The sequence below is a fragment of the Miniopterus schreibersii genome, assembly GCF_964146895.1.
Source record: "Miniopterus schreibersii genome assembly, chromosome: 4".
NCBI classification, from domain to species: domain Eukaryota; kingdom Metazoa; phylum Chordata; class Mammalia; order Chiroptera; family Miniopteridae; genus Miniopterus; species Miniopterus schreibersii.
In genome coordinates, this window is record NC_138105.1 from 82,955,318 (window position 1) to 83,015,502 (window position 60,185).

A 60,185-nucleotide genomic window follows, 5' to 3' on the forward strand; every position below is an offset into this window, starting at 1 on the left:
CGCTTCAGTCACGCTGCTGCTCCTGCCACACACACGCCACATTGTTACTCATGCACAGGCTTTGGACCAGTTAAGGGAGCAAAGAGGATGGTTAGCAAGGAGCAAACCACCCAAATGCCCGTAATTATACTGAGGCTTCACTCTAATGCATCTAAGGCTGGAGGTGGGGTGGGGGCAGGAGGGGCCATGGGGTCTCCTCTGCATTCTCTGTGGCCTGCCCACTGAAATCTCTTCCAGCCAGCCCACCCTGACCCATTCTCTGCTGACTGTCTTTCCTTCCGGTGGAAGAGGGCATGTGTGCCGGGTTCTGAGCATTAGGATTATAGCGGAACAAAAAGTCCCTGCTCTCAGGGAACTGACATCTCAGTCAGGTAATCAGCAGGTAGATGAATAACTGTAAATGCATACTGGCTATGAAAACACTGATGTGGGGTAACAGAGAGCTCCTGGGGCTTGGATGTCAATTCATATAGTATATCCAGAGAAGCCTCTGGTCAGGTGACATTTGAGCAGGGACCTGAAAGAAATTGGGGAGTCAGCCATGCAGACACCTGGGGGAAGAGTGTCCCATGAAAAGGGCATGGCAAGTGCAAAGGCCCTGAGACAGGCTTGCAGGGGTAGGCCAGCGTGGCTGGAGCAGAGTGAGCCACGTCTTAGGACCATTTGGGGTTACTCAGCTACAGGGAAAGATCAGGGAGGGCTCTAGGGAGGGAGAACAGCATGTGCGAAGGCCTCAGGAGAAACAAGCGCTTTCTGTTTTTCAAAGTATTTCGCCTTATCTGATCCTCAGAACAAAGCTGTAAGGGTAAGAAGGGTAGATTTCTTTTTCCATTTTACAGTTGAGGACCTGAAGCTCTAGAATGTCTAACAGTTGGGCCAGGATCACACAGGAATATCCTGATTCGGGAGCAGAAATCTCTGGTCTGCACGTCCCTTTCAGGTCGGATCTGAAGCTCATTCCCTCTGACACCGTGCCAGCGTCAGCTTCCAAAACAAGACCAGCTCTCAGGCAAGCCTCTGAGTGGGCTGCAGAGCTCAGAGCAGGGCCAGGTGAGGCCAAGCTGCCAAGCATGCTATAGAACACTCTGTGGAGACTGTATAGAGAATTATCACATCCCTGCCCCCTCAACCTACCACTGTGGTAATTTGACTAATACAGCAGAAAAGCATAAGCTTTCATCTTTTCGAAGAAACCTTCAGAGAAACACTGAAAGGTAGAATCATGCTTGTGTCAGATGGTAACTTAATATTTCTGGGATGAAATTCTCTCACGTCTATATATCTCCTTTGGAATTCCTCCAAGAAGCTTCCTGCAGAGTTCCAGATAAAGAGAACAATCTAGAAAAGAATGTGAACGACCACATCAAGAATACCATCCAGAAGACCAGATTCCACTGCAACGGACACTTAAACATAGATTTTGCAAAAGTTTTCACAAACTTTTCTCCAAGTGTGCCATGGTTTGGCATCCACGCCATCCGGGCCATCCCTCTCCATGCCATCCGTCTTTACCAAATTCCTGATATTGTGATTGCCATTTTCATTACTCAGTTTCTATTTGTCACCATGTCAATGAAAGCGGCTGGATGCATTGTCACCAACTTTGGCGAGCTTGTTAGTGAGCATCTTGTGTGAAATATAGGCTGTGTAGGAAACAAAATATATTTTGCCGGGGGTTCCTCATCAAAAGAGAGATGCCATAGCCCTCAGAAATCTGTAGAAAGAGAACACTAAGAGGGATTTAACATTCGAGTCCCATATTGCAAGTCACAAGGACAGACGCTCTGAATCACAGACACTGGTTTGTGGTGGGGCTGGTTCATGGGCCACTCCATGGGGCGTGATCCAGGGATCTATTTCTGCATAATGCTAATGATACTGGCAAGGGACACCCAGACCACACCTCCCACAGGCCTCTCCTGGAGAACTGTACCCATGTTATAGCGACAGGGGAGCATTTCTGCTTAGTGTTGTACATTTCTCAAGCTGTTTGGTCTCTGGACCCCTTTATACATTATCTTATTAGAAATTAAAATGGGAAGAATCTTCTAACTAGTTATGTGATAATTAAAAAATAACAATAAGCCCATCACACATTCACATAAAATATTCTTATGAGAAATATTATCAGAATGAAAAACTCGTGAGAAGAGAAGCATTGCTCTATTTTGGTGCAAAAACCTGCAGGAGCCCCCTGGATCCTCTGAGCTGCTTGTGCTATCTCAAGTCTTGTAGCTTTGGGAAAACGCCACTGTGCACTCCTGAGGGAATGAGAGTGAAAGAGGCAAGGAAGTTCTTAGCAATAATGAAAGTTATTTTGACCTGCTGGACCATGGGCAAGGCTCTCTGGACCTCCCATGGGTCCCCAGACCACTCCATGAAGACCTGCAAGTGGTGCAGTGATTGAAGCCAAACTGCAGGGAACTTTGGGTGAGCCAGTCTATCTCTCTGGGCCTCAGTTTTCCTGCCTATGAAATATGGATAGTAATAAATGTTGTCATAAGTCTCTTATGACAATAAAATGACTTAATGCGGGTAAAGTGCCTGAAACATAGTAACGGCTCACTAAATCCTGGCTGGCACTATGAGCCCCCGAGAGTGACCATGACCATCTTTCCCCTGGTACAGAGCACGGAGCGGGTGCCCACGGAGTCTTTCACAAGTAAAGGAAGGCACACATGACCAATTCTCGTGTGAGAGGACTCTGCAGCCCTTCCTGGGACCAAGCTAAATAGATCAGAGGCCAAGTGACTCACCCTCAAAGTCACTCAGCAAGTCCCGCTTGCTCGCTCTAGCTGATCTCTGCCCTCCGCCCCCACACTTGGCTATACCCGAAGTCACCCGAGCACACTTGGAATGGAGATCCCTGCAGGATCGGAGTTTGTTCTATGAAATAGACCACATCTGCAGTCTCCCGGGCCAAACCATGCCTGCAGAGGACCTCGTGTAGGGTGCCTGAGCTCTCCCCTCCCTCTCCCGTGCCGTCCAGAGACGACTTCTAGGCTATAATTACACATCAACTAATCCGAGGGACCGTCTTGGTCTTTTTTGTTTTGACGGCTGCCGTGCCTGGGATGCGGTAGGGGGCTGTGTAAGTATTTGGATGTTTGTTGAAAGAAAGAAGAAGTAAAATTATGTCTTTTCATTGACAAAAAAAAAAAAGAACTTGGACAGTTTTAGATAGTTAGATGTTAGGGATAGAAGAGAGGGGAGAGAACGGTAAAATGTTAAAACAGAATCAAGCAAACATATACAGTCTCAAGAGTTAGGGTGCTGTCCCCCCAGAGCCCTGGGTCTGCTAAGCTTTTAAAGGAAACACAGGGGTGACGATGACAACAGTGGCTCCCTGTTATTGAGAGCTTACCACGTGCCTGGCACCGTGCTCAGCACTCTGCATGTGTCATCTCATTGAAAGCTCAAAACAACTGCAGTCAGCAGATAATGGTGTTATTTCCATCTCGCACACTGGGAATCTGAGGGCTGGAGTGACTCTCCTGAGGTCCCACAGCCAGCAAGTGGCATAGCGTTGGTTTTGTGTCTCCAAAGACCCGGGGGATAGAATGCAAACGGGGGACGGTGGGAGGAGGCTGGGATAAGAGGGCAGCAGGTTGGGGTGCCAGGCCGCAGAGGAGGCCCAAATGCCAGTAGTTCAATGTCTCTGGGGCTGGGCAGAGGTGAGATAAAAGAAAATGCTGCTGGCTTCTTAGTTCTGGGACCCAACACCGACTCAGGGCTCCAGGTACAGAGCCCGAGCACGCCTCATTTTACAGAAGGAAAAGCAAGGCTCAGAGAGGGAAAAGGCCTTGCCCAAGGTCACACAGCAAGTTAGAGCCCAGCCCAGCCCCTGCTCCCAACCCAGTAATTTTGGTGCTCCGCCTTGTATCCCTGCTTTGGCTGACAGACTCACACACTTCAGCCCTGGGCTGGCTCTCCTGAGTCCCTGGCTCCCTGCAGAGAGGGTGGCGTGGGAAGGAGCAAGGCAGGGCCTTCACTCCAGGCTTCCCATCCCAGGGCAGGAAGGGGAGAGTGGTGGGGGCATGACCAGGCCTGCAGCAGCCGCCTGGGGTTCTCCACTGCCTGCCCCCCGACAAAGTGCGGTTAATGAGAGCAAATTACAAGGGCTCTGAGAGTGGAAGGGGCCCTTTGATGGCCATGGGGTGGGGGATGGGATGGGGCCCTCGTCTATCCTCTTGTGCAACCCCCTTTGCCGAGGAACAAGCTGGCACAGGATGGTGCCCACAGAAGCATCCATCACCATGGTCAACACCGGGGCTTTGGGTTGGGCTTCTGCCCCCCAGTTCTCCATTCCCAGCTGCCATAAGAGTGAAGATCTCTGAGCGCCAGGCAGCTCATCAGAGTTCCTCAGGCATTCCAGACTTGGGGCTTAGAGGAGACTTGGGGAGAAGCTCTAGCAGACCCCTAAAGCTCTGGAGAACGGACCAGGGCTTTGCGGATTGCTGTGAGCTATGCCTGTGTCTATTTCTCTCTTCTCTCTGTGGTGAGGGGCAGACATGGTCATAATTGCTGAGACGTATTTAAGTTCTTAGTCTGGTGCTAGCACAGCGCTAAGGGGCTGCGTACCTTAATCCCCACGATAAGCCGTGAGGTGGGAATGATCAGATTCCCCATTTGGGTGGCCTAAGCAGCCCCCTATCAAAGAAGAGTTCCCACAGAAGCAGCATCACATGGAAATGCGTTAGAAATGCTCACTCTCAGGCCCGTGGCTTTAGAGAGAATAAGGAACGGGCCCAAGGTGCCAGAGCAGCGGGCAGCAGGCCCGGGATGCAGGCCCCATTCTGACTGCTCTTGGGCTCACAGGCTGCCTCCAGGCTGCACTGCCCCTGTCCCCGATCCCCAGTCCCTCCTGTGAGGGGGATCTCGGCTGAGAGGTACTTAAAGGAATTTTGAAAGGACAGCACTCTTTCCAAGTGGGGGGCTGGGACTGGCCTGAACGTCCACCAGCACCCGGCTGGTCACATCAGCTATGGGCGGCCACATGATGGCACATTGGGCAGCTTTTCATAGAAGACACATGGGAAAGCTATGCAGTGGCCTCCAGAGTACAGTATTAAGTAGTAAACACAAAGCGCAGGACAGTATGTGTTATAGAAAGCTGTCATTTGTATTAAAAAAAAAGGAGAGAATGTGGAAACAAATTCATTTATGCACACACACAAATCTCAGTTAAAAACCAGTGACATGGAGACTGAGGTGATGGGGAACAGGGTCCGTCGGAAGGGGGTTTTCAAATGTGCTTTTGTGTGAATCAACTACTCGTATGGTCAACAGAATACAATTTAAATTTAATAGAAGAGGGGGGGAGTGGGGGCCTCTGCAAAGGGCAAGGAGATAAGGCTCAGAAAGCTCGAGGGCTTGTAAACTGTTAGACACTGAACTAAATTTTTTATGAGCACTGTCTCCTTGAATCTTCTCAACATCCCTGTGAGGTGGCTACTATTATTACCCCCATGTTGTTGACATGCAAACAGAGTCACAGAAAGGTTATGTGGCTTTCTCTGAGTCACAGAGCTTGTTAGTGGCAGAACCTCCATCTGTGAGACTCCAGAACCCAAGCTCTAAATCACTGTTTTGTTTTGTGTATACATTCATTTACAGGAATGGATATGTGATTCAAAGGAATCATTAAATGAATCATTTAAATGAATATACATATTTATTTAAAACTCCTAACTCCCTTTGGAGGAAGTTGTGATTTTTTTCTCCTTTATACATAAGGAAATAGAAGCCCAGAGAGGTTAAGTTACTTGCCTAAGGTCACACAGCCAAAGCATGACCAACCAGAAAGAGAATCCTTAGAAAGGATGAGCAAACACTGGGCCCTATAGTCCCAAATTCCCAGTAGAATAGACTCCTTCTCAATAAGCGAGAGGTGAAAGACTGTAATTCCCACTTTATAAAGGTAGAGACAATGTCCACTGTGTTGACTGTTTCCCTCGTTCTTGGCACAGTGTCTGGTGCGTGCTGAACACCTGAAAGATTTGGAAGGAAGAGAGGGAATGAGAAGTAATGCTGACCAGTCATCACCCCTGGAAAGGGCTCTGTAGGTCGGCTGGGCCAGATGGGCAAGTTGGGGAGGGACTGACTTGCTTAACCTGGATCTGTAAGGAGTTCTAAGGAAACGGGATGTGAAGGTAGATGACTTTTTTTAATGATCCACTTACCTTGAGAATTGTCATGATTTCTTTCTCTCCCCCACCCTCCAAGAAGGATGGAAGGGGACAGAAATTGGCCATTTTGATTGGAGTAGGAGGAAATAAGCCATCCCAAGATTAGGTCCTGTGGGCAGGAGGTCCCTCAGCAACTGTGGGGTAAAGGGAGGGTAGGTATGAGCAAGAAGCTCAAAAGGAGGCCACTGAGATACAGAGGAAAGGCCAGCGGATTAGAAGCCAAGGGACCTCAGTTCTAGTCTCAGTTCCGCCGCTTACTAGCAGTGTTGTGCGGGCAAGTCACATCACCTCTCTGACCCTCAGTGTCTTCATCTATAAACAGCAGGGTGATTGTGGGAGCCGCGTGAGAGTGCATAAGAAAGCATGCTGCAAAATAAATCAAGCAAAATATTAATACGGGGAGTCAAGGACATACAACAGTGCTGGTGACAAACAGTGCATGCTAGACAGCTTGCCTATCCCAACAATCCCAATGTATTATGGAGGTCGCCCTTACTTATTGAAGGGGAAATACCTGTCCTGAGGCTTTTACAGACCTCCCTCCCCCCAGGGCAACACTTACCTTAGTTGCCTGCCTCCTTTACTGACGGCTAATTGAGGGCACTGACCAAGCAGTATCACTACTTCATCCTTAAACTGAAGACACAGTGGTAGGGATGGGTGGGTGGGTGGATGGATGGATGGATGGATGGATGGATGGATGGATGGATGGACAGCTGAATACTTTCAGAACCCAGAGAAAAGATCATTCTATTATCTATCATCTGATTCTAAGACCACACTTCTTAGAGCAGATGGGTTTGAACTGAGCCTTTTAAGAGTGGGTAGGATTTCAACGGGGGAAGAAAAGAGGTTAGAAAGTCAGAAAGGAGGAAGTGTTTGGGGAGGAGAGGACAACCTAAGCTGAGGCCTGAGATGGAAGGGTCAGGGTGCTTGGTAACAATTGTAAGTGGTCTGGGGTCGATGGGGCACAAAGAGGACTGTGGCCCAAGATACAGTTGCAAAAGGCGAAGCCAGCTACAGAAGGCCTTGAAAGTTGGGCAGAGGTGTCTGGATCCATGGCCAGGCTCTGGGAGGGGGCCCCACCACTGCCTGCTGTTTGCTGAGCCTTCCTGGGTGGCTGCCCAGGACCGGGGAGAAGGGGTTCCCAGTCAGGCTGGGCCCCCGGGGCCTCCCAGCTATGCTCTGGGGCCAGATGTAGAAGGCTGTGGATCCTGCAAGAAGACCTCCCTGTAAGGTGGCAGTTTTCAACCTGTCTCATCTCATGACACACATTAACTAACTACTAACATTCTGAGGTACACCAAAAAATATATTTTTTGCCTATCTGACAAAAAAGAGGTCAGTGCCCCTGACTAAACAGTCTGGTACTGCATGTTTTAAAAATTCTCACGGCACACTGATTGAAAATCGCTGCCCTGTCCAGCCGGGCATGGCTCAGCGATTGAGCATCGACCTAGGATCCAGGAGTTCAGGGTTCGATTCCTGGTCAGGGCACATGCCCGGATTGTGGGCTGCAGCCAATCAATGACTCTCTCATCACTGAGGTTTCTATCTCTCTCCCTCTCCCTTCCTCTCTCTCTAAAAAATCAATAAAAATATATTTTTTTTAAAAAAAGAAAGAAAATTGCTGCCCTAAGGAATGGCTGGAGTAGACATCAAGCCTCCTAGTTGTCCATCCAGCGAGGCTTAACCCTCCCCATTCTCCAAAGCACACAGACAGGGCTGCCCTGCTCTGGGTTCAAGTGCTGGCTCTCCTAGTGACCACGTGACTTGGGCTAGTCCCTACCCGTCTCTCACAGACCCTGCATTTCATAACTGCAGGAAGTAGTCGCATTCACATGGAATACAATGAAATGATGCCCCAGAGTTGTGCAAGCTGGCGGCCCCGCCTCTCATCTGTTTCCTGGGCCCTGCAAGTGAAGACAGAGGTTAGAGTGGATCATGTCTGAGGGCTATTCCAAGCCTCTCCCCGCAGCAGTTTGAGCAGAGTGTGGGGCTCTGGGACTGGAGGAGGGCGGGAGCCAAGGCCTTCGCCAAGGCCAGAGACAGTGAGAGAGAATGCCTAGGAGCTGCTGGATATCCAATCTCCAAAAGCAACGGTGACCTCCTCCCTCCAGAGCCAGACCTGGATCTGTACCCCTGATCCTTTCCCTGATCCTTTCCCTACTCCTCTTGCCAGCTGTGAGTAATCTAAGCCCTCTGGCCAGCTTTCCGCAGGAAAGAACCAGGCAGAAGAAAACACACAGTCCATAGGGTCCCTGTGAGCATGAAAAGAAGTGCTGCGTGTCAAGCCCTTCGCAGAATGCCTCGCCCCCAAACAGCTCAGTAAACATTAGGTTCCTCACTATTTCTGGTCTAGTTTATAAAACAACTTAAATGCGTCTGCCCTCAGGGATCCTCACTCTGCCCGACCTCAAGATCACAGTAAGGCCCACCAGGGACAGCCCCAGAGCAGAGCTCAGATGTCCACTTGACCAAAGCAACAAAGGGGTGCTGGGGAGTGAGACGAAGAAAAGCAGGACAGCTCCCCTTCCCACAAGCAGAATGACCCCAATCCTCTAATGAACTGCAGAGGTGGACATGGCTACCCGAGAAACGTGGCCAAAGTTTAAGTTAAAGGAATTAAGCACTAACTGTGAAATTTCAGTGCACGGGTGAGTGATCGTCCTGGGCCCCCAAAGTCAGGCTCCGTTAGTGGCATACATAGCCTGTAGTCCTTGACTAGACCCAACCCAACTTCTTAACATGGAGGGATGGGAAGGAGCCATCAGGGAAGGCTCAGGGCCTGGGTGTTTTGCTGAATGTCATCTAACACCCTGCTGAGGAACAGAGCCCAGCTCCCCTCTGCCCTGCCCTGCCCAGGCTGCTGGATGGAAGGAAGGGCCAGGTGTGTGGCAGAGAGGAGAGTTCCATCTGGACTCTGGAGATTTTTAGAGCAGGAAAGCCAGCAAGCAAATCCACCAGATGTTGCTTCTCAGACTTTTCAACTGTTATATATTTCTTACATAATTAGACAAAATAATATGATATATTAAAAAGCAATATTGAGCTGCTCTGAAATTCAAAGCATGTCGTCTCCAATCCTGCCCCTGCCAGCAGGAGGCATCTCTGTAAGGCTGAGCAAGTCACTCCCCTAGCTGGGCCTCAGTTTCCACAGCTGTACAATAAGTGGGGATCCCCTCCTCTTCTAACAGCCTGTACCTATCCAGCTGGTGCCAACATTTGGGTAGTGGGATTATAGATGCCTTTGCTTTTGCTTGTCATTTCCCTTCTTTCCATACTCAAACTAGAAGCAGGCTGAGCCTGCAGTGACTCTTCCTCCCAGGAGTGTATGAGCGTGTGGGTTTTTCATGTTAGTGGGATTCTCTCGAACTAGGTAGAACTTGAGCTCCTCAGCACAATAAGGTGCTGTGCCCCTCTTGTCCCTTGGTGCAGAGCAGGCCAGTGGGCATTCCTGAGGGCTGGGAATGGGCCCCACGGGACTTTCCACCCGCCTATCCCACCTGGGCATGCTGGAGGCAGAGGCTGAGCTGTCCTGTGCCCCCTGCCAGAGGCGAGGAGAGCTGAAGAGCTCCCCGTGGCAGGTCTGTTCTGGCGACGTCCGATGCCCAAGTGGAGAGGGCAGTGGAGAGGGGCACCGAGCAGGAGGTGAGGGCAGGAGAGAAAGGATTAAAGGCCTTATTTATATCTAGCCTGGATGAGCATACCAACTTCCTAATAAGGGTGCTCTCTGGGTACAAAGATAACGGCATTTTCTTCTTTTGTTCTGCTCTGTACTTACTTTATTTTTTAATATAGCAAGTATGAAGTGTTTGAGTAAAAAAGCAAATACTTAAAAAAAAAAGTATTCATAAAAAGTACCAGGGGAGCAGAGCAGGTCCTGAGCTTAATGGCTAATTTCCACAGAGCCGTTCTAGTATGTAGTGTGTCCCCAATTTATCCCACCAAAGACCCTTGAGGGAGATGGTGCCCTAAAGAGAAAAAGAGAAGGATCTGGGCCCCTGATATGTGCCTGGAGCCATCACATCAACACAGAACTGCTTGTGTCCAAACTTCTTTCATACATAAGAAAAACAAAACTTTTATGTGCAAACTATGGTTATTTGGCTTTTTTGCTGTGCATTTGAGCTGAATTCCAGTTGATACCAAGGCCTAAAACAGTGCCAGCTACTTAGAAAGGGGTCAGAGACAGAACTAATACTTTTAGTTCTCCAGGATTTTACCCCCCAGACAGAAGCTACTTTCCCAAGCCCTCCCCATGGGCGTCCTGAGGTGGTTCCTGAGTACAGACCAGTTGCTCTGCTCCCTAAACTCCAGCTGAACAAGCGAGGGATGGAGTCCAGCCCTGGGGCTGCAGTGTGAAGCCTGGAAGGAGTCCCAGGCCGGGCATGTCAGAACCCAAATGCGTGAGGACTTGACGGAGCCTGGAGACTTTCTGCAACCACAGCTGCCCAGCTCACCTGGGGAGGCTCCCAGAGCAAGGAGAGAGCTCAAAGGCAGCCACTCCACCCCCCAACTTAATGTCTGTCCCTTCAAGTGGCCCTCCACTCTCTACCTGGGTATCTCAGTGATGGTGCTCACTAGCTCCTCGGGCAGCCTGGCCCTTCTCCAAAGGATCCAGAGAAAGTTCTTCCTTAGGTTGACGGCTGGCTTCCACCCTCTGGCCCTGGTTTTGCCCTCTAGGACCACACAAAGCAAGTGGTTCCCTCAAAACCTTTCATTCTTTGAAAGGGTTTCTCTTTCATTGAAATAATAATAATAATAGCTGCCACTGCTGCGGGGGTTACTGTGTGCTGGACACTGCTGACTAAGCACGTGGCATTCCTGGCCTCATTTCCTCCTTTCAGTGGGCCCACGAGGTCGGGATTGCTGTTGTCCCTGGAATACAGGAGAAATGCACCTTACCTGAGGTCGCTCAGCGAGCAAGTGGCCGAGCTGAGCTAAGGAACTAGACTTTTCAGAGCTTAACCACTGCACTCTGCTTCCTCCTGTGCATACCCACCCTCCACCAGCACGCATGTGTGCACATGCACATACACATACACGCACGTGCATACACTCACATGCGCACAGGTACATACACACACGCCTAATCCTTTCTTCTTCAGCAATAGCCACACAGGCAACTCTGCAATGGAGCAACAAAAAGCCCCACGTGGTTCTGGAGGGCCCAGGCCCTTGCAGGCAATTGTGTCAGGCCCTCCCCGGTCCACTCACCTCTCCCCTAGCACCAGCGCCCCCTCCTAATCCAGCCTTCCGTTTCTGCTCCTCATGGGGCTCTCCAAATAGTCCCGAGTGTGGGATACTTGTGTTACTTTTTATTTGTCCAGCAGGCCTTCCTCTCTCCGTTCCCAGTGACTCCGAGGGGCCCACTGATTGCATTGTCCCCTTCCTAACCCCCATGACAGGCACATAACCCCGCTGGGCTGGCTTTCTCACTTCCCCTTCTGGCACCAGCGATTGGTACCACCACAGGCAGTCCCGTGACCTGATGGTGGCCAAAGAAAATCTTTCTCTAGGGGTCCTGTGGGGACTTTGGGAGAGAGAAACATCCGTGCTCTACTGGATTAGGACTGAGAAGATACAAACCTGAGGGTGCAACCCTGATGTATTAGCTTCCTATTGCTGTGGTAACGAATTACCACAAATTTAGCGGCTGCAGAGAACATAAGTTTATCTTAAAGCTCTGGAGGTCAGAAGCCCTAAAATCAAGGTGTTGGCTGGGTCACATTCCTTCTAGAACTTCAGGAGAATACATTTCCTTGACTTTTCCAGCTTCCAGAGGCCATCTCCGTTCCGTGGGTCGTGGCTCCTTCCTCCAGCTTCCAGGCCAGCAGGGTAGCATCTTCAAAGTGTCCTCTCTCTCTCTCTCTCTCTCTCTTTCTCCCTCTCCCTCTCCCTCTCCACCCCCTTCCTCCTCCACCTCTGCTTCTGTCATTCCATCTTCTACTCTGACCCTCCTGTAAGGACCCTTACGATGGCACTGGGCTCACTTAGGTAATCCATGATCATTTCTCCATCTCAAGATCCTTAGCTTAATCCCACATGTAAAATCACTTTGCCCATGTACAGTACCATATGCATGACTCAGGTATTAGGACATGGACACCTTTGGGGGCCCTTATTTAGCCCACTCCACCCATCCATGCAGAGGAAGCTCAGCAGCAGCAGAAGAGAGAAGCCAACAGGCAGAGCGAGAAGAGCCGAGAGGTGGCGAGAAGAGAGCCCTTGGTGGAGCCACGCCTGAAGTCTCAACTTATTGGTTACATAAACCAGTGAATTCACTTTTTGCCTATTAAGCTCGTTTGATCTCAGTTTCTGTTCCTTGCAACCTAATTGGTTCTGACTGCTACACACAAGGCTACTGGCCAAGATTTTCCTCGCCAATTCAGCTCTCCAAGGGCAGTCTCTTTGAGTTCCTGCCATGGTGACCTTGTTTCACAAACCCAGAACTGATACCCTTAGCACAGTAAGCATGTGTGTATGTTTGGGGGGTAAACGGTACAGAATAGAAAAATTGGGATTATCCTGGGATCAAGTGGAATCATACAAAGAGCATTGCCCTGGGAGTCAGGAGACTTGGGGGTAATCCGAGAGCTGATGGGAGAGATCTCAGGAAACCACACAGCTCCTCTGGCCTTTCCCATCGACACCCATGCAAACGATGGCATGGCTGAGCACTTGGGCTGTGTCCCGCCCTGACCTTCCAAGTTCCTCGTAACTGATCCTGTCACAGAGACCTTGGTGCTAGGAGTACTCCCGTTGCTCTGTTTCTATCACACACACAAGCGCCACACGGAGCCCAAATGAGAGAGCTGGGCTTTAATGGTACACAGCCAGGGGCAATCTCTACCCGCTCCCATCTCCTTCGCATGCTGCTTGTGGCGGCAGAAATTTGACTTTGAGAGAAAGCCAAGGAGGAGGGAAGAAAAAGAGGCAGCGCTCTCCTCTGTTTTTGTTTTTGTTTTTTTAAATTACATACATATAAAGCCCATCTGCCCTGTAGCCACTTGTACACCTGACTAATTCACTAGCCAGGCGAGGGTATGCTTGCTTGGCATGTTTCTCTATTTTTAGAATTTTTTTTTGCAATAACCACTAGTTTAGGGAATTTTTAAAATAAAGCTTTATGGCCCTAGCCAGTTTGGCTCAGTGGTTAGAGCATCGGCCCCTGGACTGAAGGGTCCCAGGTTTGATTCCAGCTCAGGGCATGTATCTCTGTTGCAGGCTTGATCCCCAGCCCCGGTCGGGACACGTGCGGGAGACAATCAATTGATGTGTCTCTGTGACATCAATGTTTCTCTCTCCTTCTCTCTCTCTTCCACTTTCTTTCTCTGAAAAGCAATGAGAAAAAACACCCTCAGGTGAGGATTTAAAAAAATAAATAAAGCTTTGTGGTCTAACTTCCTTCCTTCCTTCCTTCCTTCCTTCCTTCCTTCCTTCCTTCCTTCCTTCCTTCCTTCCTTCCTTCCTTCCTTCCTTCCCTCCCTCCCTCCCTCCTTCCTTTCTCTCTTTCTTTCTTTCTAGAAAACTGTGGCCCAGCTGGGCATGGCTCAGTGGTTGAGCATCAACCTAGGATCCAGGAGATCGAGGTTAGATTCCCGGTCAGGGCACATGCCCGGGTTGCAGGCTGGATCCCCAGTTGGGGGCGTGTAGGAGGCAGCCGATCAATGACTCTCTCATCATTGATGTTTCTCTCTCTCTCTCCCTCTCCCTTCCTCTCTTTTAAATCAACAAAGATATGTTAAAAATAAAAAGAAGTGATTTTTTAAAAAAAATAAATAAAAAGCAAACTGTGAAATGATCAGATCTCAAAGGGCCCTTCTGGAGCAGTCTTGTCAAGCCTCTTGGGAGTGTGTGATCAGGGGAGAGGTCATTACAGAGCTGTGGGAACAGCCAGGGTGTAGGAATTGTCCCCACAAAGGCAGGTGCACGTCTTGACTCTAACATCCTCCAGGTCGAGGAGACTCAGGCGTCCTGTGTGGGCTGCTCCCCAGGTGCCATGGCCACAGCCCAGAGGGTTGTATTCTGTGTGGGAGGCATTACATTTCCAAGTCTACAAAGTAGTAGCAGCGCCTTGAACTTTGCCATCTTGGGACAGTCATTTTCCCTGTTGGGCCTTAGTTTTCTCCTCTGCAAGATGAAAATATTGGACCAGAAAGCAATAAGAACCTCTCCAGGAGACACGAGGGGGAGTCTGGGGAGCTGGCAATGAGCGTCCTATCTCTTGAACTGGGTACTGGTTACGCAGATGGGTTTGATTTGTGAAAAGTCACTGAGTTGTACGTTTATGATTTGTACACTTTTCTGTATGTATATTTTGCTCCAATAAAAATGTTTAGCTAAACTAGGATGGGGGGTGGGTGTGAGCAGAGAGGACACAGAACTGGACATGAGGCAGTCATTGCCGAAGCTGAGGGATCGTATGGCGGGGCTCAGGTGCCACTTTTTAGACCTTTGTATATGTTTCAAATGTTCCACTATGAAGGTTAAAATAAGAGCTCCTCCTTCTCTAAAATGCTCTCATTTGAGTAGCTTTCGCTATTGTGTAAGCAAGCAGAAGGAAGGTTAAAGGCAAGTCATAGCTCCCACTCCCGGAGTCGAGCGTGTTCGAGAAGAAACGGAACCCGGCCCAACCCGCCAGACGGAGCTAGCGACTGTGACAGGCGGGAGAGCCAGCGCGCCTCTTGGACGCAGTTAAATTTCTGATACCGTCTGATGTACTCATGACTGACTGAGCAAGCTCACTGAGTGCTTTGAGACATGGCTGTTTATTTAAGTTACCCGTAAACACGCTGGCGAGGTCTGGCACTGGATAGGTTCTGGGATGTCACAGCCCACGCACGGTTAGCTCCCTTGCCCTAGTGCCAGCTGTGCCAATTCATCTGGTGTCACAAAGTAGGCGAAAGGGCAAGTCCCATGAGGACCCTCAGGGTTTGGCTTGGCCTTCAAACAGTGGTTGCACCCAGCTAGCGTGGCTCAGTGGTTGAGTGGTGACCTATGAACCAGGAGGTCACGGTTCAATTCCCAGTCAGGGCACCTGCTTGGGTTGTGGCTCAATCCCCAGTAGGGGGCGTGCAGGAGGCAGCCGATCAAGGACTCTCTCATCATTGATTCTCTCTCTCCCTCTCCCTTCCTCTCTCTGAAATCAGTAAAAACATATTTATGAAAAAACAAAACAGTGGTGATGTCACCTTCACACTTAAATGGATTGTGAATAAAATATCATTGCAAAGTGACAGGGGTTCATTCGCTTCCTAAACCTGCACCGAGCACCTGCTCCATGCCAGGCACTGTGCTAGGGACGAAGGACAGCAGTGCACTAGGCAGACAAAAGTCCTGCCCTGGGAGAGCTTCCATGATTCACTAAGTCACATAACAGCTTTAAAGAGTTACTACATTTTTTTTAGGTCTATAACATAAAATGTACCATTGTAACCGCTTTGGAGTATGCAGCTCAGTAGTGTTAAGTGTATTTATATTGTTGAGCAGCCAGTCAATGTCACCTTGGGGCACTGAAGCTCCATTAAGCAGCAACCGCCCTTTGCCACAGCCCCCCCCCCCCCCCCCCCCCCCCCCGCAATCCCCATTCTACTTAATCAGCTCGACTTCTCCGGGCCCCTCGTGTAAGTGGAACCATACAGTGTTTGTGCTTTTGTGACTGGCTCATTTCGCTTAGTGACATGCCATCAAGCCTCACCCACGCTGTAGCACGGGTCCGAGCTCCTTCCTCTGCAGGCCGAGTGATATTCCGTCGCGGTGGAGCATCGCGTTTTCTTTCAGCCATTCGTCCGCCGCTGGACGTGCGGGCGCTTCCACTCTGGCTGCTGTGACTGGCGCTCCTGTGAATACGCGCGGCCGGGCAGCTCCCTGAGACCTGCTTTCCCTTCTTCGGGGACTGTACCCGGGAGGGGGGGGAATTGGACCCCATGGTGATTCTCGTTCTGATTTCTTGAGGAATCTCTGTACTGCTTCCCACAGCAGCCACGCCGTGTTACACTCTTGCCAACGGTGCACAGGGCTCCCGTTTCTCCTCCTCACCAAAACTGATTATTTTCTCTTTTGTTTGGATAACAGCCACCCTCATGGGCATGAATTTAGACTTTTGCAAACTACTTGTACCGGCTGAATTGTAGGACACCTTGGCTAAACGCAGCCAGCTGGGAGGGGGAGAATGCGCGGCGCAAACTCAGCGCTTCACAAAGAAGAAACGGAGGCTTCTGGATAAAGGGCCTTGCCCGCGGCCAGGCCCTGGGGGACTGCTGGCGGTGACCCAGGATTTAAACCAGGCGTCAGCAACCTTTTTCTGTAAAGGGACAAACGTAGTAAATACTTTAGACTCCGTGCGCCATAGGGTCTCTGTCGCAACTGCCCCACTTTGCTATTATATCGAGAAAACAGCCGCAGACCACACCTATAACCAAACCGGCGTGGCCGTATTCCAATAAAACTTTTTTTGCACAAACAGGCAGCAGGCTGCAGTTTGCTGATCCCTGTCGTAAACCAATAAGCTGAAGTGTGACAAGCAGGTGTGGTAGTGTTTCTCGTCTCCCCCGCCACTTCTGGAAATAGCACCCTGATGTGTTTTTTTTTAGAAGGGAGGCTTTTTTTTTATGTCTTTATTGATTTCAGAGAGAAGGGAGAGGGAGAAAGAGAGAGAGAGAGAGAGAAACATCAGTGGAGAGAGTCATTGATCAGCTGCCTCCTGCACGCCCCCGACTGGAATCGATCCCACAACCCGGGCATGTGCCCTGCCTGGGAATCAAACCTCGATCTCCTGGATCCTAGGTCAATGCTCAACCGCTGAGCCAAGCGAGCCCAGCCCTAATATCCTTTTGATGAGTTCCTGTCTCCCCCTTGTCTGTGATTTTGGTAGAACTGCCAGTCAGGGTAACCTGCCCAGCTCTGACCAAGAGGTGAACTCGTGACCCAAGCTGGCCCTTTCTACGTGGAGACTCTTAAAGCAAGGACAAGATGTTGAAGCTCATACAACCTGTGGCCTCTGGTGACTCTGTCGATGGGTTCCTCCTACCTGGATCCCCAAAGCCACCTAGTTCCCAGCCCTCTCCTAACCTGCTGTCTCAATTCTTCCTTCTATTCTGCAAGCAACCCCACATTCTTCCAGTAAATTTCCTTTCTGCTAAATTAGCTGGAGTTTGTTTCTGTTGCCCACAACCAAAGGATCCTGACAGATCATTAACTTTTAAGGAACAATATCCTATATAGTTTCTGTAACCATAATACCGCCCCCCCCCCAAATAGCTAAAATAGTATCTGATTTCTTAAAATGCAGTTTATTCAGAAGTTGAGAGACATCTCAGGTTCATCATTTGAAATTCTGCTTTCCATAGCTGCCCATGTGGACATACCACAGGCACCATCATTACCCTAGCTTCTTAGTCCCACGAACACCTCAGCTCTGCTCAGCTCTCCCCCTGCAAGCCCCTCGCCCTCTCTGGGCCTCAGCTTCTCCATCTATAATGTACGGGAAATGGCCAATGATGGTGAGTCAAGGTCCATCCAGCTCCAGGCTTTTAGCAGGGTCTCCTACTGCGTGCTGAGCACTGTGCCTTCAAGGGGCTTGAGGATGAGTTGGGGAGAGACGTCAGGCACCTGACAGACAGCGGTGACCTGGGGCAAAGTGCCAGGTGAAGCAAACAGCCATGGGAGGGAGCTCAAAGGAGAGAAAGCTGCTGTGGACTGGGCGGGACGTTAGCTGAGCCTGTAAGAACAGATAGGCTCTATTGATGTTTCTCTCTCTCTCTGTCCCTCTGTCTCTCTCTCCTCTCTCTGAAATCAATAAAGATATATTTTAAAATAAAAACAACAACAACAAAAAACCAGATAGGCTTTGGATAGAGACAGAAAGAAGGAAAACTACATGCACTTTGGAGGCCGACTCAGCCGCCCTCAAGCCCTCTGGCAGCAGTTCCTGGCTACCTTTCGCCCCTGGAGCAGCAGAGGATGAGTGGGACAAACCTTGCCGGCAGACCATGGGGTGCGCAGGCCCAGTTCCACTGGTGACATTATTTGCTGTTCTGTTAAGTTTCTTGCAGGTGTTTCCAGCTGACAGCAGGGAGCAGGGTGTGGACAGTTCTGAGCTTTTTAGCTAGAATATCAGAGTCTTGCTGAACTTGCTTGTGTCCTGCCCATTCCAGCTGTCCAAGCACAGCCCACAGCCCCGGGGCCCCCCACCCCAGCAGGGCAGGGTGCGTGCACAGGGGCTCGGATTGTGTGGTCCAGCCCCCAGGAGGTGCCTCTGAGGCAGGCTGTTCCCTCACCACAGGGGCTGCACAGGGAGGCAGGGGATGGTCCTCTTTCCCCTAAATGCCATCTTTCTAAATGCCATCTGTTCCCAACCCCGAGCCTTGCTTTCCGCTACACCCAAACCACCCGTGGGACTGGTTATCCCAACACAAACAGCTCTTTGTTTGCTGCTTGTGTTTGTTTGTTGGCATCTGAACAGTTCTCTGTGGTTCAGGTTTGAGGCCAGCCTGAGGCGAAATGAGATTGGCAGAGGCTGGCATGGGGCCATACCTCTCTTCCACTCTGCTGCCCCCAAGCCTAGACCCCCAAACACCCCCCTTTATAACAAATGCTACCACTACTCCCCTGGGAATTTCCTCCTCCCTCGGGGTCCCATTCTTTGCTTTTTTACCTCAGCTTATCTGAGAAACAAATCTCTTCTAAAAGATGAGTTTTGATGAGGTATTTCTGTTTTAATAGGAGCCTTTTAGAGACACAATGCCCTGACTCAGATGGAAGAAAAATGGTTGTGAATTTCAGGCATCATGACAGGTCTGTCAGGGCACATCAGGCTGCCCCTCAAAGTACGCTCCCCGCTCCCAGTCTGTTCTTTGCCCATAACAACAGACACTGGGGTCCACTGGCCTGGCTCCTTGCAGATGGAACATTGAATGGAAGATGGGAGTGAATAGAAAAGAACCCAACTCTGAAAGTAAGATGAGCATTCGGTAACAAGAAGCAGCCAACCTTGCGAAGGTCTAGTGGCAGCTTGTGCAAAGGCCCTGAGGCAGGAACTAACTAGGCCACTGAGCCTGTTTGGAGATCGGAAAGAAGGTCATGTGTTTGGAACTTAGCGAGCCAGGATGATGGTAGGACAAGATGTTGGAGAGGAAAATGGGGCTGGATCATGCGGAGAGATTGATGGGTTTTATTTTGAGTGTAACAAGAAGTCATTAGGGTTTTTTACATTTTAAAAAAGATCATGCTGGCTGTTATGTTATTGTCATCAGCGATACTTTGCACCTCTCCGGGGCACCATACTGGGTAGCGAATGTAAGTGGAGCCCCCTGGAGTTGTGCAGAGTGGAGCAGCCCAGATTATCCTTCCCAGTCCCCCGTGAACCTTCAGGCTCTGAGGCGCCCAAATCCGAGAGTCTTCCTCGGCTTCCTGGGGGGGGGGGTTGGTGATGTCAATCCTCTGTCATCTTTGAGAAGCCCCAGGGGAACTCTGGCCCCTCGAGGGTGTCTGCTCTGATCCCTGCAAACACTCCCTTCTCCCAAACGCTTTCATCTGAGGGGTCGAGCCAAGTGGCGGCAGACGCTCCCTCACTCTCTCCTGCCTTCAAGCTGACACTCTCTAAGCCTTTAAGCAGCTCATAACTCCATCATCTCAGCGCCCCTTGGAAGGGAGCAGCCAGCAGATTAAGCGATTCTGGAATCCAGGCGCTGAGGAATTCGGGGCCTCTCAGGTTTCTTGGCAGGAGTTACAAGTACATGCAGAGACTCTTCTTCAGAACAAGTGAAAATAATTCCTTCCAGGGGCAGAAAAAGGCATGCTTTTGGCAAAGGACTTTGTAAGATGTTATCTCAAGAGACCTGCATGGAAGCCCCGGGAGGGAAGGCATTTTCCAAACTAGGAGGGAAAAATAGATGGGCAGGTGGGGACAGCAATTCAGAACTGGGTCTGCTAACTAACAGGTGGCTCATGCATTTCCCACTCTTCCTGGGACTGGATGGGGAGAGGAACGGGGAAGGGAAAGGATACAAGGGTGGGATGAAGAAGAGAGATCTCAGGGCCTTTGCACAAGCTATTTAAGTTTGAGACCCAGTCCCACTCCCTAAGCTGGACATCTTGGAGGAAAAAGTCACAGATCTAAGAAGTTAGGCTACCTGACTGGGTATCACCCAGTCCAACCCCCTTATTACATGGATGAAAAGATCAAGACCTCTTGCTGGCCAGTAGGAGAGGTGACCTCCTCCTGTGCCAGAGGACCAAGTTGAACTGATGCATTTTGGAGGGCACCTTGCTAACAGCCATCAGTGTTTTAAACACACACATGTTTTTTGACTCAGCACTCCGCTCCAGGGATTCCGCCTACAGAAACCCTTCCCTTCGATGTGCACAGAGCTGTGTGCACAAGGTGGTTCCCTGTACTGTGTTTTGTTACGCGAGAAACTTTTCGAGAAAGCAGAGGGCATGGTTATCAGTAGGTGCAGCACTAAACTGTGGGGCAGCTGCCCTGGCCGGTGTGGCTCAGTTGGTTGGGCTTCTTCCTGCGCTCCGAAGGTTGCTATTTCGATTCCCAGTCAGGCCACATGCCTGGGTTTTGGGCTCCATCCCCAGTAGGGCGCGCAGGAGGCAGCTGATCGGTGTTTCACTCTCATATTGATGTTTCCCTCTCCACCCCTCCCTTCCTGTCTCTCTAAAAATCCATTTTAAAAAATCTTTAAAAAACACACACACAGAAAACTGTGGGGCATTTGAATTATGGAATACTGTGCAGGCACTGGAAGGAAGGAGGCCAATACATATCATTACTATGGAAAGATTACTTGCGATATTTTAAATTAAAAACAGCCCAGCCGGGCGTCGCTCAGCAGTTGAGTGTTGACCTAGGATCCAGGCGATCGGGGTTTGATTCCCCATCAGAGCACAGGCCCGGATTGCGGGCTCGATCAATGACTCTCTCATCATTGATGTTTCTGTCTCTCTCTCCCTCTCCTTTCCTCTTTCTGAAATCAATGAAGATATATTTAAAAAAATAAATAAATAAAAATAAAAACAGCACATAAAATATACAGTATAATCCAATCAGTATAACAAAAAGTATGTATACATATATATGTGCACACCTGTATCCTTACATATTATATCAATATAGTTCCAGAAAGATATATAAGGAATATTAATAGCTTATTCTAGGAAATAAAATAGGAGCTGAGGAGGAGACATTTTAACTTCATTTTACACCCTTCCGCACAGCTTGAAGTTTTTTGTTAGGTAGGTTTTTACCATGTGTTATTACTTTCATCACAAAAGGAAAATCGGGGACTCACAGACAGGAAGACCTTGGTTGGGACGGCGTAGTCTCCCGTCATTACCTGGGTGGAGACCAGGGCCGGGTCTGCTGGCTTCTCTCCCCTCCGGCACACTGCCTTCTCTGCTAAGCCCAGCAGCACCCTTGGGGCACACGAGGGCTCGGGCCCCTGTCTGTCTGTCTGTCTGTCTGTCCTATGGCTAAGAACTGGGGATGTGGTTTCTCGGGGCACAGGGATGATGGCCGTGTAGGACTCTGGGCTTCTGCTTCTTGAATTCCTTTTCTGACTGTGCCACTAAGAATAGCTGCGGAGCAAATCTCAAAGCCCTTTTCCTCTGAGACTCAGTTTCCCCTGCTTGTAAAACGCTGTGTGGGAGGGGTGTGGCGGAGCAGATGATCCCTGTGATCTGGAACCGGCAGGCCAGCTGCTCTCCGGGATCTCGAGGGTGAGCGCAGGGCCGGGAGTTCCCATTTCTTGCATCAGACGGCCCCCTGCTGGTCCCTGGTAGAGCAAAGTAAACGGCCAAGAAAGAAGTTCTCAGTGGTGGCCTGTCGCCCCCTACGGGTCCTTTGGAGATGTGTGGAGTTTGACGCTGTGGGGACACAGCTGGCACTTAGTGAGTGGGTGGGGACTGAGAGACTAGAAGCCTTGCAATGCATGAGACAGTCCTGCACAGTGAAGAGCTGCCTCACCTCCGCGTGGCTTTTGAATGAACAAATGGAGAATCCTGTTTATAATGATCTGAGCCTGGGTGGAATTCTCCTTTACACGCATCAGTGGTTGTTTGGGTGGGTGTGTGTTGTCGTTTCTCACTGCTGTAAGATACAGTGAGTGAGCAGTAAGTCCGTGGATGCTTGCACTTTGCTTTGTCTACAACTTTACCGGCTTGTTCACCCTCTTGTGAACTCACATCTCACCAGTGGCACTTGTGCAGTCCCCGTTTTTTTATCCGCTTGTATCACTCACATTTGTAGCCATATCCCTTGGCAAATATGTTGCCACAGAGCCCTGAGATTTTGTAGAGGCAGAGTTGCCAGATAGAGCAAAGAAAAAGACAGGACGCCTGGTTAAATGTTAGAATTTCAGATACCTAACGAATAATTTTCTAATGGAAGTATGTCCTAAATGTTGCCTGGAACACACTTGTGCTTTTTTTAAAAAATTCTTCGTTTATCTAAAATTCACATTTAATTGGGAGTCCTGTGTTTTATCCGGCAACCCTACCTGGCAGCGTGTCTTCTACTCCTGGGAACCTCAGTTTCCCCATTTGGAAGACGAGGGGCTGGGTTAGATGACTTCCATGGGTCCTTATGGTTTGGATGTCAGCTCAGAGGCAGCTGCAGCTCTAGGAGCTTCTCCCCATCCCCGCCAGGGGGTGTCCTGACCTCCTCGGCGGACTCCCGGGCCAGCGGCTCAGTGAGGAGGAAGCTGGTCCCTCTGGCTCTGGGGGGCCACCTGGAAACCAGGTTATGAGCCTTCCCTGGCCCCAGGTCTTCACTCATTCCGAGGACAACCAATTCGGGAGAGTCTCTGAAGATGGGACCGGCTCATCCAGCTCCTCGTGGGCTATGACTGAGAAGGGGAGGCTGGGCCCCTAGACGGGGGAGGCGTTTGTTCAGGCTCTCGCCGCCGCTGTCTGTCTTCGAAACTGGACCCCTGAATCATTGCCCAGGGTCTTTATCGCCTTAGGGGGCCCTGATTTTTCTCTTTCCCGGTGGACATGTTTAACCATTGCAGTCCCGTAACCAGTGCAAACACCAGGCGGCCCTGCACAGCCTAAAAACCGAGACAGGCCTTCAGAAAGGGAGTGCGGCCTTGACGCAGGAAAGCTTACAACTGCGAGGGGGCCAGTCCGGGCAGTGGGGAAAGAGCAGGCCCCTCACATTTAAGTTGGGATCATGATGGTGATGATGATAATGATGATCTTCCTCTCTGCCAGACACAACAGCCCATGAGGCAGGGACCACTGTCATTGGGGTTTCACAGATGAGGGAGCAAGCTCAGTGTTAGGTCATTGGACTAACGGGGCTCAATCCGGTTCTGCCGCAGATGTTGGAAAGGAGGGAGGCTTCTGTTACCAGGGACCTAGGTGATCTCCAAAGGACCCTCACCCCCTTCATGGTAAAGAGGACTTGTCGAAAGGGAGGGATGATTTTAGGAGAGTTACAGATTAGGCATGAGTTAGCATTGGATTCATCAAAATTCAATTCTGTTTTGGGTCATCTGGTTATCAAAGAGAAAGTCTCTTAGATTTCTCCCTGTAACAAGAATCAGAGCACCCTTCAAGCACAGGGCACATTCATAATTGCATAACAGTGTCTTTTCATTGTATTTACATTTTTATTGTACTTGTCTTTAAGGTTTATCTCCATTTGTGGAAAATGATGCTGATTTTTCCACTTAAAGTAATGACACAGTTTCCTTTAATTTTTTTAAAATAAGTGATTTGATTTAAAGGGAGGGAAAGCACAGATAGGATTCTGGGTTCTGAAGGCCCCTGTGAAATTAGCTAACCAGTTTTGCCACAGTCCACACGGGTGCAGCCCTCCGGTGCCCTCGGGGACCCTGGGCTCACTCATGCTTTATGCCTTTCTTTGAAGTAGTCCTTGAAAACTCTGAGGAGCTCCCTAGGAGGAGGCATCTGGATGTGGGGGAGAAAGCTGTGGGTTCTAGTTCCCCCCGTTTTTCATTGCCCCATTGCATGACCAAGTCACTCAACCTCCCTGAACCTCAGTTTCCTCATCTGTAGGGTGGCAGCAAAGCTGTTGGAATAGTGGAGGCTGGGCATTGCACGGATGATCTGCCCTGGGCTGGCCGGGGCACCAGGGCTGCATCCTAAATTCCTCAGGGCAAATGTCGCATCTCCCTCCTGACCTGGAGGAACACCTCGTTCAATCCTTGTTCCGAGAGAGCTCTGTGCTTTATGATTTTACCGCACACGCTTTCTACCTGAAATGGTATTGTTAATGAAAGCTCCAGGGCAGCAGGGACCATGCCTGTCTTACTCCTGAGAACACAGGACCTGTCTAGCATATTGCAGGCACTGGAGAAGTCACAGAATGAATGATAAGCCAATACCAAAGTTTACCGTCTCTCTCTGCCTGGAGAGAGATCATCCTAGAGGTTATGAGACTAGTTTGCATCCCACAAATGGCCAAGACCAAAGTGGCCAGTTCCTCCCTGTTCCTCTCTCTCCTATTGTGTAGAAAAAAGAACACCAGGAAACAGTTGGATTTTTAGGAATTTGTATTATTTTAGTAATTTGAAAACAATTTAAGAGGCAGGGGGACTCTGAGCTTGCACCTAAAGACCCTGCTGTGTGACCCACTGTAGTGGAGCCCACATCTTGGGCCTGTTTCTCTAAGGGGAGTCTTGGGATGCCAGCCTGAAAGATCACATCATTATGAGCATGCATGAGCTTTGAAAAGTGCTTTGTGGACTTATGATGCCCTTATTTTTCCAGAACTGAAGTGTTTTCTTAAAGCAAATGTAATCCCCACCCCCTCCTGGCTTAAAAACCTTCAAAGACTTTCCGTTGCACAAAAAATAAAATCCAAACTCCTTACCATGGCCTATGGGCTGTGTGGTGTGGCCTCTGCCCATCTCTTCAGCTTCATCCAGTATGACCACCCCCTCATATTTTGTGGGCCAGCCATGCTGGTTTGAGACTCACTGTGTTCTGCATCTACCTCAAAAAAAACCCTGTGCATGTGCTGTTCCCTCTGCCTGGAATGCTTTTCCCCTCCTTTAATTCCTTCTTTTTCTTTTGACTCAACTCAAATTTTCTCAAGAAATCTTCCCAGATGCCCTGAAGAGCCGTATCCAATAGAATTTTGTGCAGTGATGAGAATGTTTCACATCTGCCCTATTCCATAGGGTAACCCCCAGCCACATGTAGCTATTGGCACATGAAGTGTCCATTGTGACTGAGAAACTGAGTTTTTATTTTAATCAATTCAAATTTTCATCTAAATAGCCACGCATGGGGAATGGCTACCACATGGAACAGCTGGAATAATTCTGTGTCCTTCTGTTACGGTCCTGGTTTCTTATATTCCTTCATCATGGCACCTGTCACAGTGTGATTTGTGGTTAGCTGTGCAATTGTTTAATCTATCCCTCCCTAGACTGTAAGTTCCAGGAGAAAAAATGCTTTGTCTGCTTTGCGACAATTGTGTCTCCAGCACCGGGCACAGGACCTGGTACCTAGTAGGTGCATCATGTTTGTGGAATAAATGGACAAATGAATGACTAATTAGTGAAAGGTGACAGTTGCTTAGCCTGGTGCTTCTGATAACGAAGTGCTGTAATGAAAAGGGTCGGTCCACAAGTCATAAAAATAAGACAGATTCATACTTAGAGGAACCGTACATTCCCTGTGCGTGAGTAAGCATGTGTGTGTGCAGGTGTGTGCTGAAAAGCATAATAGTGTGTTTGCAAGTTGGCATTTGTGCAGTCACGTGTACACACATATGTCCACAGTCTGCATGTCAGGGTGACAAGGTGGCTGAGACACATGACAATCACTCCGGAAGGCAGTTTCTAAGTCGTTACTTTTATTTTGAAAGATTTGTCAAACTCTCCGCATCGAGGCGAGAGTTTGCATGATTAATAAGAAGCAGCTTTTTCATGAAATGCTTGGAGGTGAACGAGTTCTCAGCCTGTGAGACCTGACCATCCATTGACTTGGAAGTTTCTCTTGATTAGTAGAAGGAAAAGTGGGGGAGGGGAGAAAAAGAGAAACATGCTAGAAACTGAGGGAAAGACCCCTCGTGACAGCTATCCAAAAATGGGGGAAAACAGGAAAAAAAACACCTCAGAAAACAAAACCAATTCACTAACCATTTTTTCTACTTTACAACTTTCTACACCGCACTCTTGATTGTGGCTTTCCTGGCTGGAACAGCCTCCCAGCCCTGCCTCTCCCGGACAGTTAGGAGGGGAGAGGCCCTGTGGACGTGGGGATCCACCCCCCAGAGGCCTGGTGGATTCCAGAGAACTGATGATCCACGGCTCCCTAAAGTTTGAACAGCCTTAGGTGGAAGAAAAAAAAGGCACTGAAAGATGGGGGGAAATGGTGAGGAACTGGTTTAAGCGAGAGCTTATATACTTTTGAGCATAGCCCCGGGTCCTTTCCGTACAGCCCCGGGCAACCAAGACTGGTTATCTGCTGTTCTGGTTGGTGAGTTTCCCAGGGGGTTCTCCCACCTCTGCTCCTCTAGTCCCAGAAACATTCTTGCCAACATCACGTGTCTGTTACTTCCCTTTGTCCACCTTCTGGCCACATGGGGGAGACCCCCACCCCACTGGCAGCCGACCCCCTGAAATAAAATTAACACGAAAGTCTGACTTGGTGAGCATTAATCTGAAACAGAGAAATGGAGAGCAAATCCAAAGATGCAATGTGTTGAAGGCAGACGTGAGCAGATCAGAGCTCCCACCCGCCTGCCGCTAAGGCGACGGGCAGGGCCTCAAGTGGCCGGAGAAGAGAGGATGGGGCGTTAGTGGGTGAGCAAGAGGCAGTTACCACTAAGAACGTTGTGACTTGGTTACAATTTCCGTTTTTAGCACCGTTAATGTGTTCATTTAAATCTATATTAGCACCTTGTCCCCAGGCAGAACAATAGACCATCCAAACATTTTAAACATGGGGGGGAACAGGGAGGGAGGGTTAAAGAGAGTCCGGTACTGCGGGAGGGGTGGGTTCAGATCACCAGGTCCTTGTCGATATCCTCTGCAAACAGGAAAGAGCGGCGTTAGACACGGGGTCCCGTGTGCAGGAGGCGGGGATCCCACCCATCCCCGGGCCCAGGGTCACCCAGGAAGTCGGTGACTGAGATCTCTGGTCTCCCTGTCCCTGTCGCTTACACACCCTGCCGAGTTACATCTCCTCTTTCCCCGATGGGTAGCTGCCAGTTCCCGAATAGTGTGAGGCGCAGAGTGAGCGCTAATGCTCGAGGAAGGGAAAGAGAGACAGCCTGGTGGCCAGAGAAGGATCGGGAAGCCGCCTGAGAGCGAGGCTCACCCGACAGGGAGAGCAGACAGGAGTTAACTAGGCAGAGAGGCCAGAGCTGGGGAGAGAGGACAGACACACAGATGACAGAGAAGAGAAGGGGGGCAGGGGACAGCAGCCCCTCTGCTCAGACACTCACTCTCCTTGATGCCGAAGCAGCCGGCCCACTCATCCAGGGCGATGTATTTGTCGTTGTCCAGGTCGCAGGTCTCGAAGAAGCGGGTGGTGCAGTGCTCCATGGGGATGAGGGGTGCACGCAGCGGGGCCAGCTCAGTGTGGGACAGGTACCTGCGGGGGGAGGAGGGGAAGGCCTGAGGCGTGGGAAAGCCACCGACCTGCTGTGGGACGTACAGCGTAGCACCGCCCCATGAAAAACCTCAGTTTCCCCCTCCATCAAAAAGGGGAAATGTCTAGGGCCCTTGCAGTTCTGAGGTCCCATGGGCTCATAACAAAGGTCTCTTGGCCCATTTCATTGTTTCCTAATTGGCTAAGAGTTGGGGGCACAGAAACTTCTAATGAAAATATTCAATACCTCAGCTATTGGTGGGTCAAAATCTGGTAGGAAGCATGAGTGTTTCCTAAGGACACACATTTCTACAGCTGCAAATGCACAGAAAAGAGACAGTGCTGACTTCTGGGGGGGGACTGGGGCTGGCAGGGAGGGTCAGGGGGCGCTCTAACCTTCCACACAGAGCTCTGATTTTTTCGTATAGCATGTATCATGGGAGAGGGAGGCCTGGTTCCTCTCCCCGGTCCTCCGTTCCTGTTCTTCCAGCTGGTCTTGACTCCAGGGCTATGTATGATTTATTTCCCTGTTCCTCAGAGCCCTAACTAGTTGTCCTCAACATACTCTTCCTAAGGGGCTGCAACATGGCTGCAATTTTCTCTCCAATCCCCAGACCCTCACTGCCCCACCCAACTCATGGAAGGAATCACAGCATTTGAACTGGAAGGAACATCCCTCTCCCCTTTCGTTGCATACAGGTGGGAAAACTTAGGCACAGGGAGGGGTCGGGACTTAGGCAAGGTCACTCGCAGCTCTGGGACAAGGAGAGGGGAGGATGGGTCCCTGGCCCCGGCTGGACCGCTCTTCCAGATTCATAGTCCTTGCAGCCCCATCTGGAAGCCTCCCTCCCGGCCCCTTCCTTGTGGTAGGATCCAGTTGCTCCGCCTGAGCTCCAAATGTCCCCCTGACTTTCCCCTCCCTCCCGCAGTGAGTGACGAAGCTGGATCCCAGCCATGGAAAGAGCCTGGGAGAGAACAAGCAGGGAGTTTCCCAGGGCTCAGGACACCCCAGCCACCCGAGATCACCGACACGCGGTGGGCAGGCTCCAGGCACAAGGGCTGGAGCCGGAGCGAGGGGTGAGCCTCCCGGAGACAAGCATCCCTGGGCACAGTGAGCTCCCCAGGCATGTGAGGAGGGTGCCCTCCTCTCCATGCTTCCCAGGAACAGAGCAAGGGAGGGCCGGAAGGCTTCGGTGAAGGTGACAACCCCGGCCCGGCCGCAGGTGGTCACCCACCACCTGTTCCTTCCAAGGGACTTTTCAACTTTTTCCTTCAGTTGTGAGATACAGATCATCACCCTGAGTGTGAGCTCCATGGGGGCAAGGGCCGTGTCAGTTCTGATTACTGTTAAATCCCCTGCCTAGAATAGTGCTGGGCACATAATAGACGCTCAGTATCACGTTCACCGGCCCACTGCCTGCCGGTGCTGTTGCACAGCCCTTCATAACCCACTGGGGCTTGCAGTGTGGATGGAACTGGCTAAGAACCCCCAGGGCCAGTTTGCCCTGTGGGGCTGGGTCTCAGGGTCTTGCTGAAGGACTGTGGGCATACAGGCTGCCCCACCTCAGCTCGGGCCACCCCTTTTGGAGTCTGGCACTGCTTCTAGCTGACTGTCCCTCAGCAAATGGATCCCCAAGGCCAACACTCACTCGGCTAAGGAAGGATTGTCAGGCTCCGCCTCTCCTGGCTTGAGGAGTGCCTGTGGCTTTCTTCCTCCCAGTTCTGTATCCTTTCTCAGGACGCCTGCTCCTTCCTGGCCCAGCCCCAGGGCACACTGTGGGCTCCAGGGCTGGGACACCAGAGTTTACTGAGAGGATTTTTCGGCCATACCTAGTGCACCTACCAGCTCTGACCCATGACTGTGCACTCCGGGACCACGCCAGAGCAGCCAGCCCTCTGCTCCTGAGGGCCTGGCACTTACCCGTCAATGGGGTGCTGGTCCAGCTGGCCGAACTGCCAGTGCACAGGGAAGATGTACATGTTGTAGTTCTTCTCGAAGTCCCGGGCCAGCAGCTCCACGGGGTGGTCTCCAGCCTCCAGGCGCTTCTCGTTCTCGTGGATCTTCTTCACCTGGGGGAGCAGAGACACTGAGTGACACAGGGTCTAGGGAGACTGTCCAGGCCAGACAGGGTCCCGCCCACCCCTGGCGGGAAGCGAGAGCAGGCGGCGATCAGCCAAGCCCAAGGTTCAAAATGAGGGAAGGAAGTGGCATAGACGGGGTACAGCATCTCATCCACAAAAGTGGAGGCCTGGTAGGATCGCAAAGGGTTCTTCATAGAGCTGTCGCATCGGAATGACCTGTGGGGGCCTTGCTTCACAGAGACTGGTCCAGTAGGCCAGGATGGGGCCCAGGGACCCGCATTTCATCAATACTCCAAATGCTTAATATGTCCATTCAAGTTTAAGATCCACAGACTCAGAAGGAAAAAGTAATAGGGTTGTTTGTGCCTCTTGTTTAACACTGAGCTAAACAAAGTGAGCACCAGGTTTCTTTATTACAGGACTTCTCAGAGCCTTTAAGATGTGACTGTGCACTATAAACCTCCACAGGCAGTGAGGAAAAGTCTGTGTAGTGCCCAGGATGAAGGCACTTGTCAGAGCAGGGATCTAGGGTTACGCTTGGCTGCCTAGTCCTGAGACGGGGACCGTGGATCTCAGACAGCCCGGGGCCAGGCAGGTGTCCTGGAAAGAGACCCCTTACCCGCAGCTTCTGCTTCTCCGTCAGGAGGTTGTTGTCTTCATCCCTCTCGTACAGAGTGACCAGGACGTTCTTGAGCCAGTCCCGCATGCGCAGGGGGAATTCAGTCAGCTCAGAGTCCAGGCAGGGGGGGATGTCTAGGGTCCAAAATGCAAGGGCGGTCAGCACAGACCCCAACTTTCCCTGCCCGGGGCCAACAGGCTGGCGGGGCCACTCTCCCCACCCCATGCCTTCGTCCTGCAGCTGCTACGATCAATGACCTTGGCGCAGTGGCTCAGTCCCTCTAGAGCAGTTTATTCACGCCACATGAGCAAAGGAGATTGCGTGTGGGAAAGAACACTCTGCAACAGAAAGGCTCAGAGGCACATCCGCTGCTGCCTTGGCCTTGGCCTTGGCCTTGATCTGCCGAGAGGAATGGCTCACTCCAGCAGCTCCTGCACCTTTCTGGGGGGTGGGCCAGGACCCATGCTGGTGATGTCAATCACTGGGAGGTGTTTGAAGCTGGGAGGCTGGGGAATAACATCTGTCCGTAGGCCCAGCTTAGCAGCGCTGTGGGGAGTGGGTGTAAGGAATGTTTAGCCACCAGAACATGCTCAGTGATCATTTTTCTGTCCTGGTCTTTGGAACTTAGAATCCCAGATTGCTGGACCTGGAGATTTCATCCAAGTCTACCTTCTTATGGGGCTTATTGGAGGTCAGCATGGAGAAGGGACTTGCTCAAGACCACATTCTCAGAGTCTCATCCAGCATCCAGGGCACGTGAGGGCCCAGGGGCCTGTCCCTCCCTCGTCCTTGGACCTACAGCAAGCCCACTCTGTGGTTAGGACCACTGTCTTCACCAGCAGCTGGGGAGCAGAAGAGAAGCTCTGTGATAGAAACTCTAGGATCTGGAGTGAGTGAGCAAGAGGCCCCAGAGGACAACAAGAGCCACTTGGTAAAAGGCTCCTGGGCACACTCCTCAGTCTCACTGCCCAAGAACTACCAACATTCCTCCCCCAGCCCCCCTTGTCCAGGCCTGTGCCTTCTTATTCCACACCCTGGGCCCCCTAACTGGGAGGGTAGGGCTGACCACAGGAGAACCTGGCTTCCCCTCCTCCTTGCTGCACTCTGCATACCTGAGGCAAGTGAATGGCTCTCTCCAGTGCCATCTGGTGCCAGAATGTACCAGACACGTAACATGGATTTGGTCTTAGAGGGGAGCCGATGTGGCCTTGGGTGTTTCAGATGATAGGGAAGCTGCCAATGCTGAGGGAGGCAGCTGGGCCAACTGAATCGACACCTGGCATCACTAACAAAAGGCCAGACAGCACCCTGGCATTTCTTCCCCCAAACACCTGGCTCCCAGGTTTCTAGAAGAGGGTGGTTAATCATGTGTCTTAAGCAGGCAGATGGAAACGTAATGGAGCAAGAGGGCCAAGGGTCTGACAATACTGAGTACCAGTGGCCCAAGGGGAATCAACAGGCGTACCCCTAGTTTAAAGCATTCAAATTCAAATATTTTAAAAACACTTTATGGTCCCAGGTGGAACAGTCTTGCTTTACAATGCTGAAGCAGGAAAGACTTGAGTTAGCCCCATAAAAGAACTTCCTCATCCTTAGAGAAAAGACATTCTCCCTGCTCTTGTGCTTCCACAACTGCCCAGTCCTTCCCGGGAGATGTCCTGAACGCAGGGCTGAGAGGAAACCACTAAGGGACAGTCATCTCACTTTATAAATAGAAACCCCGAGGCTCAGCGCTCTCTCCCCAAAATGGGAGGCCGGAGGGCCCCAGGAGACTCACATTTGCAGGGTCCGATGTAGTCCAGGTGGAGTTTGTGGCCCTTCTTGGTGCCCTCCAGGGTGCACTTGGTGGCAAAGAAGTGGCAGGAAGAGTCGAAGGTCTTGTTGTCGTTGCTGCACACCTGTTGGCGAAGCACAGAGCACCTCGCCTTCGTTCCCAAAGCCCGTCACTGGCACCGCCCGCCTCGCCTATTTCAGAGATGGGACACTGAGGCCAAGCTAGGAATGTGATCAGTCCAAGGATTCACAGCGAGTTAACCGTGGGGCTGTGACAGGAACCCAGCCTTTAGGCTCCCGGGCCAACGTTCAGGCCATGCTGAGAGCCACTGTCGCTTTCTGAGCAGAGGCGCGACTGAGTCGGGGCTGAGATACGGGAAAACTGGGATGGGGCGAGTCAAAGATGGGGATGGCGAAAAGGCAGCGTGTGGGGAAGAGTTAACACAGCGGGCCTGGGGCTGTGATCCTTAGAAAGGCATGCTTATAAGATCGGCGCTTGACTGGCACCTGGGAAGGTGGCTGGTAAACAGGCCCCTGCACTGTTCCAAAACTTTCCACAAATGATGAAGGTGGCTCCCTGTGTCGAGACTGCTTGTGCAAACAATATGGTCTAGGCTGGGCATCTGCTTTCCTCTGGGAGGCTGGAATTTGGGTACGTGCTAGGCAGGGAGTGCCCCCGTGAACAGCCCTCAGTGAAAACTTTGGGTGCTGAGTCTAATGGGCTAACTTGGGCAGAAACATTACTCACTTGTGGCTACATTTTTGTAGCTGGGGATAGGGGAGGAGACCCGTCATGGGGTGGGGAGAGAGAAAGCAAGCCTAATCCTCGGTTCCTTCAGACTCTGCCTGTGTCTCACTCCCCTATGATCCAGCTGTGTATCCTTACTCTGTCGCTGTAATAAATCTGAGCTGTGAGCACAGCTGTTTGCTGAGTCACGTGAGCTCTCTTAGTGAATCTGTGCCTGTGGGGTGGCCAAGCAGAGAGGCCCAGGGCTGACCAAGGGCAGCAGCCGTAAGTAGCTCATGTTAGCAGGAGGGGAGCCTTGTGTTGAACCTCCTGCACGTACTTGCTTAGTGTTGCTTATATATCACTGCAGAGGGAAACTGGATGGACATCGGTGACCAGTGAGATAGGGGTGAGGAGGGGGGAAGAGTTAACAATGATGCTAAAATTTGCAGCAGAGAGGATGAGTTGTTTGGGGGAGAGAATGAAGAGGGAGAACCCAGGGAAGAGGTTGTGGGAATAATTCTGGTCTAGATTTGCTATTCTGAGCTAGGTCACCAGTAACATGATGGTTGACACCAGTGGCTGCACCAGTGGGTACTCAATAAATATTTACTTGGATGGATGGTTGGTTGAGTGGGTCTTATTAGGAGTAGAAAGGACAGGCTTGAAAGATTTTTTACAAATAGCACATATTAGGTATTTACTAAGTACCCAGCATTATCTGACAGACCCCCACAACAGCCCTGTGAGATTAGGGACTATTTCAATCTCCTCTTTAGAGATGAGAAAACTGAGACTTGGAAAAGTTTAGCAACTTAGCCAAGATCTCACAGCAAGTGGTGGAGATGGGTTCGAAGCCAACCTTCAGTCTGACTCAGAACCCACAGTTTTGGGCTGGAAGCTTTGCTAAGCTGTTCCTTTGGTGAGAAAGCCCCTCTCGGTGCCTGATGTTGCGGATATATCTCTTCAGAGTCTGACCCAGAGCTTGGAACCTGGTGGTGCTGAGTAAATTCTTGCTGGTTGCTGGAGCATCCCAGGGCCAGGCAGAGCCTCACCTCCAACTCACCTCCACTTTCTTCCTGTGACTAGATCTAGTGAGGGGACTTTTGAGACTAGAGCTGCTCAGTAGAACCACCAACAGTTTTCTGGGCCCAATCCCCCAGCCCCCCGCCTCGCCCCTCAGTGCTCACCTTCTCAAACTCGCCGATGGGGGCAGGGCAGCTGGTGGGGTCCTGGCACACGCACATGGGGGTGTTGCTCTCATCCAGCTCGCATACCTTGCCGTGCTTGCAGTGGTGGTTCTGGCAGGGGTCTGGCAGAGTGCAAGGGCATGTAGTTAGTACCACCCGGGCTAGCACATGCACCCCAACCCAATCCAGACCGATCCCTGGGCAGAAGTCTTCGCCTGTGCCCTCCACTCTGGGCTTTGGGCAGCTGAGCCCTCCCTTCTCTTCTGCTGAGCCCAGGATTGGCACTTAGGGGAGCACTTGGGGATTAGAGATTCAGTCTGAGGTCATGATCAGGCACATTTCAGGGGTGCTGTTGGCTCAGTGTGGGACCAGGCACACTGGATGCCATATGGCTCCCCTGAGGATTGAAGCAACCCTTGTGTTCTCAGCTTTCGGTTGGTCAACCATATTGAGGTATTTTTGGATTCAGAATAGACTTTCTAGAATGACAGGGAAAGTCAGCTGTCATCATGGAGCCAGGGAGCTGTGAGGCCCAACAAAAAGGACTTGAGAGGCTGTGGAGGAAAAGGGACAAGAGCCCTGAGACCCACAGGGAACAATAGAGCCCGGCTTGTGCTGTAAACACGGGATGTGGTGGGCGTGCAGGGGAAGGAACAGGGGTCAGCAGGCGCCCCTGCGCTGCGACAGAATTCCGCGCCCGCAGGATGAGAGCTCCGTCCAGCCTTTCCTCCTGACGCTTGACTTGGGTATTTTAGTCATTTTCGTTAGACGCCTGCTCTGCCAGGCACTGGGCCAAGGGCTCTCATGCTTTGTCTCACGATCCTCCCACAGCCCTGCTGTTGGGGACTGTGAGGCTGAGGCTGAGGCTGGGGCTGAGACTGAGACTGAGGCTGGGCCTGGGGCTGGGGCTGAGGCTGAGACTGAGGCTGGGGCTGAGGCTGGGGCTGAGACTGAGAGAGACTGAGACTGAGTCTGGGGCTGAGGCTGAGACTGAGGCTGAGGCTGGGGCTGGGGATGGGGATGGGGCTGGGGCTGGGGCTAAGGCTGAGGCTGGGGCTGGGGCCGGGGCCAGGGCCGAGGCTGAGGCCGGGGCGAGCCAAGCAGGCAGTCCCGGGGCGCTCGCATGGGGGCCGACAAGTCTAAAAGCAAACTTTGGTTGCTTTGCCTGCCGAGTCCACTCTGGGGATAGAGATGCCAACTGGAGCCCAAGGCCCTAGGCCAGCTCTCTCTCTGGCTCTAACCCCATGGATAGCACTGTATGAGTCATGCCAGGGGTCTGGGCCTCATTTCCTCCTGGCTGCGTGAAAATCAAATAAGCTAATGTGTGTGAAAGCTTCCGAGGTGCCCTCAGGTCTGCTCCTGTGTGGGGCTTGGGCTCAGACAGAGGCCGTCGCGGAGCTCATGTGACCAGTGAGCTCCGTGAGAATTCGAGACCCACCTTTGGAACCGGGGAGAAGGGCTGTGAGGGGAGAGGGCCCTTTCCAGCTGAGGGACCTCCCTTCCTGCCGCTCACAGCATGGACAGCCTGGCTGTGAATGGATCTTTCCCAGATTCCAGAGAATATTCCTAACCTTTAAGACAAAGCAGTTTCTTCCCCACAGCCCACCCTGTAGGGAGGACCCCCACCCTGCATCTCCTTGGGAAGGAACCTCATGTAGGCTGTCCCCATGCCCAGGCAGCAGAGGGCAAAGACTGGACGTGACAAGACTCGGGGAAGGGACCTACTTTCAGCCACCACCTCCTCTTCGGCTTCCTCGGCACCTTCCTCAAATTCTCCTACTTCCACCTGGACGGGGTTGGCTCCCACGGGTACCTGGGTGGGAGGGGAAGAAATGGTTCATTGGCCCCACCCCATCCCAGACCTGGGAGAAAGGGCTGGAGGCCCGGGGTGGGGGTAGGGGGCTTGGCTGCAGCTTTAGGTACCCACAGGGGACAGTGGGATGACAAGCTGGAGAGCTGTGCTGGACCCAGGTCACAGAGGGCACAAATGCCAGCTCCAGAATCTAGACTTAATCTTATAGCCCCACTGCGTCTGTTGTGCCCTATGGTTCTATCGAGAGGCATCAGGGGCCACCAAGGGTGTCAGGGCAAGAGGGGGCGTCAAGCTCTCTACCCCCACCAGCCACACAGGGGCAGCTCCCCTTTCATCTGCTTGATATATGGGGAGATTGGGTGATCATCAAAGAAAAAATTATCCTGCAGCTAAAAAAAAGTAAAAATTTTCGAAATTATAACTCTCACCTGCAGGGTTCCACTGAAGGTTTGGGAAGCATTCAGGAGGGTATCAGACTGGAGGATGTGTAGGGTTTATATCTGTGCTGCATGCACATGGGGGTGACAAGTGCCCCGTTCCAGCAGGAGACCCACAAAACCTGTCTGGTTTCCTCGGGGAATGGGTGTGGGCAGGGAGGGGCAGGGGCCTGGGGTCACCACCCACCTACCTCGGATACCTCAGCCACCGTTTCCTCCACCACCTCCGTCTCATCAGGCAGGGCTTCCTGCTGCTGCTGGGAAGAGAAAACGGGGTTCAGGGAGGTCAAGGCCAAGGCCTGGGGAGGTAGTGGAGCAGCTCACTGGACATTCCAAGGCCATGGGTGACAGGACAAAGGCCAATTCTGAGCTTGAGCTTGGAAGGCGTCCCCACTGCTTCGACTCCAGGGTCTGCAAACCACAGGAGCAGACCACTGCTTCTCGCCTTCCTTCCTCTGCGTTTCGTTCCCTCCTCTGGCAAAGGCTTCCAGTTTAGCTTTGGATAACCACCCCTGGCCCTCTGCACACAGTTCTCGAAGGGACCGTGTCAGTCAAGGTGCCCCCACTCCCCTGGCCAGGAAGCAGGCCCAGGACCCAAGCTCAGCCAGACGGGTGCTTCTTGAAAATATTCTTATAATCTTGGCACGTTCTCTCTCAAGATGTGGAAACTGTTGGAGCAGATCTAGTCAGATGCCAACCTCTCCAAGACTGTCCATTAGTTCCTACCTCCCAGACTCTGGAATTTCCTTTTCCTGTTCTCCCCAAGGCCTTTGCTTTTACAATTAATCTACCTCGGTATTCCTTTCCCTGTAATTTAGTCAGATTGCAGCCTGTTGCTTGCAACCAAATAGCCCTCACCGATTCAGAAACGAACCCGTCCCTCTTGACTCAAGTCCTCTAAGTCATTCCCATAGCACCGCTCCCCCTCTGCTAGAATTCCTCATGTGATACAGTGGTTGCTGCCTCCTAAAGCAATCCTGGTCTGTTTCTGAGCAACTCTGACTGCTAACAAGTTCATCTTATTACATGGAAACCTCTTTTCTCTGGACTCTCCACCTAGTGGTCCTCATTGTAATTTTTATCCTGAGCTTATTAGTTTAAGGGAAAAAGTCTTCTTAAAATATAAGACAAATAACTTGAGAGGCGGAAGTCCCTGTCCCTTCTGAGCATCCAGCACTGGCAGATACGATGGCCCTGAGCTGCTGGTGGGAGGTTACGACCAAGCAGAGATGATCTTTAGGTACTTACAGGGGCTGCCAAGGCCCTCCCGGCCAGGCAAATGAGAAAGAAGATCCAGGCCTTCATGGTGCTGGGGACCCTGCAGAGAGAGAAATTGAGATTTCAGTAAGTAGGAGTCTTCTTGATGGAGGTTCCTTCTGAAGCTGAATTCCAGTGATATACAAGATCATTTAATTTTATTATTAAATTTTTATTGATTGATTTTGAGAGAGAGAGAGAGAGAGAGACATCGGTTTGTTGTTCCACTTATTTATGCGTTCATCGGTTGATTCTTGAATGTGCCCTGAGTGGGAATCGAACCCGCAACCTTGGCGTATCAGGATGATGCTCGAACCTACTGAGCTACCTAGCCAGGGCCTACAAGATGATTTTAGATGTACACGTTAAATGATAGCGAAAGACATGGGAAAAACTGCTTCTACTCAGTCTTCTTTCCACCCTGATTACATGAGAACATCTTAGTCCGATGCTGAGATATCTTTACCGCTCATCTATATTCCTTTCTGCCAGAGAGCAGGCCTCTGGCTCAGAGCCTCCACGGGAAACTATATCCAGCTGGGGTTCAACAAAGTTGTTTTGTCTTCTTTGTATTTCTTTTTATAGCTTCCTTCTCTTGATGACAAAGGTGCACAGATTTTTTCCATTTATGGTAATGGTACAGTCTCCTTTCTCAATACATTTATTTTAAGTTTTTACAAAGTGATCATGAAGATGATTGCCTCGTTTGTCAAGTTCGGACGGTGCTGACCCAGATCACGTCCAAGGGGCCTTCAGTCCCTGATGTTCTAGAATTATTTTCCTATCCCTTCCAAACTCCCCTCCCTCCCCCCCTCCGCCTCTCCCCTCCCCCTCCCCTCCCCCTCCCACTCCTCCTCCCTGTCGCCTCTGTAATGGCAGAAATTAACAGGCAGCAACCTCTTGCCGATTTGAGACAGTGAGATCTACGTTCGAAAACAAAAGAACCGTGGTCTTGGACCCGTGGAAACTTTTCTCCATTCCACCCAGAAGTGGCAGCACTTCCCTGGACCCTCTAGGGAACCTGTCCAAATGAGTACAAGTAACACTCTCGGCCTGGGAGGGACCCTGAAGCTGAACCTCCTTGATGATTCCGCGCCAACGACGCCACCCCTGACGGGCAATCCGTGGTGAAGACATTTTGGTTCTTGCTCTAACTAAATGTGCTTCCATTTTCAAATGGCTTTAAAATGCTGGAAGCTCTTCCTCCTACTGACCCAAATTTGCCTCCCTCAAACTTCTCCCGGTCTACTCTGTCTCCCCTCCTGTGGCCAAAGAGAAAGAGCACATTCCCTCTGCCCCCTGACAGCTCTTAGGATTGGGGAGCAGTCGCCCTGTCTTTCCTCTGTTGTCCCCCCAAACTTCCAGATTGGGCTTATCACCCCTAGTTCCTCCCAAGACCTCATAACCGACCAAGCACCTTGGAGGTATGGGAAAAACCCTCGGCTTGGAACTAAACACCAGGGATTTTTACTCTGCCTCAATAGTGTTCTGGGGAATTCGTGACGTCTCTAGACCTTGGGCCCCCTTCGGTTAGTTGAGAGAATTAGACTAGGTGAGCTTCGAGGTGGCAGGCCAGGACCTTAAAATGTCACAGGCCCATGCTGGCCTTGGTACACAGCATCGCCTTGGAGAAGCAAACATTTTCACTTGGATTCTAGCACAGTATCTGGGTAGCAGGAACAGGCAGGGGAAGAGCAGAGCTCATAACGGCCCTTTACTGCATTAAAATAGACACAAAACCTCACCTCCTATTCCATGGGGTGTGCATAATATAAAACTAACTGAAATGTAAAGGAATCCGCCTGGGAGCTTGGCACGGCTTCGCCATGGCCCCGACTCCCAGAAGCCGTCTTCCCTTTCCAGGCAGTTTTTGGAATGTCCCCCCTCACACAGTTGTAGGCTTGTTCCCCGCAGGCCTAGAGGTAGAAAAAAATCTCCCTTCTTGCTTCCCCAGTTGGAAGACACAAGCAAAACACCTCCTGCATGTGGCTTCCGACGAATGGAGCAGGAGAGAAACATCAATGGAGGACTTGTCTGAGACTGTCTGAAGTTAAGGGCCAAGGTGAGACTGGTCGCTAGGACAAAAAAGTCACCTGTCTGGGCTCTAGTGACAGAGAGGTCAAGTCACTGGAGAAAGAGCTCAGTTGGCCTGGAAAGGTAATAAGCTCAGGAGGCAGAGGCAGGGAGATGGGCGTCTCCACAGTCTGGCAGCCGCAGAGTCCATGTCCTTTCTCTGAGCAGAGGAACCCTGCTCCCTCTCTGACCAGGGAGGAGCTTGGGGGTGGGCTCGTCCACCTGTCCCCCCTCATTACTTTCCTGCACTCCTTTCCCAAGTGGCACATTCACCCTTTCTGCCACCTCCCCCCCAGGCTTTGCAGCCAGAAAAGTAATTCTAAATCTTGCCAAGCTTTGTAGTTTCTTATACACTGTCCCCTTAAAGCCTTTGACACAGGGCAGGCAGCCAGGCAGGCAGGCGTGGGAGGTCCACTTTCCCGAAGGGGAGTCTGCAGTTGGGAGAGGAAATCATGCAGCATCCAGCCTCACCCAAGCTGCCCAGCTCCCTTCTCTTGGAGTTGGATGGGGCCTGACACGGATTATGTTCAGAGACTGGTATAGGGGGTGGGGGAGAAGTTCACGAAGTGGGAGCATTAAGGACCCAAAATTTTGGAAAAGGAGTTGTTTTCCAAATTGTGGGTCCTGCCCTGCCCCTGGTGCTACATCACAGGTCCCAGAGCCCTTTCCCTCCAGATGATGGGACCCGAGGGAGGGGGAGCAGCTGGGCTGTCTCTGTACATGCACAGCCACACCCCCTGTATAGCCGTGGATCCATCTCTGAGGGTCTCTAAAACACCACAGGCCAAAGGCCAGGCTCCCATCCTGCAAAACTAATAGGGTGTGAGAGTAGCCTCAGCAAGGTCAGGACACAGGGTCAAACCCCAACATTCACAGCTAATCAGCTGTGCACACATACTTTGCTAATCAAACCTAGGCCTGGTAAAAATATAAACACCTTCATATAAATGACCAATATTAAATGAAAACTCCCTTCTTTGCATCTCCTGAATTTCTGATGATGCATATGTGTATCTTTTTGAAAGTGTTTTCATAATCCGGCATCCCATTGGGGCCTCAAGGCATGCCTTTCTATCTGGTAGCACAGGCGAGAAAACTGAGGCCCAGAGAAGGAACCTGCCAGGAGTGAGTGGCAGGGCTGACCGAGGCCCCGGCAGCCCCACTCCACCACTGGCCTCCACCACAGGCTCCCTTGGCGGCCGTTCCCTCCGGGTGCTCACCTGAATGGGGCCCAGATGGGCTATGGGTTGGCCCGAGGTGCGGGGGGGGGGGGGAGGTGGCCCTGGCCAGGGGAGGAACAGGAAGTGTATTTCCCTTGGCTCGGTGGTCACCAAAGGCAGACACCGCTCACCCCCACCCCACGGCCGCCGCCGCCTCCTGTTCCGTACATCAAGTCCCTTCCTTTGCCTTTATTTGCTCTGGAGATGGCTGAGAACCCGACCCTGGCTGCCAGCAGGACCTGAGGCTGAGGTCACTTCTCTCTTTGAAAGAACTGTGGGGATGGAAAAGTACAGCCAGCCCCCCAGTTCATCTCCCTCAAAACATAAAGGGTTCCCTTCGGGCTCTCCCTGGATACTGAAAAGTTGCTAAATGTCAGAACTGGGGGAAATCCCAGAATCATAGAATTTTAGACTGTGGTTTGGAATCATAGGCTTTTAAAAAACGTGAAGCAAGGATCTGAGTTGCAATGATTAAATCTGATTTGAGTAAAAGGTTTATAAAGCAATGCCGTCCAGGAGAACTTTCCGAGATGATGAGAGTATGTGGTTATCAAGCACTTGAAATGTTGCCGGTGCAAACGAGGAACTCAATTCTTAATTGTATTTCATTTCAGTTCATTTAAATCTAAATAACCACATGTGGCTTGTGGCTACCAATTACACAGAGTGGTTATAGGCTTTTCTGGAGCTCATGGGCTCTGCAGACAGGATGTACAGGTTCAAATCCTGGCTCTGCTACTTAGCAGCTGACCTTCCTTCTCTGGGCCTCAGTTCATTTCTCCATCTGTAAAATGGAGATAATACCCCTACTGTGAAAGGCTCATGGGTGATATTCATGAGAGGATATGAGAAGTAAGCAGTGTTGTTTGGAAGAGCATCTTAAAATCCAAGGATCCCAGAATCTCCATCCCCCTCAAGTATCCAGGGCAAGAATCCCAGCTCTTTGTGGCCCAGGGAGAAAGGCGGTTGGGGTGGAACAAAGGAGACATTGCTCCTCTTGGTCGAGGGGAAACCAGCCCGGCCTCCAGGCGGGCCTCTTAGTTGGGCTGCTGACGCAAAACAAGCATCTCGCTCCCACTGTTTGGCTTGGAAACAAGGCTTCCAAAAAACACACGTTCATGGTAAACAAGCCCAAAGAGAGGAAAACAAGTCGAGAGGCTAAAGAGGAACCCAGGAGCCAGGCTTGCCAGGGAGCTGGGACTTGGAAAAAGCCAGCCCAGAGAGGCGCCACAGAGGCCAGTGTGGCCACGCTGGCACTCACAGGCCAGGGAGCAGACACAGCCACCGGAGGTGACGTGAAAGGCAGGAGTCCTGAGATCGAGGCTTGGCAGTGTTGCCCAGCTCGTCCCGCAAACTTAGGGAAGGCTCCTCTACCCCCTGGACTCATCTAGCCTTGCTCTCCTGCACAATGGGGAGATGGTTTTAGGTCAGTAATGTTCAAAATTACGCAGGCCAGCGGGCCCTCTTTTCAATGAAATCTTCTGCTGAAGTTGAATATTTGAAACAACTAAAACCCTTTTACATTTGTTGAAACATGGAAATGTGTTATTATCTATTCAATAAATCAGCTTGAAATTAGAAAACAAACACAGGTAAAAGTGGAGACAGGGCTGGAAGTCCTACATACTCGAACACTCCTAAGATGCCTCAGAGCACCTCTGGGTGCCCATGAACACAATTTGAAAACCCTGGGGCAAGGTGTCCCTAAGGTTCCTTTTATTCCTGATGTTCTGAGTCAATGCAGGCAGACGGTTGGGAGTATCACCTCTCCCAACTTGCCCCTTGACTCTCCACTTTCCCTCCTAATATTTCTTGCTGGAAGGGAAAAAGCCAAGGAAAAAGTTTAGGGTGTTATGGGTGCAAAAGCCTAGAATCGAAGAGGTTCTGGGGCAACTCAGAAATAGCCCCAGAGTTTGAGACTGGAAATCAGTCTGACTTAGATCCTGTAAAGGCATCTAAGATGCCACGTTTCACTGAGGTTGGGAGAGGCCCCCGGGGTGGAGCTTCAGGCTCTCCTCCTTGGCGCCCCCTAGGGGCCCCTGCTGTATCTGTGTGACCACAATAGGAGGGGAGGAGGAATGATATCCAAGTGTCCAGTCTGTCACATCCCAAAGATGGCAGATACGTGGCATATGTGCCTCCACCTCTCCTCCTGTGCGTGTGGCAGACATTATAATCAATTTTATGACCTTTCCCCTACAGTCCAGAGTGGCATCTGAATCCTGGACAGTTCTCCTGGCAGACACCACCAATGGATTGTGAATTTCACAAGCCATGTGAAACCTCTTGGCCATGCTTCTGATTTTAGAAACAGAGAAACTGAGGATCAGAGAGGGAAAACAACTCACTCAAGGTCATACAGCAAGCGGGTGGCTGAGCTAAACTTCCAGATGTTAACCTTGTTCTGTTTCTTTTTTTTATCTGATCAATCTGGAATCTAATGTCATGACTAACACAAGGTGACTCAGAGAGATCCCCTGAAGAGATAGGTTAATACCAAGTTTCTGAAAGAACCCAGCTCTGGAGACAATTCATACTTTCCCTACAGACATCAAGCTGTATGGCTTAAGGAGTGAAGGCAGAGTTAATTTCCTAAGACATCTCCTGGATGAAAAGGCAGCTGGTTTCTAAATAATTTTGTCAAGTCGCTGCATGCTGACTCTGGCCCTGCTCGGCCCAGCTGTCCCTGAGCTCAGGACAGGTTGGGAGACAGGCTTTGTGCTACAGAGAAAGGGTAGTTTCATTAATCCCCAGGGTGAGCCGAAAACTCAGCTCCAGTCTTCCCTTCCCTCCTTTAAAGACAGAGGTTGGGGAGGGAGTCAGCAGGAAGCAAATGAGCAGCCACCTATTAGCCACGTCCGTCGGTCATGCTGCCCCAGTGACGAAGCCCTGTGGGCTGGGATAGGCCACTGCAGGTCAGCAACGGAGAAAAGTACTGCTCATTATATACTATCCACGGGGCTCGTTGCCTATAGAGGGAGGTGTGTAACCGTGACAACAGACCGATCAGATGAAAAACAAATAAAAAAACACAAGGTGAACATCTGGATATTTCCAAACACCTGGAAGTTTGGCTCAGACATCCGTTCGCTGTGTGACCTTGAACGAGTTATTTTCCCTTCCTGAGTCTCAATTTCTCTGTAGACTATAGCGGTGGTCTGGTTCCGGTGCTGTATGTATGTATGTAACGTGTCTGTCTTTCCATCATGACCTACAGCTGCGTCTGGCTGTGCACAGCCGTATGTGGCTGCAAATGGCAGTTGTGTCTGCACGCCTGACAGGGTGTCTGCAGAAGTTACCTGTGGCCCGGGGCCTCCGTGCGAAGCGGTGCATGTGTGCCTGTGTGCGCCCGCCCGACGGCATCTGTCGGCTTCAGCCTGTACAGGCGAGGGGCAGGGTGTGCGTATGCATCAAGATGTTTACCTGGAACTTGTCTGTGAGTCAAGGTCTCAGGTATGTGAGTGTGTGGCCGCTGGGTCTGCTCGCGTACTGACGGAGGCATTACTTTTTAGCTGTGCCAGGAGGTGCCTATCGGTGAAATCAAAGTGTATACTCTGCATGGGTTTGTGTCCGTTCCTGTTTACCTTTGCACACTGAGCTACCTATCTAACACCGCAAGACAAGCATTCTCCTGTTTATGTTGCATCCTCAGCTCTTTCCTTTCCTCCACCATCCTTTCCTATTTATAACATTTTCAGCAAGAAAAGCTGCTCTTGTGAATAGTAAACCACAGCCATAGTACTGGCTGACAAGTCTCCGCAGATGGGTAAAGATTTTAGCAGGACTGTTATGAAAACTAGCATCCTATGGCCCCTCCTCTCTTGTTTCCTTTCAACCATGGGAACGGGGGCGGGGGGGGGGGTTAAAAATGTTGGCCATCTATTCCTTCTAATGAAGGCAGCATCTGGAATTTAGGTTTGCAGGACTTCAGAGCAGGAAGGGTCACTGGAGATCATCTAGGCCAGATTCCCCATTTAACAGATCAGGAAACTGACTGAGGCCAGGAGAGGGGAAGGGTCTTTGTCATTGTCACTTGCTGTTAGGACCCACCCCTGCGGGTGCCTGGACTGATGTTCTGTCAACACTGGGGGATACAACATTCTTGGGAAATACTCAAGAAGAGACCCAAATCAAAATGAATTTAAACAATATATTTTTAATATGGCTGTTAGCACTTTTAGTAAAGGGAAGTTATATACAACCCCTAAGATGACAGAGCTGCCAAAGAAAAAAGCTGGGAATGATTTCACCAACTCTACGGATGCCATAAATCCATCCGTTCTAAAAACTCTTGCATTAGGTGGGAGGGCCACATCTTAGCAAGTGCTTCCCTGCGCCTCACCCTGTTTCGCCCACATAATTTCCCTTTCAGGTGCCTGCTGTTACTGCTTTTTAACCAAGGAGGGAGCAGGGGCACAGAGAGGAGAAGCTATTAGTTCAAGGTCCAATGGCATCTTTGGAGCAAAGGTGGAACTGAAATTCAGGCCTTCAGTGCCCTGTCTGGGAGCCTGTCACGGCCCCACAGCTGCCCTGGGACCCTGGGAGATCAGTAGGGCAGGGCCTGCAGGCTGATATTTTAGCATTTGGGGGATGCAGCGCAGTGGGGGACATTCAGACTGAGCCTGATGTACGTTTGAGTGCTCCCAGCATCCCCTCCCAACCAGCAGGCAGAGACCCTGAAAAAAGGTTACCGTGGCAACTCGCATTCCTCCTAGAGTGAGTCAGGCAAAGAAGAGCTTTCAGTGGGTGGGACTTGGAAAAAGTTTCAAAAGTTGATTCCCTCTCTGAGCCCCCCTCCCCCTCCCCCTTCCTCTCCCCCTCCCTTAGCTCCAGGCTTTGTCGATGTGGCAGCTGATGGCCGCCAGTTAACTCTCTCTTCCCCCAGCCACTTCTATTTCAAAAGCTTTCAGCCTCCTGAAAGTATACATTAGTTTCCAGTCCCCACCCCCTCCAGCTCCCACCCCATGCCCTCTGGCTATTTTGGGGGTCGTGCATCCCCCTGAGAATATCTTAAGACTGAAGGCTGCGGACACCCTCTTGTGCTCTCTCTTTCTCTCTAACACACACACACACACACACACACACACACACACACACACACACACACACACTCTGCTGTACACGTAGTTTTAAGGGGCTTGCAGATGCCTTGAAGCCCACTCAAAGGCTAGTCTATGGATTCCTGTTTAAGACACCTTCCTTTGAAAGTTTCACAGCCCATCAGGTGGCCCAAAGACCATCATGTCCAACCCTCACTTTTACAGATGGGGAAACTTACCTAAGACCACACATAAAAGGCGTGCCTACGTGTGCCATTCCGTTTCCCATTTGCTTCTCACCTACCATCAGCGCTGGGGGTGCACAGACATTTAACCCTAGAGCATTGCTGGTGAAAACATTTGCTCTATGTGTTCTGCATAGAATGCTGTCCTTTCTGGAGGAAAAGGTGTGCCTCTCTGTTCGCTTCTGGGCAGACTGGGCTTCCTGGAAGACCATGCCTCATCCTAGTGCCCTTTTTCCCTTGGTGTCCCTCAGGACTCAGGAAGCCCACTCATCAACCAGCCAATGGAGCCAGCAGGGTAAAGACAGGAAGGGGTTCATCTGAAGAAGACCTAACACCCTAAAGGCTAAGCACCAGTCCTGTGCAGGGCTTGGACTTCTCGAAACAGGAGGTGTGCAAAAACTGCCCCAACCTTCTCAGTCTTGCCTTTTCTCTTCCCCCTCTCAGCACATTTTCCACCACACCCAGCCTCCCATAGGACCCAAGGCCCTGGTTGGATGATATCAGATGCCTGGGGTCTCCAGATCCAGACACACTAAGGGCTACTGCCAGTGAGTTCCCGCGTTCGCCCCCCAGGGAGCCCAGGACGGGAGCAATGCCTCACCCAAGACCGCCTGGTGCCTCTGAAATCGGTGTGTGTGCTTGGGGGTGGGGATGTCCATAAGGGAGAATTCAAGGGAAACAGGAGCCTTCCCTGAGGTGCTAATTAAGGGTAAAGACCCCACCCCCACCCCTTTAGCCTTCGGGAGATTAGTGTCTCATTCATGCAAAGTCCCTTTTGGAAAACAGAGCCCCTGACCAAGCACCAGGTCTAGGAAGTTTCTTCTCCTAGATTGGGGAGCAGGGCAGACACAGGCTGCTGGCGGGTCCCCGTGGCAGCTGTGACCAGATCAGATTCCCGGGGGGGGGAAGAGGCTGCCACATTTGCAAAGGGAGCAAAGAGGACAGGCAGGCAGCCTCTGAAACCAGAGACAGACACCGAGAGAAGACTCCCTCCAAGACACAGTGCGATTATTTTCTGCAAACCTAGAAGTTACACTGTGATCGCACCTGAAAAGCAACAGGCAGGGAGTCCGTGGCCCCTACCCTCAAGGGGAGCCCAGAGGAGATGCACACCCCCTTCCCCGACCCCAGGCCTCCCAGCACAGCCTCCCCCTCCCATGTGCACACCCTGGAGTGAACTAGGGTGCAGGGCGCAGAAGGGAGACAGGGCAGGGCCGGGCGTACCTCGGTGGCAGGCGGGCAGCAGGCTGAGCGCTCCGGCCGTCTGAAGGTCTGCGGGAATGTGGAGGGGTTTAGAGCCGGGCGACAGGAAACCGCTCGGAGCTCGGGCTGGGGAGGTCCCTCCTCCTCTGTCTCCTCCTTTCCCCGCCCCACCCCCACCCCCAGCCAAAGCTGCTCCGACTCCCAGTTCTCTTTCCTCCCCTTGTGGTGGGCTGTCCTGAGCAGACTCCTGGACCCGGCCTGCCTCTTGGGTTCTGGGGCTGCTGCCTAAACAGGCTCCCGGAGTGCCAGGGCTGGAAGGGCCTGCAGGAGTCACCCAGGACAGCCTCCCCTTGTTCAAAGGGGAACTGAGGCCTGGAGGGGACAAGGGATTGCCCAACAGCCCCCCGGGGCAGAACCAGGGCCAAGTGTCTTGACTCTTGACAGTGATTTTTACAAGAGCCGGCTATTAGGCAATGCTGAGAAAGACAAAGCAATTTAAAGGAGCTGTGTCTGTACAGGCAGGGGGCTTGCCTCTGTACAGTCCAGAGAAGCTGCCACTGGTGGCATCCTCACTGACAATTTGGTATATGGTCTAAAAATAACCCCTCTAGTTACACCACTAATAGACACATAAGAGATTAGCCTTCTAGCTGGGGGACCTATGTCGTCCGTATGGAACAGATAAGGCGGTTGATGATATTGACAACAATCATAGAAGCAACAGTAGCCAAGGTTTACTGAGGACTTACGGTCTTCACAGCAACCCTTGACTTAGGTGCTGTTACTGTGCCCATTTTCCTAATAAGGAAATAGAGGCCCTAAGAGAATAAGTCACTTGCCCAAGACCACCTGGCAGGGTGATTCTACCTTCAGCCTCATTCAGGCTGGTGCTGCATGAACTTCTCAGTGCAGGAAGTCTTGGTTGAATGTTCATTATGTGCTTTACACCCTGGGAGGGACAGGAATCAATATCTGGTTCTTTGGATATTGAAACTTTGGATCTTGACGAGATGACATGCCTTATGGATACACGAGTGGGGCAGACTCTGGGGCTTATCCCAGGGGCTCTGAGTGGAAGGGATGCCAGGTTGGGGCAGGCAGAGAAGGCTTCCTGAAAGAGGTGAATCTGGAAGCATGGATTGGGTTTGAATGACATGGAAAGGGACAAGGCAGAGAACATTCTCATAAACTTCTCCAGCACGTGGCCTCTGCCTCCCGCCATCCTCTCCTCCTCTTGCTCCCTGATCGCTCTGCTCCAGTCACACTAGTTTCCTTTTAGTTCCTCAACAACCTCAACGTTATTCCCACCCCAGGATCTTTGCACTTGCTCTTACCTCTGGCGGGGACATTCTTCCATCTGATTTTCCTGTGCCTCCAGTTCATTTATCCTTCAGGTCTCTGTCCCAGTGTCATCTCCTAAGAGAGGGCCTTCCTACCACCCAACTTCAATTGGTCCCCTTCCCTGTCTCACCTGCATAGTGCATCATCTTACGCTGTTTAATTTGCTTCCTTGAATTTGTCATGATCAGAAATATTTGGCTTCCTCATTAGGCAGGAGCTCCATGAGAGCAGGGGCTTCACGTGTCTTGTTCACTGCAGTGCTCCAGTGGCCAACACAAAGTTGGCTCTAATCAATGAGGACACTGTTTTCTGATAGGGCTCCAAGCCTGGAATATGCTGAACCCTGGTCTTCAGGAGATCCTCAAACCTACAAAAGTTGGATGTAAAAGTTTGGGCATCTGTGGTTTTTCTACAGAGAAGGTCCCTGGCTTTTTCCAGCTTCTCAAAGGGACTAAGAAAGGAATCCAAGAAAGGCTGTACTCTGCATGACCACCAAGGCCTCTCCCTGGCCCAAAAGCCAGGGCTGATGCTTTGCCTTGGTTTTTCCATGCAGGGTGCTGGCAGACTCCTCGGAGGCCTGTTTTGTGGTCTGGACAGATGTATATTTTTATAGGATCGGTTGCTATAGCTCCCAGGCATCAAGGAGACTAAAATTAACTTAAACTTTGTGTTTTCTTCATAAACCAAGATAATGATTCTGATGAAAATAAGCGATGGAACTATTGCTAGTGTTTGGCTGGAGTTCCCATGTTGCCTTCGGTTCAGGAATTGGAAAGCTGATTGGGGATAAGCTAAAACTCTGGGACAGGGATCTGTCTAGGGACCACTCCCAGGCCCCTGTGGGGACACCCTGAGGAAAACTTGGAAGGTTTTATATCTAGGGGTTAGAGCATCCCAGGGGAACAGGAGCCTCTGAAGCATGGATGACTTGGACCTAGGAAGGGACACAACTACTCCTGTTCTCTTCCTTCCTCTATTCCTACCATTTTTACACCCTTTTGGCCATTCCAAAGTACTTCCTCATCTGTGACAGAGCAGTCCTGCAAAGGAGTCAGGGTGGGGCTTAGAACCTGTATTGAAGATATGGGGAAACTGAGGCCCCGATCACCCCGTAGAGCTGGGGCTCAAAACCAAGTCTCCTTACCCCTGGCTAAGAGGCAGATTCCCAGTCCCACCAGGAACCTGCTTGTCTTTCTGCTCAGTAACTCGAGTCTGTCACCTGAACCATCTCTGGGAGCTGGACTGGGGCCAGGTAGACAACCAGTGTTCCCACATATGACAGGGAGCAAGAGGTCTGAACTCTGGAAAGAGACCAGGGAGGCTGTTGATTTGGCTTCTGGCAAAAAGGAAAGCAACGAAGCAGAAACTTAAATAAATTAAAGCAGTGCCAGGAACCATCCCCTAAGGCCATCCATTAGAAACTGTCAAGAACTTGGTGGTTCAGCTCTCCAGGCCATAAATCCTGAGTGGGCCTTGCAGGTAAAAAAACAAATTTTGCATGTGAGGACTTGATGGCCTGTTGAAACAATGATGACTAAGCTGGGAAGAGAGATAATATCCAATATTACTGAGCAGACACTGGGCGAAACACATTATATCCATTATCTCAAGTAATCTTTGCTTAATGTACACACTTGAGTAGTGTATTAGTTTCCCATTATTGCTACAATAAATTACGACAAACTTGGTGACTTAAAATATACATTTATTACTTTAGTTCCGGAGGTCAGAAGACCTAGAATGAAGGTGTTGGCAGGGCTGTGTTGCTTCTGGAGGTCTGAGGGAATGACCTGTTTCCTTGCCTTTTTCAGCTCCTAGAGGCCGCCTGTGTTCCTTGGCTCACAGCCTCACCCTCCATCTAAGCAGGGCACCCCGGCCTCTGCCACCGCCACCACATTCCCTTATTCACTTCCCCCTCTCACCTTCCTCTTATGCTCTTGTGATTACACTGGGCCCACCTGGATTATCCCATCTCAAAATCCTTAACTTAATCTGCAAAGTCCCCTTCGCCATGGAAGGTAGCATATTTATAATTTATAGGGATTAGGACATGAACATCTTTGGGGGGCCTTGTTTTTTTTGGTTTTTTTTGTCACTACAATTCCCATTCCCATTTTAAAGATAAGAATCCAGAGGTTCAGAGAACTAAATAACTTGCTCAAAATCCCGTAATGGTGAAGCCAGGAATCCACACAAGCAGCTCAACTCCAGACCCCTTCCCCGCCCTCTCCACCAAGCCACCTCCTTCCCCATCTGCCCCAACCCCACACATCCTTCAAACTCTGGCTGAATTTCTATTCTCTCAAAGCTGAGAGCTGGTAGGGCCCTTAGACCCTACCCAATTCTACACCTTCTTTGAACAGCTGGGAAAATCGAGGCTCTTAGAGCCCAAGGTCACAGTGCGAACAGCTCGGCCTGGAGCCCTGGTCTCCCAACTCCAGCTCTGGCCGCCCCTAGCCTGCGGAGGCAGGAACCGGACTGACTGATCCCTTTGGGCTGAAGATTATATATCAAAACTCTGAAATTCGCCCTTTGTATGTCTGGCACAAAGTCAAGGCTGCCAAGCTGAGAAGGCCGGGCCGTGGAGACTGACTCAGGCTGTTGTCTTGTTACTGTATCTTTCCCCAGGGGGCCCTCCCATTGGCTGGAGGGCACAAAGACCTCATTGTCATCTGGTCCCCGGTCCCCTGGGCAGAGTGGCCGATGACCAGGACAAGGCCAAACACGAAATTTCACTGCAGTGCCCTCCCACTCGCAGTTCTCCCGTCGAGCAGCTCCAGATTTTGCCCTCCGCTGGCTACAGTTCACAAAGGACTTTTAGACCCGTAATCTTATCGAAGGGCACAGTTAGTCTATAAAGTAGAAAAGTCAGCATTCACCAAGCACATTTTGGGCTTGAGTAGACAGAGTGTCCCTTGGGGACTTGCCCAAGGTCACCCAGCTCGCCCGTGTGGAGCGGAAATGAAAAGTCTAAACTCAACATTTGGTTCAAGACTCTGCACTGTATTAGCTTCGTCCACCCAGGTTCCAATGAGAGGCCCCCTCTTCACTGAGGTGACAAATGGTTTATAGCGTGTTGGCTGCTGTTTCTCATGCTGACGCAAACCTACCAAAGAGATGCTGTAATCTGAGTTCTGAGTTCAGTTCTGCCCTCAGTAGGGCTCGTGCCCACAGGCCCTGCCCATAGTCTGTCCTTGAGCAGCTCAGCCCCCCCCCCCCGCCTCAGTTTCCTTACCTGTAAAATGAGCATGATGATCATACTTGGCCTCCCGAGTATAAAGTCAGTGTAAGATTCAAGCGAGCATGTGTTTTAGAGAATCAGTGAACACAAGAGCGAAGTCCAAAGGCTCAGCTTTGGAATCAGATCTCTGGGCATGGGTCCCACAGCGAGTTATTTAATTCTGGAAAACTTGGGGCATCTTATTTAACCTACCACCTTAGTTTCCTCCAGGGTAAAGTGAAACTTTCCACTTCAGGTTCTTGAGAGGATTAAATGAGATCATATGTGTAGTGCATTTGGCCCACTGTTGCATATTATGACATAATCTATCAATAAACATCAGCTGTCTTTTCATTAGATCATTAAATCATTCAACGTTTCCCAAAGTGTGTTCCACAAATTATTAGTCCTCAGAGAAAAAGGGGGGCCCTGGGTTCAAGTGAGTTTGGTTAATGTGGCGTTCGTCACCTTCCTCATGGGCATCCCTGAGGCCTGTTAGAACATTAAAGGCTCTGAAAATTCTGCAGAAAAGAAACCTGATTAACTCTGTTTAGCTGTTACAGAGCCCTCTATTTTGAGTTTCTGAATGGGTCCTACATAACTTGCATTCCATGAAAAACTCTTTGGGAAATGTTTATTTGATCCAACACCCTTGTTTTAAGAAGAAACTAAAGTCTAGGAAGGTGAAATTACTTGTCCTGGGTCACCTGGGCCCAGGGCAGCAGAGCTGAGATTTGACCCAAGCTAATGAATCCTTTGGCCTATTGCTCTGAGAAAACACTTTCTGTTGTTGGTGTGGACACACAGTCTCTAAATGTTAAAGATTTGTATTATATGTTTCATAGCCCTTTAGCCTTTCTCTGGGATTCTATATCCCTGACTGGGGGTGCAGGGCTCTGTGGGCCTGAGCTGCCTCCCCGCAGCCCTGGGCAGGGTTGGAGGAGCTCGGCAGTGGATTGGTTCTGTCTCCTCTCATCTCGGGCTCTGTAATGTTACAGCTGCTGGTCCTGGTCCAGGGAACACTCACACGCAGGCACCAATTTTCTTCTGAAACCCCACATGCCTGGATATCTTTTCCGAAGGAGGGGAAGGCCCAATAACCCAACCCTACAACGTGGCAGCTCTTACATGTTCCCTGACGTGGCCCACACACCAGACCTCTCTTCAGCCTTAGCAGCTGTGGAACCAGGAATAATGACAGCCCGCCAGCCCAGCGACGTGGCAGCTAGCGCTGTGACTTAGCGGGTCTGGGAGGCAGCCTGGGGACTCCATGGGTTTTCTTTGTGTCCCAGGGCTGGGGTAGGTGGGGGACTAGAAGGGAGATCTGGATTAAGCAGCTGAGCCCCTACCTCCTTCTTCAACCCAAGTCTTTTTTTCTGCACCATTTCCTGGACCCGGCAGGCCTCACTTCTAAGGCTGATCAAACACTGCCCCAGTAGATCATCCCTCCCCGCTCCTGGCTCCTATACCTCAGACAGGAGCTTCTTGTAATGAATCTTCGAGATTCTCCATGTCAGTGGTTTGCAAACTGCCCTCTTAGAGTTCTAGGAGTGCCTTGAAATAGCCTTAAGGGGGCAGCAGGAAGGCCAAGAGGGCAGGTCTCCAAGCCCCCAGCCCACTCCTCCCCGAACCAGAGTAGAGCTACATTTATCTGTCTGACATATTGGGCTTTGCTGAAGATTTTGTTTCTTAAAATGGTTTTACTGCTTTAAAATATATATATTTGAAATGCACGAATTTATTTTCAGGCCACTGGCTTTACTAGTGAAATAAAATTGAGCCTGGAGAGAGAGGGTGATCTGTTCAAGGACACAGAGTATCACAGACTTGCAAACTGTCCCGGGCACTGTGGGAAAGGGAAGGTTCCAGTCCTGGAGGATGTTGGGCCCACTCCCCGGAAGCTTGCAGTCTGCTCAGCCTGGGCAGGCAGCCAGCAGTCCCTACTCCTTCCCCCAGGCAGGGGAAGGGGCTGCAGCCCCCAGCCCCCAGCCTGGGACATCACTGGAGGAGAGACCAGGGTTACCAGGGAGGCAAACTCAGCATCTCCAGGGGCAGGCAGGGGACAGAAGACGATACACCAGGATGGGTAGGGCCTGTGCCAACCTGGAGAGTATGTGCCCACCCTGAGGCTTTGGGTCCCTTCTCTAAACAAAACACGTCTGCAGGAGAAATCTCCCCTCCAGCCACCAGTTTGGTACCTTTACTGACAGGGGCTGGATTCCCCTTTCTTTAAAGGCACCGCCCCTGCCTTGTTTCTTTCTCTCTTCTGACCCGTTCCTCTTCTCATTTCTCCTCTCTCCATCCCCTTTTGCTTGGAACCCTGCTCTTTCTGTCCTTCCCATCCTTTTGAAAAGAACACTGGACACAGACCCAAGAGATCTTGGTTCCTCGCCCACCCCATCAATGACTTGGGCAAATCACTTCCCCTCTCTGGGCCTCAGTTTGCTCATTTGTAAGATGAGGACTTTGGGTTAGGTCATAATTTCCAAACAGCAGGTGACAGGGACCAAGATGAGGGGGCTCAGGTTTCCCCTCAGGCCCTCAGAGGCGGCTGTTTGGCTATTTTAATAATAGTGGTAAACACAGGGTTCTGCAGCTAATGATAAAACACTTGCAAATCACTAAGTCACTTAAATAAAGCCTTGCAGCCTTCAGATCCAGTGTTTTCTCTTTCTCTCCCGTCTCCTGCTTCTCCCCCTTCCTTGGACCCCCCACTCGGATCCTCAGGGCTGCCAGCAGAGCCTCATGATCCCCGAGCCTGCCCTGCTGTCTCTCGGGAGGCCGGGCTCTGCCCTTCACTTGCAACACAGGAAAGCGTTTCTTTCCAGAGATCCCAGGACAGTGAGTGATGATACCCAAGGGCCACAACGGATCCCAGCCAGCCACCCATGGGTCCCTGATCCCAGCACAGACCTCCAGCCCCTCCCTCCCCCGCTCTCAGCTGAGTTACTCTCCCGACTCAGACATTCTTGTGGTGTGAAGTCAGGCCCGCCCCAGCCGGCTGAGGCCGGGAGCTCGCTTCAGCCTCGGCAGCTGGCCGGCCCTCCCTCACCCGCCACGTCCCACACCCCAGCTCCTCTCCTCCGAGTGCTCAGAATTTCCATCTGAATCCCTTCCAGTTCTGGGAAGACATGCCGACAGAGTGGCTAGGGCACGTGGATCGGGCTCTGTCCTCTCCCCACAGTTCTGGGCGCGGGTCCTGGCACACGGTTGACGCCCAAGTAAAGGTGCGCTCCCAGGTAAACATACTAAAGTGTGATTGTCAAATTGAGACAGAGGGACAGAATCCAAGGAAGAAAGAGACTGGCCAAGTCTGTCGTGATCAAGAGAGAGAGGTGAGGAGATGACACGGGGAAGAGACAGACGCAGAGAATCAGATGTGGAGAAAACCTACCCAAATCTTAGCAATAAGACAGAAGTTGACCACGCGGCCTCTGACATCAGCCCGGAACATGGCCCAGCAGGCCCATCCGCCCGGTGGCTTCCTCTCTGAGGGATCTATCCTTATTCTTATATGACTTGCTCTTTACTATTGATTAGGGCTCTGACTCTCAAGTTACATATTAACTCACAGATTGCTGTCCAGTTAAAGAAGAACCCCAGAGGTTAGTTGAAAGGCCTCGTAGGACACTAATCAGGTTTGCATGTGACCTAGCTGTCCTTTCCCAGCCTCCTTCAGTGCCTAGCTATACGTGATCTCTCTTTGACTTCTATTTGAATCAGTCTTCCCATTCTTCTCATTTCCTCATAGCATAAAGAAACCACTGACTCATACGCACTCATTTTTGACTTGTATGAGGGTCATGATTTTAACTTAAAATTTTTTAAAAATTGATTCTTAGAGAGAGGGAGGGAGGGAGGGAGAGAGAAACATCAATTTGCTGTTCCACTTACTTATTGGTTGATTCTTGTATGCGCCCTGAACTGGAATCAAACCTGCGAACCTGGTGTAGCGGGGCAACATTCTAACCACTGATCTACCTGGCCAGGGCATGATTTTAACTTTTAAAGAACCTCATTTTGACAAGAGGCAGAAATAGAATGTGACAGAGATGCAGACAGAGGGAGCGTGTGAGAGGTAGAGACACAGAGGAAGGGAAAGAGACAGAGAACCACTGAGAGAGAGGCAGGAGAAAGAGACACGGAAACAGAAGAGGTGAAGGCAGAGGGGCCCGAGACTCAGTCAAACCCACACACACAGACACAGAGAGAGAGAGAGAGAGAGAGAGAGAGAGAAGGGGAGACCTGTGAGCCATACATACATACAAAAGCCATAACTCATATAAAGAGTGGGAGCTGCTGGAGACGGGATGGAGGGTGGGTTGGAGTGGAAAATGGAGATGAAGAGAACCTTTGTATTTACTTCTTTATAGTTTTGTGCTGAATTTCTTATGAGCGTATAATCACCTGTCATTCCATGCCTTTTTTTTAGTCCCATATCTATACTTTTATTATTATTGTTGTAGTCCACTTAATTCTATGCTTTTAAAATAGAGAATCAGATTTAGAGGGTAAGGAAAAGAGGGACTGTGAGAGGAGACCACGGAAGAAAGATGACATCAGGAATAGAAAAGCAGAGAAAGCAAGATTCCGAAGGAAGGCCCTTGAAGACAGGGACCTAGCACCGTTCCTGTGGGAACAGGAGGAACAGAGAAGAGGCCAACACCGAGGGGACAGATGGAGGGGGAAACAGCAGGAACAGAGCCAGGGGCAGGTGGAGGGGCCAACAGGAGCAGGGGATGGGCCTTCTGCCTCCTTCAGAAACCTGAGCTCTCAGGCCTGAGGCCCGTGCCTCTCAGAGATGTGGGGTCAAGGACATAGAGGTCAGGGGAGCCACTCATAAGAAATTTGGGAACTGGAGGTGCCAGCGTCCCTCTGAGGCATGTTGATGTCTGAAACCCCTCCTCCACAATCTAGGCACCAAGGGCTGTAGGTCCACGCCTTGGAAGGGTTTCTCGATCTCCCGTAACTGCTAGGCTGCGGGGTCCATAACTGCTAGACCCCGCAGCCAGCCACCTCTAGTATGGTAGCCTCAAGCCCTCCAAGTTCCTTGAGGTGGCTTAGGAGTCCCTGCATAGCCTGGCCCCTGCCTCCCCCTCCAGCCTCCTCTCCCAGCCCCCTAGCCCTGTGTCCCCCCTCTCCCACCAACCCATTCTAATAACCTGCCCCACTCGTGATGGCTCTGTCAGACCAGGACCTCTTAGCCCTCCTCTGCCTTTGCTTTCCCTGCCTGGGAACAATTTCCCTGTGGACTTCAACTGCTCCCTCCTACCATCCTTCAGTTCTCAGCCTAGACATCATTCCTTTGGAAAGTTTCTCTGACTCCCAAGGTCTGACTTCGGTACCTGCCCCAGAGGCCCCGTAACTGTTTATATATCTGCCCTCCTCACTGCACTGCGAGCTTCTCCAGGGGAGAAGTCACGATACCTGTCTCCACTGAGCCCCTAACCTTTGCACAGGGCCCAGCCCAGCGACGGGGCTCCATCACTCTTCTTAGTGAGATTAGAAATAGAGATGGAGGCAAGGAAAAGGTAGGAGGATGCCTCCTGCTGGAACTGGCCCTTCTCCCTCTCACCTCCCGATCGCACAGCTAGCTTTCTGCCTCCCAGGGTCCTTGGAGAGAAATGGAAGTTTCTCAGAGGTCATTACTTAGCCCCCAGGCCATGATCGGCTTGGGAGCCGGGCCAGGTGGGTCTTGGACTGAATACAGGCAGGGGTCCCTTCCACCCCTTAAGGTCCTTCTCTAGTTTCCAACCCAGACTTTCAGCCCCAAGGACTGGCAGGGTCCAGCTTCCCTCAGCTGCTCAGCTGGCCAGGGGGTAAGAAAGAGGGCCCTGTGCTCCCTGGGAGGGAGGCCAAGGGAGTGGGCCTGGGGTGGGGGAGCGGTGCCACGAAATGCCCAGGGGAGCACGGATCCATTTCAGGGGCTCTCAAGCCCCTTCACACAGCGACCTCCCAGGGCCTCTCCTGCTCTTTCCAATTAGAAAGACCATTTGCCTAATGGTTCTTAGCAACTCTCACAGGTCCAAAGGAAAGGCAGCCAGAGAGGGGCCGGCGGGAGAGGAGCTCATTACCTGGAAGACAAGGCGGCAGTGTGGTCCCGCGCCGGCTGCCCAGACCGCAGCCACCTGGCACCACCTCGTCCGTTTTTGTCATAGCCTCATACCCCGGTAGTATTATTTAAACTTATTTTTATTTAATCATAAGTGCATTTAACTTAAAGGAAAACTTATATCACTAATACATGAAAAAGAGCATCGCTTGCTATGCTGTGTGTCCACTGGGGTCCACTCTCCACCCCTCCCCACCTGCTCTGGGCACAGGGCTGACCTTCGGTGTGCATCAGGGGACCCGCGTGGCCTGTTTCCACTCGGAATCGGACAGTGGGAGCATCAGTAGGAGGCTGGAAGAGGGAGGGAGGAGGGTGGGAGGGAGCATTCCTCAGCTCCTTCCCGGGGATCGGGGATCGCACACAAAGGGCTGGCGTGCTCCTGGGCCCTGGGCCTAGCCCCGGCCCGAGGCCCCTCCCTGGTTCTAGTCACCACGACCGTGCGCCTCGGGCCCCTTGCAGCGGCCGGCCCTGGGGAACTGCGCCATCCCCCTGGTTTACCCACATGGGGCCCACATCTGCCTGAATAGCCCCTTGATTGAATCTCAGATTACCCATTTTGAAAACGCCATCTGTTTCCTGTCAGGAACCTACTGATATACTTGTCATAAACAGAAAGGACTCAGCACAGTGCTAATAAAAGTATGCTTTTAAGCTCTAACTCAGTGTAAAAAGGAACAAAGAAGAATTGCCATGTGATGCTACAGAATGATTTCCAGGACATAGTAAGTGAAAAACTAACAAGCAACAGAACAACGAAGTGCAGGACAATGTTCAGTGTGCAAGGGAGAGGGAACCAAAAATGTGTGCACGTATTTGCTTATATTTTCAAAGCGGAACGATTGGAACATACAGCAAAAATTAATAGAAAAGGTTACCTTAGGGACAGAGAGGGGGAGGTTGTTGATAAAAGCTATTTCTATAAATATACCTGGTCATATAGTTCTAACTTTGGAACTACTAAATGTTTGTTTGTTTCTTCTTGAATTTTGAGGGAGACAGAGGAAGGGGAGAGAGAGAGAGAGAGAGAGAGACACATCGATTTGTTGTTCCATTATTGATGTATCCATTGGTTGCTTCTTGTATGTGCCCCGACTGGGGGTTGAACCGGCAACCTTGGCGTATCTGGATGACGCCCTAACCGACTGAGCTACCCAGCCAGGGCACTACTAAATGTTTTACATAATTTAAAAACAAAATTATGTCAAAGAGACAAAGCAAATTCAAAAAATAAACAATTACAGAAGCAATAAATCTAATTGTATATCCAGTGGGTGGCATAACCACCCTGAGCACCATTATTTTAAGTAACTTTAACAGTATTTTGGCCACTCATCCTTACTGAGATACATACTATGGGAAAAGTGCATTCAGTAGTCTTAGTCTTAGTACTAATATTGGTATCTTGCAACAGTAAGATAAAGAAATAAATTATACATATGATAGAGCAAATAAATTATGTCAGTATCATTAGCCACCAACATTTACAGCCTAGAAGCTAAAAATGTTTAGGTAATAAATTGAATGAAAAGACTGTAATAATCTGAGCTGGGAATTTCCAGCCCGGAGCTCATCATTTTCTTGCCCTGCCTTCTCCAGCACACTTGAAGCAACCAACCTGCTGCGTTGTTCTTGTTTTCACTAGGATGCTCTATGACAGCAAATACCCAGTTACTCAGAGCCTTGCCTTCTGTAGGCACTTGATTAACAAATCTATGGCTAATAGCTTGAGTAGCTGTTTTACAACCACATGCCATGGACTACAGATGCCTCCTTTAGCGCTGGAAACAAGATCATTCGTGCCTTTACATCTATTCAAACCAGAGACACCAATTCAGAAAACTCATCTTTAAGATTCTGTCCCTAAAAAAGAAAACAAAAACAAAATAAAAGCCCTGGCCGGTGTGGTTCAGTTGGCTGAGCGTCATCCTGTGCACCAAAGGGCTCTGGGGTCAGGGCACATGCCCAGGTTGTGGGCTCGATCCCCAGTGGGGGGCATTCAGGAGGCAGCCAATTGATGTTTCTCTCTCCCTCTCCCTCTCCCTCTCTCTCTCCCTTCCTCTC

General features: G+C 50.9%; 1 protein-coding gene and 1 long non-coding RNA gene across 3 annotated transcripts; both read right to left on the reverse strand.

Annotated features, from left to right (window-relative positions):
- Positions 1-26,010: 26,010 nt before the first annotated feature.
- SPARC (secreted protein acidic and cysteine rich) lies at positions 26,011-47,807 on the reverse strand. 2 transcript variants are annotated; one of them, XM_081136967.1, is made up of 10 exons: positions 47,473-47,807; positions 37,663-37,732; positions 36,606-36,671; positions 35,890-35,977; positions 34,165-34,286; positions 32,252-32,372; positions 30,475-30,608; positions 29,695-29,843; positions 27,628-27,776; positions 26,011-27,209 (listed from the first exon to the last, which is right to left on the reverse strand). In XM_081136967.1, the coding sequence occupies exons 2-10, from the start codon at positions 37,717-37,719 to the stop codon at positions 27,181-27,183; spliced, it is 915 nt and encodes a 304-aa protein (XP_080993093.1). In that variant the 5' UTR covers positions 37,720-37,732; positions 47,473-47,807; the 3' UTR covers positions 26,011-27,180. The 2 variants fall into 2 exon arrangements, with proteins under 2 accessions (XP_080993093.1, XP_080993094.1); XM_081136968.1 differs by having other exon boundaries at positions 36,606-36,668; positions 47,473-47,725.
- A 526-nt stretch (positions 47,808-48,333) lies between these two features.
- LOC308557034 lies at positions 48,334-52,200 on the reverse strand. The gene is made up of 3 exons (XR_013998781.1): positions 52,028-52,200; positions 48,923-49,159; positions 48,334-48,400 (listed from the first exon to the last, which is right to left on the reverse strand). It is a non-coding gene; the product is annotated as an uncharacterized lncRNA (long non-coding RNA).
- Between the last annotated feature and the right edge of the window lie 7,985 nt (positions 52,201-60,185).

What these genes read in the sequence shown, in the direction of transcription:
- SPARC (XM_081136967.1), bottom strand. Translation starts at nt 37,719, where the DNA reads ATGAAGGCCTGGATCTTCTTTCTCATTTGCCTGGCCGGGAGGGCCTTG. An exon ending in CCATCGGCGAGTTTGAGAAG is followed by an intron (nt 32,373 to 34,164) that starts GTGAGCACTGAG and finishes CTTCGCCAACAG; the next exon opens with GTGTGCAGCAACGACAACAA. An exon ending in GACCAGCACCCCATTGACGG is followed by an intron (nt 27,777 to 29,694) that starts GTAAGTGCCAGG and finishes CTCCCCCCGCAG; the next exon opens with GTACCTGTCCCACACTGAGC.